This window comes from Nicotiana tomentosiformis, chromosome 9 (genome assembly GCF_000390325.3).
Source record: "Nicotiana tomentosiformis chromosome 9, ASM39032v3, whole genome shotgun sequence".
Lineage (NCBI taxonomy): Eukaryota > Viridiplantae > Streptophyta > Magnoliopsida > Solanales > Solanaceae > Nicotiana > Nicotiana tomentosiformis.
The window spans coordinates 29,383,746-29,455,513 of record NC_090820.1 but is presented as its reverse complement, the minus strand read 5'-3'; the positions used below and the strand labels follow the sequence as shown (position 1 = coordinate 29,455,513).

The window sequence follows — 71,768 nt, the reverse complement described above, 5'->3', positions numbered from 1 at the left end:
TTGCTAATACTAGAAGTGACGTAGCCCGTAGGCTTATTAGTCGAGTGAGTGATTCGAACTAAAAGTAATGTAGCCCGTATACTTAATGGTCGAGTGAGTGTTTGCTACAACTCGAAATAAGAGTAGCACGTAGGCTTAGTTGTCGAGCGAGTTATTCGAATTCGAAGTAATGTAGCTCGTAGGCTTAACGGTTGAGTGAGTGATTGCTCAAACTCGAGATGATGTAGCCCGTTGGCTTATTAGTCGAGCGAGCGATTCGAACGAGAAGTAATGTAGTCCGTAGGCTTAATGGTCGAGTGAGTGTTTTCTAGAACTCGAAATAAGAGTAGCCCGTAGGCTTAGTAGTCGAGTGAATGCTTGCTCAAACTCAAAGTGACGTAGCCCTTAGGCTTATTAGTCGAGTGAGAGATTCGAACTCGGAGTAATGTAGCCAGTAGGCTTAATGGTTAAGTGACTATTTGCTCTTACTCGAAATAAGAGTAGCCCGTAGGCTTAGTAGTCAAGTGAGTGATTCGACCACGAAGTAATGCGGTCCGTAGTCTTAACGGTAGACTGAGTGATTTCTCAAACTCGAGATGATGTAGCCCGTAGGCTTATTAGTCGAGCGAGTGATTCGAACTCGAAGTAATGTAGCCCGTAGGCTAAGCCTACGGGCTACATCATCTCGAGTTTTAGAAATCACACACTCTACCGTTAAGATTATTGGCTACAGTACTTCGAGTTTGAATCACTCAATCGACTACTAAGCCAACGGCTACTCTTATTTCGAGTTCAAACAAATAGTCACTCGACCATTAAGCATACGTGCTACATTACTTCGAGTTCGAATCACTCACTCGACTAATAAGCCTACGGGCTACGTCACTTTGAGTTTGATCAAGCACTCACTCGACTACTAAGCCTACGGTCTACTCTTATTTCGAGTTCGAGCAAACACTCACTCGACCATCAAGTCTACGGACTACATTACTTCGAGTTCGAATAGCTTGCTCGACAAATAAGGCTAAGGGCTACATCATCTCGAGTTTGAGCAATCACTCACTCGACAGTTAAGCCTACGGGCAACATTACTTCGAGTTCGAATCACTCACTAGACTACTAAGCCTATGGGCTACTCTTATTTCGAGTTCGAGCAAACACTCATTCGACCATTAAGCCTACGGGCTACATTACTACTAGTTTGAATCACTCACTCGACTAATAAGCCTATGGGCTACGTCACTTCGAGTTTGAGCAAGAACTCACTCGACTACTAAGCCTACGGGCTACTGTAATTTCGAGTTCGAGCAAACACTCACTCGATCATTCAGCCTACGGGCTACATTACTTCGAGTTCGAATCACTCGCTCGACTAATAAGCCTACGGGCTACGTCACTTCGAGTTTGAGCAACCACTCACTAGACTACTAAGCCTACGGGCTACTTTTATTTCGAATTCGAGCAAACATTCACTCGACCATTAAGCCTATGGGCTACATTACTTCGAGTTCGAATCACACGCTCGACTAATAAGCCTACGGGCTACATCATCTCGAGTTTGAGCAATCACTCACTCGATCGTTAAGCCTACGGGCTACATTACATCGAGTTCGAATCACTCACTCGACTACTAAGCCTACGGCCTACTCTTATTTCGAGTTCGAGCATACACTCACTCGACCATTAAGACTACGGGCTACATTACTTCAAGTTCGAATGACTCACTCGAGTAATAAGCCTACAGGCTACGTCACTTCGAGTTTAAGCAAGTACTCACTCAACTACTAAGCCTACAGTCGAGCGTGTGATTCGAACTCGAAGTAATGTAGCCCATAGGCTTAATAGTCGAGTGAGTATTTTCTCGAACTCGAATTAAGAGTAGCCCGTAGGTTTAGTAGTCGAGTGAGTGCTTGCTCAAACTCGAAGTGACATAGCCCGTAGGCTTATTAGTCGAGTGAGTGATTCAAACTCGAAGTAATGTAGCCCATAGGCTTAATGGTCGAGTGAGTGTTTGCTCGAACGCGAAATAAGAGTAGCCCATAGGCTTAGTATTCGAGTGAGTAATTCAAACACGAAGTAATGTAGCCCGTAGGCTTAACGGTCGAGTGAGTGATTGCTCAAACTCGAGATGATGTAGCCCATAGCCTTATTTGTCGAGCAAGCGATTTGAACTCGAAGTAATGTAGTCCGTAGGCTTAATGGTCGAGTGAGTGTTTGCTTAAACGCAAAATTAGAGTAGCCCGTAGGCTTAGTAGTCGAGTGAGTGCTTGCTCAAACTCGAAGTGACGTAGCCCGTAGGCTTATTAGTCGAGTGAGTGATTCGAACTCGAAGTAATGTAGCCCGTAGGCTTAATGGTCGAGTGAGTGTTTGCTCGAACTCGAAATAAGAGTAGCACGTAGGCTTAGTAGTCGAGTGAGTGATTCTAACTCGAACTAATGTAGCCCGTAGGCTTAACGGTCGAGTGAGTGATTGCTCAAACTATAGATGATGTATCCCGTAAGCTTATTAGTCGAGCGAGTGATTCAAACTCGAAGTAATGTAGCCCGTAGGCTTAATAGTCGAGTGAGTGTTTGCTCGAACTCGAAACAAGAGTAGCCCGTAGGTTTAGTAGTCGAGTGAGTGCTCGCTCAAGCTCGAAGTGACCTAGCCCGTAGGCTTATTAGTCGAGTGAGTGATTCGAACTCGAAGTAATGTAGACCATAGGCTTAATGGTCGAGTGAGTGTTTGCTCGAACTCGAAATAAGAGTAGCTCGTAGGCTTAGTAGTCGAGTGAGTGCTTGCTCAAAGTCAAAGTGACTTAGCTCGTAGGCTTATTAGTCGAGTCAGTGATTCGAACTCGAAGTAATGTAGCCCGTAGGCTTAATGGTCGAGTGACTATTTGCTCGAATGCGAAATAAGAGTATCCCGTAGGCTTAGTAGTCGAGTGAGTGATTCGAACTCGAAGTAATGTGGCCCGTAGTCTTAATGGTAGACTGAGTGATTTCTCACACTCGAGATGATGTAGCCCGTAAGCTTATTAGTCGAGCGGGTTATTCTAACTCGAAGTAATGTAGCCCGTAGGCTTAATGGTCGAGTGAGTGTTTGCTCGAACTCGAAATTAGAGTAGCCCGTAGGCTTAGTAGTCGAGTGAGTGATTCGAACTCGAAGTAATGTAGCCCGTAGGCTTAGCGGTCGAGTAAGTGATTGCTCAAACTCGAGATGATGTAGCCCGTAGGCTTATTAGTCAAGCGAGTGATTCGAAATCGAAGCATTGTAGCCCGTAGGCTTAATGGTCGAGTGAGTGTTTGCTCGAACTCGAAATTAGAGTAGCCCGTAGGCTTAGTAATCGAGTGAGTGCTTGCTAATACTAGAAGTGACGTAGCCCGTAGGCTTATTAGTCGAGTGAGTGATTCGAACTAAAAGTAATGTTGCCCGTATACTTAATGGTCGAGTGAGTGTTTGCTACAACTCGAAATAAGAGTAGCACGTAGGCTTAGTAGTCGAGCGAGTGATTCGAATTCGAAGTAATGTAGCTCGTAGGCTTAACGGTTGAGTGAGTGATTGCTCAAAATTGAGATGATGTAGCCCATTGGCTTATTAGTCGAGCGAGCGATTCGAACGAAAAGTAATGTAGCCTGTAGGCTTAATGGTCGAGTGAGTGTTTTCTAGAACTCGAAATAAAAGTAGCCCGTAGGCTTAGTAGTCGAGTGAATGCTTGCTCAAACTCAAAGTGACGTAGCCCTTAGGCTTATTAGTCGAGTGAGTGATTCGAACTCGGAGTAATGTAGCCAGTAGGCTTAATGGTTAAATGACTATTTGCTCTTACTCGAAATAAGAGTAGCCCGTAGGCTTAGTAGTCAAGTGAGTGATTCGACCACGAAGTAATGTGGTCCGTAGTCTTAACGGTAGACTGAGTGATTTCTCAAACTCGAGATGATGTAGCCCGTAGGCTTATTAGTCGAGCGAGTGATTCGAACTCGAAGTAATGTAGCCCGTAGGCTTAATGGTCGAGTGAGTGTTTTCTATAACTCGAAATAAGAGTAGCCCGTAGGCTTAGTTGTAGAGTGAGTGATTCGAACTCGAAGTAATGTAGCCCGTAGTCTTAACGGTCGAGTGAGTGTTTGCTCGAACTCGAAATAAGAGTAGCTAGTAGGCTTAGTAGTCGAGTGAGTGCTTGCTCAAACTCGAAGTGACGTAGCCCGTAGGCTTAATAGTCGAGTAAGTGATTCGAACTCGAAGTAATGTGGCCCGTAGTCTTAATGGTAGACTGAGTGATTTCTCACACTCGAGATGATGTAGCCCGTAAGCTTATTAGTCGAGCGGGTTATTCTAACTCGAAGTAATGTAGCCCGTAGGCTTAATGGTCGAGTGAGTGTTTGCTCAAACTCGAAATTAGAGTAGCCCGTAGGCTTAGTAGTCGAGTGAGTGATTCGAACTCGAAGTAATGTAGCCCGTAGGCTTAGCGGTCGAGTAAGTGATTGCTCAAACTCGAGATGATGTAGCCCGTAGGCTTATTAGTCAAGCGAGTGATTCGAAATCGAAGTATTGTAGCCCGTAGGCTTAATGGTCGAGTGAGTGTTTGCTCGAACTCGAAATTAGAGTAGCCCGTAGGCTTAGTAATCGAGTGAGTGCTTGCTAATACTAGAAGTGACGTAGCCCGTAGGCTTATTAGTCGAGTGAGTGATTCGAACTAAAAGTAATGTAGCCCGTATACTTAATGGTCGAGTGAGTGTTTGCTACAACTCGAAATAAGAGTAGCACGTAGGCTTAGTTGTCGAGCGAGTTATTCGAATTCGAAGTAATGTAGCTCGTAGGCTTAACGGTTGAGTGAGTGATTGCTCAAACTCGAGATGATGTAGCCCGTTGGCTTATTAGTCGAGCGAGCGATTCGAACGAGAAGTAATGTAGTCCGTAGGCTTAATGGTCGAGTGAGTGTTTTCTAGAACTCGAAATAAGAGTAGCCCGTAGGCTTAGTAGTCGAGTGAATGCTTGCTCAAACTCAAAGTGACGTAGCCCTTAGGCTTATTAGTCGAGTGAGAGATTCGAACTCGGAGTAATGTAGCCAGTAGGCTTAATGGTTAAGTGACTATTTGCTCTTACTCGAAATAAGAGTAGCCCGTAGGCTTAGTAGTCAAGTGAGTGATTCGACCACGAAGTAATGCGGTCCGTAGTCTTAACGGTAGACTGAGTGATTTCTCAAACTCGAGATGATGTAGCCCGTAGGCTTATTAGTCGAGCGAGTGATTCGAACTCGAAGTAATGTAGCCCGTAGGCTAAGCCTACGGGCTACATCATCTCGAGTTTTAGAAATCACACACTCTACCGTTAAGATTATTGGCTACAGTACTTCGAGTTTGAATCACTCAATCGACTACTAAGCCAACGGCTACTCTTATTTCGAGTTCAAACAAATAGTCACTCGACCATTAAGCATACGTGCTACATTACTTCGAGTTCGAATCACTCACTCGACTAATAAGCCTACGGGCTACGTCACTTTGAGTTTGATCAAGCACTCACTCGACTACTAAGCCTACGGTCTACTCTTATTTCGAGTTCGAGCAAACACTCACTCGACCATCAAGTCTACGGACTACATTACTTCGAGTTCGAATAGCTTGCTCGACAAATAAGGCTAAGGGCTACATCATCTCGAGTTTGAGCAATCACTCACTCGACAGTTAAGCCTACGGGCAACATTACTTCGAGTTCGAATCACTCACTAGACTACTAAGCCTATGGGCTACTCTTATTTCGAGTTCGAGCAAACACTCATTCGACCATTAAGCCTACGGGCTACATTACTACTAGTTTGAATCACTCACTCGACTAATAAGCCTATGGGCTACGTCACTTCGAGTTTGAGCAAGAACTCACTCGACTACTAAGCCTACGGGCTACTGTAATTTCGAGTTCGAGCAAACACTCACTCGATCATTCAGCCTACGGGCTACATTACTTCGAGTTCGAATCACTCGCTCGACTAATAAGCCTACGGGCTACGTCACTTCGAGTTTGAGCAACCACTCACTAGACTACTAAGCCTACGGGCTACTTTTATTTCGAATTCGAGCAAACATTCACTCGACCATTAAGCCTATGGGCTACATTACTTCGAGTTCGAATCACACGCTCGACTAATAAGCCTACGGGCTACATCATCTCGAGTTTGAGCAATCACTCACTCGATCGTTAAGCCTACGGGCTACATTACATCGAGTTCGAATCACTCACTCGACTACTAAGCCTACGGCCTACTCTTATTTCGAGTTCGAGCATACACTCACTCGACCATTAAGACTACGGGCTACATTACTTCAAGTTCGAATGACTCACTCGAGTAATAAGCCTACAGGCTACGTCACTTCGAGTTTAAGCAAGTACTCACTCAACTACTAAGCCTACAGTCGAGCGTGTGATTCGAACTCGAAGTAATGTAGCCCATAGGCTTAATAGTCGAGTGAGTATTTTCTCGAACTCGAATTAAGAGTAGCCCGTAGGTTTAGTAGTCGAGTGAGTGCTTGCTCAAACTCGAAGTGACATAGCCCGTAGGCTTATTAGTCGAGTGAGTGATTCAAACTCGAAGTAATGTAGCCCATAGGCTTAATGGTCGAGTGAGTGTTTGCTCGAACGCGAAATAAGAGTAGCCCATAGGCTTAGTATTCGAGTGAGTAATTCAAACACGAAGTAATGTAGCCCGTAGGCTTAACGGTCGAGTGAGTGATTGCTCAAACTCGAGATGATGTAGCCCATAGCCTTATTTGTCGAGCAAGCGATTTGAACTCGAAGTAATGTAGTCCGTAGGCTTAATGGTCGAGTGAGTGTTTGCTTAAACGCAAAATTAGAGTAGCCCGTAGGCTTAGTAGTCGAGTGAGTGCTTGCTCAAACTCGAAGTGACGTAGCCCGTAGGCTTATTAGTCGAGTGAGTGATTCGAACTCGAAGTAATGTAGCCCGTAGGCTTAATGGTCGAGTGAGTGTTTGCTCGAACTCGAAATAAGAGTAGCACGTAGGCTTAGTAGTCGAGTGAGTGATTCTAACTCGAACTAATGTAGCCCGTAGGCTTAACGGTCGAGTGAGTGATTGCTCAAACTATAGATGATGTATCCCGTAAGCTTATTAGTCGAGCGAGTGATTCAAACTCGAAGTAATGTAGCCCGTAGGCTTAATAGTCGAGTGAGTGTTTGCTCGAACTCGAAACAAGAGTAGCCCGTAGGTTTAGTAGTCGAGTGAGTGCTCGCTCAAGCTCGAAGTGACCTAGCCCGTAGGCTTATTAGTCGAGTGAGTGATTCGAACTCGAAGTAATGTAGACCATAGGCTTAATGGTCGAGTGAGTGTTTGCTCGAACTCGAAATAAGAGTAGCTCGTAGGCTTAGTAGTCGAGTGAGTGCTTGCACAAACTCAAAGTGACGTAGCCCGTAGGCTTATTAGTCGAGTGAGTGATTCGAACTCGAAGTAATGTATCCCATAGGCTTAATGGTCGAGTGAGTGTTTGCTCGAACTCGAAATAAGAGTAGCCCGTTGGCTTAGTAGTCGAATGAGTGATTCGAACTCGAAGTAATGTAGCCCATAGGCTTAACGGCTGAGTGAGTGATTACTCAAACTCGAGATTATCTAGCCCGTAGGATTTTTAGTCGAGGGAGTGATTCGAACTCGAAGTAATGTAGCCCGTAGGCTTAATGGTTGAGTGAGTGTTTGCTCGAACTCGAAATTAGAGTAGCTTGTAGGCTTAGTAGTCGAGTGAGTGCTTGCTCACACTCATTGTGACGTAGATCGTAGGCTTATTAGTTGAGTGAGTGATTCGAACTCAAAGTAATGTATCCCGTAGGCTTAATGGTCGAGTGAGTGTTTGCTCGAACTCGAAATAAGAGTAGCCCGTAGGCTTAGTAGTCAAGTGAATGATTCGAACTCGAAGTAATGTAACCCATAGTCTTAATGGTCGAGTGAGTGTTTGCTCGAACTCGAAATAAGAGTAGGCCGTAAGCTTAGTAGTCGAGTGAGTGATTCGAACTCGAAGTAATGTAGCCTGTAGGCTTAACGGTCGAGTGAGTGATTGCTCAAACTCGAGATGATGTAGCCCGTAGCCTTATTTGTCGAGCAAGCGATTTGAACTCGAAGTAATGTAGTCTGTAGGCTTAATGGTCAAGTGAGTGTTTACTTAAACGCGAAACTAGTGTAGCCCGTAGGCTTAGTAGTCGAGTGAGTGCTTGCTCAAACTCGAAGTGACGTAGCCCGTAGGCTTATTAGTCGAGTGAGTGATTCGAATTTGAAGTAATGTAGCCCGTAGGCTTAATGGTCGAGTGAGTGTTTGCTCGAACTTGAAATAAGAGTAGCCCATAGGCTTAGTAGTCGATTGAGTGATTCTAACTCGAAGTAATGTAGCCCGTAGGCTTAACGGTCGAGTGAGTGATTTCTCAAACTCGAGATGATGTAGCCCGTAAGCTTATTAGTCGAGCGAGTGATTCAAACTCGAAGTAATGTAGCCCATAGGCTTAATGGTCGAGTGAGTGTTCGCTCGAACTCGAAATAAGAGTAGCCTGTAGGCTTAGTAGTCGAGTGAGTGATTCGAACTCAAAGTAATGTAGCCCGTAGACTTAACGGCCGAGTGAGTGATTGCTCAAACTCGAGATGATGTAGCCCGTAGGCTTATTAGTCGAGGGAGTGATTTAAACTCGAAGTAATGTAGCCCATAAGCTTAATGGTTGAGTGCGTGTTTGCTCGAACTCGAAATTAGATTAGCTTGTAGGCTTAGTAGTCGAGTGAGTAATTGCTCAAACTCTAAGTGACGTAGATCATAGGCTTATTAGTCGAGTGAGTGATTCGAACTCAAAGTAATGTATCCCGTAGGCTTAATGGTCGAGTGAGTGTTTGCTCGAACTCGAAATAAAAGTAGCCCGTAGGCTTAGTAGTCGAGTGAGTGATTCGAACTCGAAGTTATGTAGCCTGTAGGCTTAACGATCGTGTGAGTGACTGCTCAAACTCCAGATGATGTATCCCGTAGGTTGATTAGTCGAGGGTATGATTCGAACTCGAAGTATTGTAGCCCATAGGCTTAATGGTCGTGTAAGTGTTTGCTCGAACTTGAAATTAGAGTAGCCTATAGGCTTAATAGTTGAGTGAGTGCTTGCTCAAACTCGAAGTGTCGTAGCCCGTAGGTTTATTAGTCGAGTAAGTGATTTTAACTCGAAGTAATGTAGCCCGTAGTCTTAATGGCCGAGTGAGTGTTTGCTCGAACTCGAAATAAGAGTAGGCCGTAGGCTCAGTAGTCTAGTGAGTGATTCGAACTCGAAATATTGTAGCTTGTAGGCTTAATGGTCGAGTGAGTGATTGCTCAAACTCGAGATGATGTAGACCGTAGCCTTATTTTTCGAGCAAGCGATTCGAACTCGAAGTAATGTAGTCCGTAGGCTTAATGGTCGAGTGAGTGTTTGCCTAAACGTGAAATTAGTGTAGCCCGTAGGCTTAGTAGTCGAGTGAGTGCTTGCTCAAACTCGTAGTGACGTAGCCCGTAGGCTTATTAGTCGAGTGAGTGCTTCGAATTCAAAGTAATGTAGCCCGTAGGCTTAATAGTCGAGTGAGTGTTTGCTCGAACTCGAAATAAGAGTAGCCCGTAGGCTTAGTAGCCGAGTGAGTGATTCTAACTCAAATTAATATAGCCCGTAGGCTTAACGGTCGAGTGAGTGATTGCTCAAACTCGAGATGATGTAGCCCGTAAGCTTATTAGTCGAGCGAGTGATTCAAACTCGAAGTAATGTAGCCCATAGGCTTAATAGTCGAGTGAGTATTTGCTCGAACTCGAAATAAGAGTACCCCGTAGGTCTAGTAGTCGAGTGAGTGCTTGCTCAAACTCGGAGTGACGTAGCCCGTAGGCTTATTAGTCGAGTGAGTGATTCGAACTCGAAATAATGTAGCCCATAGGCTTAATGGTCGAGTGAGTGTTTGCTCGAACTCGAAATAAGAGTAGCCCGTATGCTTAGTAGTCGAGTGAGTGCTTGCACAAACTCGAAGTGACATAGTCCGTAGGCTAATTAGTCGAGTGAGTGATTCAAACTCGAAGTAATGTAGCCCATAGGCTTAATGGTCGAGTGAGTGTTTGCTCGAACTCGAAATAAGAGTAGCCCGTAGGCTTAGTAATCGAGTGAGTGATTCGAACTCGAAGTAATGTAGCCCATAGGCTTAACGCCTGAGTTAGTGATTACTCAAACTCAAGATGATGTAGCCCGTAGGCTTATTAGTCGAGGGAGAGATTCGAACTCGAAGTAATGTAGGCCGTAGGCTTAATGGTCGAGTGAGTGTTTGCTCGAACTCAAAATTAGAGTAGCTTGTAAGCTTAGTAGTTGAGTGAGTGCTTGCTCAAACTCTAAGTGACGTAGATCGTAGGCTTATTAGTCGAGTGAGTGATTCAAACTCAAATTAATGTGTCCTGTAGGCTTAATGGTCGAGTGAGTGTTTGCTCGAACTCGAAATAAGAGTAGCTCGTAGGCTTAGTAGTCGAGTGAGTGATTTGAACTCGAAGTAATGTAGCCCGTAGGCTTAACGGTCGAGTGAGTGATTGCTCAAACTCGAGATGATGTAGCCCGTAGCTTTATTTGTCGAGCAAGCGATTCGAATTCGAAGTTATGTAGTCCGTAGGATTAATGGTCGAGTGAGTGTTTGCTTAAACGCAAAATTAGAGTAGCCCGTAGGCTTAGTAGTCGAGTGAGTGCCTTCTCAAACTCGAAGTGACGTAGCCCGTAGGCTTATTAATCGAGTGAGTGATTTGAACTCGAAGTAATGTAGCCCGTAGGCTTAATGGTCGAGTGAGTGTTTGCTCGAACTCGAAATAAGAGTAGCCCGTTGGCTTAGTAGACGAGTGAGTGATTCTAACTCGAAGTAATGTAGCCCGTAGGCTTAACGGTCGAGTGAGTGATTGCTCAAACTCGAGATGATGTAGCCCGTAAGCTTAATAGTCGAGCGAGTGATTCAAACTCGAAGAAATGTGGCCCATAGGCTTAATAGTCGAGTGAGTGTTTGCTCGAACTCGAAATAAGAGTAGCCCGTAGGTTTAGTAGTCAAGTGAGTGCTTGCTCAAACTCGAAGTGACGTAGCCCGTAGGCTTATTAGTAGAGTGAGTGATTCGAACTCGAAGAAATGTAGCCCATAGGCTTAATGGTCGAGTGAGTGTTTGCTCGAACTCGAAATAAGAGTAGCACGTAGGCTTAGTAGTCGAGTGAGTGATTCTAACTCGAACTAATGTAGCCCGTAGGCTTAACGGTCGAGTGAGTGATTGCTCAAACTATAGATGATGTATCCCGTAAGCTTATTAGTCGAGCGAGTGATTCAAACTCGAAGTAATGTAGCCCGTAGGCTTAATAGTCGAGTGAGTGTTTGCTCGAACTCGAAACAAGAGTAGCCCGTAGGTTTAGTAGTCGAGTGAGTGCTCGCTCAAGCTCGAAGTGACCTAGCCCGTAGGCTTATTAGTCGAGTGAGTGATTCGAACTCGAAGTAATGTAGACCATAGGCTTAATGGTCGAGTGAGTGTTTGCTCGAACTCGAAATAAGAGTAGCTCGTAGGCTTAGTAGTCGAGTGAGTGCTTGCACAAACTCGAAGTGACGTAGCCCGTAGGCTTATTAGTCGAGTGAGTGATTCGAACTCGAAGTAATGTATCCCATAGGCTTAATGGTCGAGTGAGTGTTTGCTCGAACTCGAAATAAGAGTAGCCCGTTGGCTTAGTAGTCGAATAAGTGATTCGAACTCGAAGTAATGTAGCCCATAGGCTTAACGGCTGAGTGAGTGATTACTCAAACTCGAGATTATCTAGCCCGTAGGCTTTTTAGTCGAGGGAGTGATTCGAACTCGAAGTAATGTAGCCCGTAGGCTTAATGGTTGAGTGAGTGTTTGCTTGAACTCGAAATTAGAGTAGCTTGTAGGCTTAGTAGTCGAGTGAGTGCTTGCTCACACTCATTGTGACGTAGATCGTAGGCTTATTAGTTGAGTGAGTGATTCGAACTCAAAGTAATGTATCCCGTAGGCTTAATGGTCGAGTGAGTGTTTGCTCGAACTCGAAATAAGAGTAGCCCGTAGGCTTAGTAGTCAAGTGAATGATTTGAACTCGAAGTAATGTAACCCATAGTCTTAATGGTCGAGTGAGTGTTTGCTCGAACTCGAAATAAGAGTAGGCCGTAAGCTTAGTAGTCGAGTGAGTGATTCGAACTCGAAGTAATGTAGCCTGTAGGCTTAACGGTCGAGTGAGTGATTGCTCAAACTCGAGATGATGTAGCCCGTAGCCTTATTTGTCGAGCAAGCGATTTGAACTCGAAGTAATGTAGTCTGTAGGCTTAATGGTCAAGTGAGTGTTTACTTAAACGCGAAACTAGTGTAGCCCGTAGGCTTAGTAGTCGAGTGAGTGCTTGCTCAAACTCGAAGTGACGTAGCCCGTAGGCTTATTAGTCGAGTGAGTGATTCGAATTTGAAGTAATGTAGCCCGTAGGCTTAATGGTCGAGTGAGTGTTTGCTCGAACTTGAAATAAGAGTAGCCCATAGGCTTAGTAGTCGATTGAGTGATTCTAACTCGAAGTAATGTAGCCCGTAGGCTTAACGGTCGAGTGAGTGATTTCTCAAACTCGAGATGATGTAGCCCGTAAGCTTATTAGTCGAGCGAGTGATTCAAACTCGAAGTAATGTAGCCCATAGGCTTAATGGTCGAGTGAGTGTTTGCTCGAACTCGAAATAAGAGTAGCCTGTAGGCTTAGTAGTCGAGTGAGTGATTCGAACTCAAAGTAATGTAGCCCGTAGACTTAACGGCCGAGTGAGTGATTGCTCAAACTCGAGATGATGTAGCCCGTAGGCTTATTAGTCGAGGGAGTGATTTAAACTCGAAGTAATGTAGCCCGTAAGCTTAATGGTTGAGTGCGTGTTTGCTCGAACTCGAAATTAGATTAGCTTGTAGGCTTAGTAGTCGAGTGAGTAATTGCTCAAACTCTAAGTGACGTAGATCGTAGGCTTATTAGTCGAGTGAGTGATTCGAACTCAAAGTAATGTATCCCGTAGGCTTAATGGTCGAGTGAGTGTTTGCTCGAACTCAAAATAAAAGTAGCCCGTAGGCTTAGTAGTCGAGTGAGTGATTCGAACTCGAAGTAATGTAGCCTGTAGGCTTAACGATCGTGTGAGTGGCTGCTCAAACTCCAGATGATGTATCCCGTAGGTTGATTAGTCGAGGGTATGATTCGAACTCGAAGTATTGTAGCCCATAGGCTTAATGGTCGTGTAAGTGTTTGCTCGAACTTGAAATTAGAGTAGCCTATAGGCTTAATAGTTGAGTGAGTGCTTGCTCAAACTCGAAGTGTCGTAGCCCGTAGGTTTATTAGTCGAGTAATTGATTTTAACTCGAAATAAGAGTAGCCCGTATGCTTAGTAGTCGAGTGAGTGCTTGCACAAACTCGAAGTGACATAGTCCGTAGGCTAATTAGTCGAGTGAGTGATTCAAACTCGAAGTAATGTAGCCCATAGGCTTAATGGTCGAGTGAGTGTTTGCTCGAACTCGAAATAAGAGTAGCCCGTAGGCTTAGTAGTCGAGTGAGTGATTCGAACTCGAAGTAATGTAGCCCATAGGCTTAACGCCCGAGTTAGTGATTACTCAAACTCAAGATGATGTAGCCCGTAGGCTTATTAGTCGAGGGAGAGATTCGAACTCGAAGTAATGTAGGCCGTAGGCTTAATGGTCGAGTGAGTGTTTGCTCGAACTCAAAATTAGAGTAGCTTGTAAGCTTAGTAGTTGAGTGAGTGCTTGCTCAAACTCTAAGTGACGTAGATCGTAGGCTTATTAGTCGAGTGAGTGATTCAAACTCAAATCAATGTGTCCTGTAGGCTTAATGGTCGAGTGAGTGTTTGCTCGAACTCGAAATAAGAGTAGCTCGTAGGCTTAGTAGTCGAGTGAGTGATTTGAACTCGAAGTAATGTAGCCCGTAGGCTTAACGGTCGAGTGAGTGATTGCTCAAACTCGAGATGATGTAGCCCGTAGCTTTATTTGTCGAGCAAGCGATTCGAATTCGAGGTTATGTAGTCCGTAGGATTAATGGTCGAGTGAGTGTTTGCTTAAACGCAAAATTAGAGTAGCCCGTAGGCTTAGTAGTCGAGTGAGTGCCTTCTCAAACTCGAAGTGACGTAGCCCGTAGGCTTATTAGTCGAGTGAGTGATTTGAACTCGAAGTAATGTAGCCCGTAGGCTTAATGGTCGAGTGAGTGTTTGCTCGAACTCGAAATAAGAGTAGCCCGTTGGCTTAGTAGACGAGTGAGTGATTCTAACTCGAAGTAATGTAGCCCGTAGGCTTAACGGTCGAGTGAGTGATTGCTCAAACTATAGATGATGTATCCCGTAAGCTTATTAGTCGAGCGAGTGATTCAAACTCGAAGTAATGTAGCCCGTAGGCTTAATAGTCGAGTGAGTGTTTGCTCGAACTCGAAACAAGAGTAGCCCGTAGGTTTAGTAGTCAAGTGAGTGCTTGCTCAAACTCGAAGTGACGTAGCCCGTAGGCTTATTAGTAGAGTGAGTGATTCGAACTCGAAGAAATGTAGCCCATAGGCTTAATGGTCGAGTGAGTGTTTGCTCGAACTCGAAATAAGAGTAGCCCGTAGGCTTAGTAGTCGAGTGAGTGCTTGCACAAACTCGAAGTGACATAGCCCGTTGGCTTATTAGTCAAGGGAGTGATTCGAACTCGAAGTAATTTTGCTCGTAGGCTTAATGGTTGAGTGAGTGTTTGCTCGAACTCGAAATTAGAGTAGCTTGTAGGCTTAGTAGTCGAGTGAGTGATTCTAACTCAAAGTAATGTAGCCCATAGGCTTAACGGCCGAGTGAGTGATTGCTCAAACTCGAGATGATGTAGCCCATAGGCTTATTAGTCAAGGGAGTGATTTGAACTCGAAGTAATGTAGCCCATAGGCTTAATGGTCGAGTGAGTATTTGCTAGAACTTGAAATTAGAGTAGCCCATAGGTTTAATAGTTGAGTGAGTGCTTGCTCAAACTCGAAGTGTCGTAGCCCGTAGGCTTATTAGTCGAGTGAGTGATTCGAACTCGAAGTAATGTAGCCCGTAGTCTTAATGGTCGAGTGAGTGTTTGCTTGAACTCAAAATAAGAGTAGGCCGTAGGCTTAGTAGTCGAGTGAGTGATTCGTACTCGAAGTAATGTAGCCCGTAGGCTTAACGGTCGAGTGAGTGATTGCTCAAACTCGAGATGATGTAGCCTGTAGCCTTATTTGTCAAGCAAGCGATTCGAATTCGAAGTTATGTAGTCCGTAGTCTTAATGGTCGAGTGAGTGTTTGCTTAAACACAAAATTAGAGTAGCCCGTAGGCTTAGTAGTCGAGTGAGTGCTTGCTCAAACTCAAAGTGACGTAGCCCGTAGGCTAATTAGTCGAGTGAGTGATTCTAACTCGAAGTAATGTAGCCCGTAGGCTTAACAGTCGAGTGAGTGATTGCTCAAACTTGAGATGATATATCCCGTAAGCTTATTAGTCGAGCGAGTGATTCAAGCTCGAAGAAATGTAGCCCATAGCCTTAAAAGTCGATTGAGTGTTTGCTCGAACTCGAAATAAGGGTAGCCCGTAGGTTTAGTAGTCAAGTGAGTGCTTGCTCAAACTCGAAGTGACGTAGCCCGTAGGCTTATTAGTAGAGTGAGTGATTCGAACTCGAAGTAATGTAGCCCATATGCTTAATAGTCGAGTGAGAGTTTGCTCGAACTCGAAATAAGAGTAGCCCGTAGGCTTAGTAGTCGAGTGAGTGCTTTCTCAAACTCGAAGTGACGTAGCCCGTAGGCTTATTAGTCGAGTGAGTGATTGAAACTCGAAGTAATGTAGCTCGTAGGCTTAATGGTCGAGTGAGTGTTTGCTCGAACTCGAAATAAGAGTAGCCCATAGGCTTAGTAATCAAGTGAGTGATTCTAACTCTAAGTAATGTAGCCCGTAGGCTTAACGGTCGAGTGAGTGATTACTAAAACTCGAGATAATGTAGCCCATAGTCTTATTAGTCGAGAGAGTGATTCAAACTCGAAGTAATGTAGCCCTTAGGCTTAATGATCGAGTGAGTGTTTGCTCGAACTCGAAATAAGTGTAACCCGTAGGTTTAGTAGTCGAGTGAGTGCTTGCTCAAACTCGAATTGACGTAACCCGTAGCCTTATTAGTCGAGTGAGTGATTCGAACTTGAAGTAATGTATCCCCTAGGCTTAATGGTCTAGTGAGTGTTTTTTCGAACTCGAAATAAGAGTAGCCCATAGGCTTAGTAGTCGAGTGAGTTATTCGAACTCGAAGTAATGTAGCCCGTAGGCTTAACGGTCGAGCGAGTGATTGCTCAAACTCGAGATGATGTAGCCCGTAGCCTTATTTGTCGAGCAAGCGATTCGAATTCAAAGTTATGTAGTCCGTAGGCTTAATGGTCGAGTGAGTGTTTGCTTAAACGCAAAATTAGAGTAGCCCGTAGGCTTAGTAGTCGAGTGAGTGCTTTCTCAAACTCGAAGTGACGTAGCCCGTAGGCTTATTAGTCGAGTGAGTGATTCTATCTCAAAGTAATGTAGCCCGTAGGCTTAACAGTCGAGTGAGTGATTGCTCAAACTCGAGATGATGTAGCCCGTAAGCTTATTAGTCGAGCAAGTGATTCAAACTCAAAGTAATGTAGCCCATAGCCTTAATAGTCGATTGAGTGTTTGCTCGAACTCGAAATAAGAGTAGCCCGTAGGTTTAGTAGTCAACCGAGTGCTTGCTCAAACTCGAAGTGACGTAGCCCGTAGGCTTATTAGTAGAGTGAGTGATTCGAACTCGAAGTAATGTATCCCATAGGCTTAATAGTCTAGTGAGTGTTTGCTCGAACACGAAATAAGAGTAGCCCGTAGGCTTAGTAATCGAGTGAGTGCTTGCACAAACTCGAAGTGACGTAGCCCGTAGGCTTATTAGTCGAGTGAGTGATTCGAACTCGAAGTAATGTAACCCATAGGCTTAATGGTCGAGTGTGTGTTTGCTCTAACTCGAAATAAGAGTAGCCCGTAGGCTTAGTAGTCGAGTGAGTGATTCGAACTCAAAGTAATGTAGCCCATAGGCTTAACGGCCGAGTGAGTGATTGCTCAAACTCGAGATGATGTAGACCATAGGCTTATTAGTCAAGGGAGTGATTCGAACTCGAAGTAATTTTGCCCGTAGGCTTAATGGTTGAGTGAGTGTTTGCTCGAACTTAAAATTAGAGTAGCTTGTAGGCTTAGTAGTCGAGTGAGTGCTTGCTCAAACTCTAAGTGACGTAGATCGTAGGCTTATTAGTCGAGTGAGTGATTCGAACTCAAAGTAATGTATCCTGTAGGCTTAATGGTCGAGTGAGTGTTTGCTAGAACTCGAAATAAGAGTAGCCCGTAGGCTTAGTAGTCGAGTGAGTGCTTGCTCAAACTCGAAGTGTCGTAGCCCGTAGGCTTATTAGTCGAGTGAATGATTCGAACTCGCAGTAATATAGCCCATAGTATTAATGGTCGAGTGAGTGTTTGCTGGAACTCGAAATAAGAGTAGGCCATAGGCTTAGTAGTCGAGTGAGTGATTCGAACTCGAAGTAATGTAGCCCGTAGGCTTAACGGTCGAGTGAGTGATTGCTAAAACTCGAGATGATGTAGTCCGTAGGCTTATTAGTCGAGCGAGTGATTCGAACTTGAAGTAATGTAATCCTTAGGCTTAATGGTCGAGTGAGTGTTTGCTTAAACTCGAAATAAGAGTAGCCCGTAGGCTTAGTAGTCGAGTGAGTGCTTGCTCAAACTCGAAGTGACGTAGCCCGTACGCTTATTAGTCGTGCGAGTGATTCGAACTCGAAGTAATGTACCACGTAGGCTTAATAGTCGAATGAGTGTTTTCTCGAACTTGAAATAAGAGTAGCCTGTAGGCTTAGTGGTCGCGTGAGTGATTCGAACTCGAAGTAATGTAGCCCGTAGGCTTAATGGTCGAGTGAGTGTTTGCTCGAATTCGAAATAAAAGTATCCCGAAGGCTTAGTAGTTGAGTGAGTGATTCGAACTCGAAGTAATGTAGCCCGTAGGTTTAATGGTCGAGTGAGTGTTTGCTCGAACTCGAAATAAGAGTAGCCCATAGGCTTAGTGGTCGAGTGAGTGATTCGAACTCGAAGTAATGTGGCCTGTAGGCTTAATGGTCGAGTGAGTATTTCCTCGAACTCGAAATAAGAGTAGCCTATAAGCTTAGTAGTAGAGTGAGTGCTTGCTCAAACTCGAAGTGACGTAGCCTGTAGAATTATAAGTCGAGTGAGTGATCCGAACTCGAATTAATGTAACCCATAGGCTTAAAGGTCGAGTGAGTGTTTGCTCGAACTCGAAATAAAAGTATCCCGTAGGCTTAGTAGTCGAGCGAGTGATTCGAACTTGAAGTAATGTAGCCCGTAGGCTTAATGGTCGAGTAAGTGATTGCTCAAACTCAAGATGATGTAGCCCGTAGGCTTATTAGTCGAGCGAGTGATTCGAACTCAAAGTAATGTTGCCCCTAGGCTGAATGGTCGAGTGAGTGTTTGCTCGAACTCGAAATTACAGTAGCCCATAGGCTTAGTAGTCAAGTGAGTTCTCGCTCTAACTCTAAGTGACGTAGCCCATAGGCTTATTAGTCGAGTGAGTGATTTGAACTTGAAGTAATGTAGCCCGTAGGCTTAATGGTCGAGTGAGTGAGTGATTCGAACTCAAAGTAATGTAGCCCGTAGGCTTAATGGTCGAGTGAGTGTTTGCTCGAACTCAAAATAAGAGTATCCCGTAGGCTTAGTAATCGAGTGAGTGATTCGAACTAGAAGTAATGTAGCCCGTAGGCTTAATGGTAGTGTGAGTGATTGCTCAAACTCGAAGTAATGTAGTCCGTAGGCTTAATGGTCGAGTGAGTGTTTGCTCGAACTCGAAATAAGAGTAGACTATAGGCTTAGTAGTCGAGTGAGTGCTTGCTCAAACTCGAAATGACGTAGCCCATAGGCTTATTAGTCGAGTGAGTGATTCGAACTCGAATTAATGTAGCACGTAGGCTTAATGGTCGAGTGACTATTTTCTCGAACTCGAAATAAGAGTAGCCCGTAGGCTTAGTAGTCGATTGATTGATTCAACTCGAAGTACTGTAGCCAGTAGTCTTAACGGTAGAGTGAGTGATTTCTAAAACTCGAGGTGATGTAGAATGTAGGCTTATTAGTCGAGCGAGTGATTCAAACTCGAAGTAATGTAGCCCGTATGCTTAATAGTCGAGTGAGTGTTGGCTTAAACGCGAAATTAGAGTAGCCCATAGGCTTAGTGGTCGAGTGAGTGCTTGCTTAAACTCGAAGTGACATAGCCCGTAGGCTTATTTGTCGAGTGAGTGATTCGAACTCGAAGTAATGTAGCCCGTAGTCTTAAAGGTCGAGTGAGTGTTTGCTCGAACTCAAAATAAGAGTATCCCGTAGGCTTAGCAGTCGAGTGAGTGATTCGAACTTCAAGTAATGTAGCCCGTAGGCTTAACGGTCGAGTGAGTGATTGCTCAAACTCGAGATGATGTAGCCCGTAAGCTTATTAGTCGAGCGAGTGATTCAAACTCGAAGTAATGTAACCCATAGGCTTAATAGTCGAGTGAGTGTTTGCTCGAACTCGAAATAAGAGTAGCCCGTAGGTTTAGTAGTCGAGTGAGTGATTCGAACTCAAAATAATGTAGCACATAGGCTTAATGGTCGAGTGAGTATTTGCTCGAACTCAAAATTAGAGTAGACCGTAGGCTTAGAAGTCGAGTGAGTGCTTTCTCAAACTCGAAGTGACGTAGCCCGTAGGCTTATTAGTCGAGTGAGTGATTCGAACTCAAAGTAATGTAGCCTGTAGGCTTAATGGTCGAGTAAGTGTTTGCTCGAACTCGAAATAAGAGTAGCCCGTAGGCTTAGTAGTCGAGTGAGTGATGTAATGTAGCCCATAGGCTTAACGGCCGAGTGAGTGATTGCTCAAACTCGAGATGATGTAGCCCGTAGGCTTATTAGTCGAGGGAGTGATTCGAACTCGAAGTAATGTAGCCCGTAGGATTAATGGTCGAGTGAGTGTTTGCTCGAACTTGAAATTAGAGTAGCTTGTAGGCTTAGTAGTCGAGTGAGTGCTTGCTGAAACTCTAAGTGACGTAGATCGTTGGATTATTAGTCGAGTGACTGATTCGAACTCAAAGTAATGTAGCCTGTAGTCTTAATGGTCGAGTAAGTGTTTGCTCGAACTCGAACTAAGAGTAGCCCGTAGGCTTAGTAGTCGAGTGAGTGATTCGAACTCGAAGTAATGTAGCCTGTAGGCTTAATGGTCGATCGAGTGACTGCTCAAACTCAAGATGATGTATCCCATAGGCTGATTAGTCGAGGGTATGATTCGAACTCGAAGTATTGTAGCCCGTAGGCTTAATGGTCGAGTGAGTGATTGCTCGAACTCGAAATTAGAGTTGCCCGTAGGCTTAATAGTTGAATGAGTGCTTGCTCAAACTCGAAGTGACGTGGCCCGTAGGCTTATTAGTCGAGTGAGTGATTCGAACTCGAAGTAATGTAGCCCGTAGTCTTAATGGTCGAGTGAGTGTTTGCTCGAATTCGAAATAAGAGTAGGCCATAGGCTTAGTAGTCGAGTGAGTGATTCGAACTCGAAGTAATGTAGCCCGTAGGCTTAACGGTCAAGTGAGTGTTTACTCGAACTTGAAATAAGAGTAGCCTGTAGGCTTAGTGGTCGAGCGAGTGATACGAACTCGAAGTAATGTATCCCTTAGGCTTACTGGTCGAGTGAGTGTTGTAGGCTTAGTAGTCGAGTGAGTGCTTGCTCAAACTCAAAGTGATGCAGCCTGTAGGCTTATTAGTCGAGTGAGTGATTCAAACTCGAAGTAATATAGACCGTAGGCTTAATAGTCTAGTGTGTGTTTTCTCGAACTTGAAATAAGAGTAGCCCGTAGGCTTAGTAGTCGAGTGAGTGATTCGAACTCGAAGTAATGTAGCCCGTAGGCTTAATGGTCGAGTGAGTGTTTGCTCGAACTCGAAATAAGAGTAGCCCAAAGGCTTAGTAGTTGAGTGAGTGATTCGAACTCGAAGTAATGTAGCCCGTAGGTTTAATGGTCGAGTGAGTGTTTGCTAAAAGCGAAATTAGAGTAGCCCGTAGGCTTAGTAGTCGAGTGAGTGCTTTCTCAAACTCGAAGTGACGTAGCCCGTAGGCTTATTAGTCGAGAGAGTGATTCGAACTCGAAGTAATGTAACCCATAGGCTTAATGGTCGAGTGAGTGTTTGCTCGAACTCGAAATAAGAGTAGTCCATAGGCTTAGTAATCAAGTGAGTGATTCTAACTCTAAGTAATGTAGCCCGTAGGCTTAACGGTCAAGTGAGTGATTGCTAAAACTCGAGATGATGTAGCCCATAGTATTATTAGTCGAGCGAGTGATTCAAACTCGAATTAATGTAGCCCTTAGGCTTAATGATCGAGTGAGTGTTTGCTCAAACTCGAAATAAGAGTAACCCGTAAGTTTAGTAGTCGAGTGAGTGCTTGCTCAAACTCGAATTGACGTAACCCGTAGCCTTATTAGTCGAGTGAGTGATTCAAACTTGAAGTAATGTATCCCCTAGGCTTAATGGTCTAGTGAGTGTTTTTTCGAACTCGAAATAAGAGTAGCCCATAGGCTTAGTGGTCGAGTGAGTTATTCGAACTCGAAGTAATGTAGCCCGTAGGCTTAATGATCGAGTAAGTGTTTGCTCGAACTCGAAATAAGAGTAGCCCGAAGGCTTAGTAGTTGAGTGAGTGATTCGAACTCGAAGTAATGTAGCCCGTAGGTTTAATGGTCGAGTGAGGGTTTGCTCCAACTCAAAATTAGAGTAGCCCGTAGGCTTAGAAGTCGAGTGAGTGCTTGCTCAAACTCTAAGTGACGTAGATCGTAGGCTTATTAGTCGAGTGAGTGAATCGAACTCAAAGTAATGTAGCCCGTAGTCTTAATGGTCGAGTGAGTGTTTGCTCGAACTCGAAATAAGAGTAGGCCATAGGCTTAGTAGTCGAGTGAGTGATTCGAAATCGAAGTAATGTAGCCCGTAGGCTTAACGGTCGAGTGAGTGTTTACTCGAACTTGAAATAAGAGTAGCCTGTAGGCTTACTGGTCGAGCGAGTGATTCGAACTCGAAGTAATGTAGCCCTTGGGCTTAATGGTCGAGTGAGTGTTTGCTTGAACTCGAAATAAGAGTAACCCGTAGGCTTAGTAGTCGAGTGAGTGCTTGCTCAAACTCGAAGTGAAGTAGCCCATAGGCTTATTAGTCGAGTGAGTGATTCGAACTAGAAGTAATGTAGCCCGTAGGATTAATGGTCTAGTGAGTGTTTTCTCGAACTCGAAATAAGAGGAGCCCGTAGGCTTAGTGGTCGAGTGAGTGATTCAAACTCGAAGTAATGTAGACCGTAGGCTTAATGGTCGAGTGAGTGTTTGCTCGAACTCGAAATAAGAGTAGCCCGAAGGCTTAGTAGTTGAGTGAGTGATTCGAACTCAAACTAAAGTAGCCCGTAGGCTGAATGGTCGAGTGAGGGTTTGCTCGAACTCGAAATAAGAGTAGCCCATAGGCTTAGAAGTCGAGTGAGTGCTTGCTCAATCTCTAAGTGACGTATATCGTAGGCTTATTAGTCGAGTGAGTGATTCGAACTCAAAGTTATATAGCCCGTAGGTTTAATGGTAGAATGAGTGTTTGTTCGAACTCGAAATAAGAGTAGCCCGTAGGCTTAGTAGTCGAATGAGTGATTCGAACTCGAAGTAATGTAGCCCATAGGCTTAACGGTCGAGTGAGTGTTTACTCAAACTTGAAATAAGAGTAGCCTGTAGGCTTAGTGGTCAAGCGAGTGATACGAACTCGAAGTAATGTATCCCTTAGGCTTACTGGTCGAGTGACTGTTTGCTCGAACTCGAAATAAGAGTAACCCGTAGGCTTAGTAGTCGAGTGAGTGCTTGCTCAAACTCGAAGTGACGTAGCCCGTAAGCTTATTAGTCGAGTGAGTGATTCGAACTCGAAGTAATGTAGCCCGTAGGCTTAATGGTCTAGTGAGTGTTTTCTCAAACTAGAAATAAGAGTAGCCCGTAGGCTTAGTAGTCGAGTGAGTGATTCGAACTCGAAGTAATGTAGCCCGTAGGCTTAATGGTCGAGTGAGTGTTTGCTCGAACTCGAAATAAGAGTACCCGAAGGCTTAGTAGTTGAGTGAGTGATTCGAACTCGAAGTAATGTAGCCCGTAGGTTTAATAGCCGAGTGAGTGTTTGCTTAAACGCGAAATTAGAGTAGCATGTAGGCTTAGTAGTCGAGTGAGTGCTTTCTCAAACTCGAAGTGACGTAACCCGTAGGCTTATTAGTCGAGTGAGTGATTCGAACTCGAAGTAATGTAGCCCGTAGGCTTAATGGTCGAGTGAGTGTTTGCTCGAACTCGAAATAAGAGTAGCCCGTAGGCTTAGTAATCGAGTGAGTGATTCTAATTCTAAGTAATGTAGCCCGTAGGCTTAACGATCGAGTGAGTAATTGCTAAAACTCGAGATGATGTAGCCCATAGTCTTATTAGTCGAGCGAGTGATTCAAACTCGAAGTAATGTAGCCCTTAGGCTTTATGATCGAGTGAGTGTTTGCTCGAACTCGAAATAAGAGTAACCCGTAGATTTAGTAGTCGAGTGAGTGCTTGCTCAAACTCGAATTGACGTAACCCGTAGCCTTATTAGTCGAGTGAGTGATTCGAACTTGAAGTAATGTATCCCCTAGGCTTAATAGTCTAGTGAGTGTTTTCTCGAACTCGAAATAAGAGTAGACCATAGGCTTAGTGGTCGAGTGAGTTATTCGAACTCGAAGTAATGTAGCCCGTAGGCTTAATGGTCGAGCGAGTGTTTGCTCGAACTCGAAATAAGAGTAGCCTGAAGGCTTAGTAGTTTAGTGAGTGATTCGAACTCGAAGTAATATTTCCCGTAGGTTTAATAGTCGAGTGAGGGTTTGCTCGAACTCAAAATAAGAGTAGCCCGTAGGCTTAGAAGTCAAGTGAGTGCTTGGTCAAACTCTAAGTGACATAGATCGTAGGCTTATTAGTCGAGTGAGTGAATCGAACACAAAGTAATGTAGCCCGTAGTCTTAATGGTCGAGTGAGTGTTTGCTCGAACTCGAAATAAAAGTAGGCCGTAGGCTTAGTGGTAGAGTGAGTGATTCGAAATCGAAGTAATGTAGCCCGTAGGCTTAACGGTCGAGTGAGTGTTTACTAGAACTTGAAATAAGAGTAGCCTGTAGGCTTAGTGGTCGAGCGAGTGATTCGAACTCGAAGTAATGTAGCCCTTAGGCTTAATGGTCGAGTGAGTGTTTGCTCGAACTCAAAATAAGAGTAACCCGTAGGCTTAGTAGTCGAGTGAGTGCTTGCTCAAACTCGAAGTGAAGTAGCCCGTAGGCTTATTAGTCGAGTGAGTGATTCGAACTCGAAGTAATGTAGCCCGTAGGATTAATGGTCTAGTAAGTGTTTTCTCGAACTCGAAATAAGAGTAGCCCGTAGGCTTAGTGGTCGAGTGAGTGATTCAAACTCGAAGTAATGTAGCCCGTAGGCTTAATGGTCGAGTGAGTGTTTGCTCGAACTCGAAATAAGAGTAGCCCGAAGGCTTAGTAGTTCAGTGATTGATTCGAACTCAAAGTAATGTAACCCGTAGGCTGAATGGTCGAGTGAGGGTTTGCTCGAACTCGAAATAAGAGTAGCCTATAGGCTTAGAAGTCGAGTGAGTGCTTGCTCAATCTCTAAGTGACGTATATCGTAGGCTTATTAGTCGAGTGAGTGATTCGAACTCAAAGTTATATAGCCCGTAGGCTTAATGGTAGAATGAGTGTTTGCTCGAACTCGAAATAAGAGTAGCACGTAGGCTTAGTAGTCGAATGAGTGATTCGAACTTGAAGTAATATAGCCCATAGGCTTAACGGTCGAATGAGTGTTTACTCGAACTTGAAATAAGAGTAGCCTGTAGACTTAGTGGTCGAGCGAGTTATTCGAAATCGAAGTAATGTAGTCCTTAGGCTTATTGGTCAAGTGTGTGTCTGCTCGAACTCGAAATAAGAGTAACCCGTAGGCTTAGTAGACGAGTGAGTGCTTGCTCAAACTTGAAGTGACGTAGCCCGTAGGCTTATTAATCGAGTGAGTGATTCGAACTCGAAGTAATTTAGCCCGTAGGATTAATGGTCTAGTGAGTGTTTTCTCGAACTCGAAATAAGAGTAGCCCATAGGCTTAGTGGTCGAGTGAGTGATTCAAACTCTAAGTAATGTAGCCCGTAGGCTTAATGGTCGAGTGAGTGTTTGCCCGAACTCGAAATAAGAGTAGCCCGAAGGCTTAGTAGTTGAGTGAGTGATTCGAACTCGAAGTAATGTAGCCCGTAGGCTGAATGGTCGAGTGAGGGTTTGCTCGAACTCGAAATAAGAGTAGCCCGTAGGCTTAGAAGTCGAGTGAGTGCTTTCTCAATCTCTAAGTGACGTATATCGTAGGCTTATTAGTCGAGTGAGTGATTCGAACTCAAAGTAATGTAGCCCGTAGGCTTAATGGTAGAATGAGTGTTTGCTCGAACTCGAAATTAGAGTAGCCCGTAGGCTTAGTAGTCGAATGAGTGATTCGAACTCGAAGTAATGTAGCCCATAGGCTTAACGGTCGAGTGAGTGTTTACTCGAACTTGAAATAAGAGTAGCTTGTAGGCTTAGTGGTCGAGCGAGTGATTCGAACTCGAAGTAATGTAGCCCTTAGGCTTAATGGTCGAGTGAGTGTTTGCTCGAACTCGAAATAAGAGTAACCCGTAGGCTTAGTAGTCGAGTGAGTGCTTGCTCAAACTTGAAGTGACGTAGCCTGTAGGCTTATTAGTCGAGTGAGTGATTCGAACTCGAAGTAATGTATCCCGTAGGCTTAATGGTCTAGTGAGTGTTTTCTCAAACTTGAAATAAGAGTAGCCCGTAGGCTTAGTGGTCGAGTGAGTGATTCGAACTCGAAGTAATGTAGCCCATAGGCTTAATGGTCGAGTGAGTGTTTGCTCGAACTCGAAATAAGAGTTGCCCGAAGGCTTAGTAGTTGAGTAAGTGATTTGAACTCGAAGTAATGTAGCCCGTAGGTTTAATGGTCGAGAGAGGGTTTGCTCGAACTCAAAATAAGAGTAGCCTGTAGGCTTAGAAGTCGAGTGAGTGCTTGCTCGAACTCTAAGTGACGTAGATCGTAGGCTTATTAGTCGAGTGAGTGATTCGAACTCAAAGTAATGTAGCCCGTAGTCTTAATGGTAGAGTGAGTGTTTGCTCGAACTCAAAATAAGAGTAGGCCGTAGGCTTAGTAGTCGAGTGAGTGATTCCAACTCGAAATAATGTAGCCCGTAGGCTTAACGGTCGAGTGAGTGTTTACTCGAACTTGAAATAAGAGTAGCATGTAGGCTTAGTGGTCGAGCGAGTGATTTGAACTCGAAGTAATGCAGCCCTTAGGATTAATGGTCGAGTGAGTGTTTGCTCGAACTCAAAATAAGAGTAACCCGTAGACTTAGTCGTCGAGTGAGTGCTTGCTCATACTCGAAGTGACGTAGCCTGTAGGCTTATTAGTCGAGTGAGTGATTCGAACGCGAAGTAATGTAGCCCGTAGGCTTAATGGTCTAGTGAGTGTTTTCTCGAACTCGAAATAAGAGTATCCCGTAGGCTTAGTGGTCGAGTGAGTGATTCGAACTCGAAGTAATGTAGCCTGTAGGCTTAATGGTCGAGTGAGTGTTTGCTCAAACTCGAAATAAGAGTATCCCGAAGGCTTAGTAGTTGAGTGAGTGATTCGAACTCGAAGTAATGTAGCCCGTAGGTTTAATGGTCGAGTGAGGATTTGCTCGAACTCGAAATAAGAGTAGCCCGTAGGCTTAGAAGTCGAGTGAGTGCTTGCTCAATCTCTAAGTGACGTAGATCGTAGTCTTATTAGTCGAGTGACTGATTCGAACTCAAAGTAATGTAGCCCGTAGGCTTAATGGTCGAATGAGTGTTTGCTCGAACTCGAAATAAGAGTAGCCCCTAGGCTTAGTAGTCGAATGAGTGATTCGAACTCGAAGTAATGTAGCCCGTAGGCTTAACGGTCGAGTGAGTGACTGCTCAAACTCAAGATAATGTAGCCCGTAGGCTGATTAGTCGAGGGTATGATTCGAACTCGAAGTATTGTAGCCCGTAAGCTTAATGGTCGAGTGAGTGTTTGCTCGAACTCGAAATTAGAGTAGCCCGTAGGCTTAATAGTTTAGTGAGTGCTTGTTCAAACTCGAAGTGACGTATCCCGTAGGCTTATTAGTCGTGTGAGTGATTCGAACTAGAAGTAATGTAGCCCGTAGTCATCATAGTCGAGTGAGTTTTTGCTCGAACTCGAAATAAGAGTAGCCCGTAGGCTTAGTGGTCGAGTGAGTGATTCGAACTCGAAGTAATATAGCGCGTAGGTTTAATGGTCGAGTGACTATTTGCTCGAACTCAAAATAAGAGTAGCCCGTAGGCTTAGTAGTCGAGTGAGTGAATCGAACTCGAAGTAATGTAGCCCGTAGACTTAACGGTCGAGTGAGTGATTGCTCAAACTCGAGATGATGTAGCCCGTAGGCTTATTAGTCGAGCGAGTGATTCGAACTCGAAGTAATGTAGCCCTTAGCCTTACTGGTCGAGTGAGTGTTTGCTCAAACTCGAAATAAGAGTAACCCATAGGCTTAGTAGTCAAGTGAGTGCTTTCTCAAACTCGATGTGACGTAGCCCGTATGCTTATTAGTCGAGTGAGTGATTCGAACTCGAAGTAATGTAGCCCGTAGGCTTAATGGTCTAGTGAATGTTTGCTCGAACTCGAAATAAGAGTAGCCCGTAGGCTTAGTGGTCGAGTGAGTAATTCCAACTCGAAGTAATGTAGCCCGTAGGCTTAATGGTCGAGTGAGTATTTGCTCGAACTCGAAATCAGAGTAGCCCGAAGGCTTAGTAGTTGAGTGAGTGATTCGAACTCGAAGTAATGTAGCCCGTAGGTTTAATGGTCGAGTGAGGGTTTGCTCGAACTCAAAATAAGAGTAGCCCGTAGGCTTAGTGGTCGAGTGAGTGATTCGAACTCGAAGTAATGTAGCTCGTAGGCTTAATGGTCGAGTGAGTTCTTGCTCGAACTCGAAGTGGTGTAGCCCGTAGGTTTAATGGTCGAGAGAGTGCATGCTCGAACTCGAAGTCATGGTCGTCCCTTGAGCCTGTTTGCATAATAAATCTCGCAATAGAGGAATTTTTCTTGGATATAAGATATCGGTAAAGAAAAAAAATTCTTTGTAAGTCATTATATATGTGTTTATGTTTTGTGTCAGGGCTCGGGCCAACTATATGAGCATGGTTCATTTTGACCATTTGGCTCTTTCAATTTTTCCTATCGGAACCGTGTTGTTATGATGTAACTTTATTGCATCAAGCTTGATATATTTGAGGGGTAATGCCCCCTCCCCCTCCCCCAGTATTCGAGGTCCATTGTAAAGGGGCCTCGGATACTGTTGAATTGTTCTAAGTTAGTCGGATACTATTGAATTGTTCTAAGTTAGCACGATCAAAGGTTGCCTCATTAAAAACCTTGCCGAAAAACCTATTTGGGATAAAACCGGTCTAAGGGAAAAAGAGTGCAATGCGTGCTTTCAGACCTAGGGCTTCGTGTTGAATGATCCATCCTTGTTCCTAATTGAACTCCTGCAAGGGTTAGTTTCAAAATATCAACGAACATAGAAGGGTCGTACCTTAGCAGTAGTATCGTTTTAGGTGAGACACATTCCAATTGCTTGGTAGTTGTTTGCTGTTTATAATACCGAGCTTATAGGATCCTTTACCGACGTTTTCGAGAACCTGATACGGTCCTTCCCAGTTTGGACCCAGTTTTCCTTCATTTGGATTTCGGGTGCTGAGAGTGACTTTCCTTACCACTAAGTCCCCAATTTTAAAATGGCGAAGATTGGTTCTTCGATTATAGTATCTTTCGATCTGTTGCTTTTAGGCAGCCAACTGGACGAGAGCAGCTTCTCGTTTTTCATCCAATAATTCGAGGCTAGTATTCATAGCCTCGTGATTGGATTCTTCTGTTGTATATCAAAACCTGGTGCTGGGTTCCCCGACTTCGACTGGGATCAATGCTTCGGAGCCATATACTAAGGAAAATGGGGTTGCCCTCGTACTAGATTTTGATGTTGTTCGATATGCCCAAAGAACTTCGGGTAGAATTTCTCTCCATTTTCCCTTAGCGTCGTTCAACTATTTCTTTAGGTTTTGAATGATAGTCTTGTTTGTCGATTCGGCATGTCCGTTCCCAATAGGGTGATACGGCATTGATAATATCTTTTTTATTTTGTGGTCTTCGAGTAATTTCGTCACTTTGATGCCGATAAATTGTTTACCATTGTCACATACTATTTCGGCGGGTATCCCAAATCGACATGCGATATGATCCCAGATGAAGTCTATAACCTCTTTCTCCCTTATTTTTTCGAACGCCTGTGCTTCAACCCATTTAGAGAAATAGTCAGTCATAAATAAAAGAAAGAATTACAAGAAAATACACTTGACTTCACACCATAACAAAAAATGGCCCATGTTTTTAAGTTTTACCCGACCTAGCCCATATTGTACATATTTTGAAAGCACTAGCAAATTCAAAATATGTGTTCTTACAACCATTGCTTCTAAAAACTATGGAGTTAAATATGTGTTCTCACAACCATTGTTTTCACTATCTCTTCTTCTCACATCTTCTAAATATGTTTTAAGGGGTCGTCCACCATTACTGCTTCTCCTCCTGTATCACCTAGTTGCAATGTAAGAAAATTGAAGAGTAGAAGTCCACCATTGAAGGCCATTCAAAGTTTTGCTTTCGAAAATAGGATTTTTTGAGTTTGTTAGTTGTTTGGATTGGGTGTTGTTCCAATTGATTGAAAATATCAAAAGGTAGTTCAAAATTTAAATTTGAAGTGATTTGGAGTAGATTTGAGCAAGATTTGAGTTAAATGTTAGAAAAAACGCAAGGAAGAAGACGAAGTTAGTTTTTTGTCTAATTATGTATAATCTTGTATAATAGTATATAAACACATCTTATACACTATTATACACTTTTATACGCCTTTATACAACAAACTTCTTCCACGATTTTTAGTTGCAATTCTTGTTCAAAACCAGCTCAAATCTCCATTAAATGACTTTAAATTTTATATACAATCTCTTTATACTATTTCTAACAAGTCTAAATAACACCCACTCCAAATTCTCTCAAAATCAAATTCGAAATTTAAACCCACATATTTAAGCTTGTTAAAAATTTAATTTTCACCACCCAAATAGATTTGGTTTGTTGAACTAATATTTGAGTCACAAATACTAATTTGAAAATTAACTTAAAATCTTGAGCAATCTTTTTTAAAAATTAAATAGTAATTTCGAGAACCTATTGGAATTGAATGTTGAATCTTAGCCTATTAGTTTTGGGCTAGTTGGTTGTAAATTGAAATATGGGCTATAAAATTAAAAAGTAGGGAGCCCAGTTGTTCTTATGTGAAATATTCCCTAAATAAAATGAACTTAGCTTTACCTGGGGCCGAAGGAAGAGGGCCGGCGATATCCATTCCCCATTTCATGAATGGCCATGGGGATAGGACTGAGTGAAGTTGCTCTCCAGGCTGATGGATCATCGGTGTAAATCTTTGACATTTGTCACATTTTCGAACAAACTCCTTTGCATCTTTGTCCATATCGATCCAATAATATCCTGCTCTGACTATTTTTTGGACTAATGAATCGGCACCGGAATGATTTCCACAAGTACCCTCGTGAATCTCACGTAGGATGTAGTCGGTGTCTCCTGGACCTAAGCATACTGCCAATGGTCCATCGAATGTCATTCGGTATAATATTCCATCTGCAGTCAATGTGAATCGAGCAGCTTTGGTTCGTAGGGGACTCGAATTTTTAGGATCCGATGGGAGCTTTCTGTTCTCCAAGTATTCAATATACATATTCCTCCAATCCCAGGTTAAGCTTATAGAATTTATCTCGGCATGACCTTCCTCGATCACGGATCTCGAGAGTTGAACGACAGTCCCCGAGCTTATCTCATCTTCCTTGACCGGTGATCCCAAATTTGCAAGTGCATCGGCCTCACTGTTTTGTTCTCGGGGTACATGCTGTAAAGTCCACTCTTTGAAACGGTGCAAAGTTACATGTAGTTTGTCCAAATACCTTTACATTCTATCCTCTCGAACTTCGAAGGTTTTGTTTACTTGATTTACCACCAGTAAAGAGTCACACTTGGCTTCAACAACTTCTGCTCCCAAGCTTTTAGCTAGCTCGAGACCTGCATTCATGGCCTCATACCCGGCCTCGTTATTAGTCAACCTAGTAATTTTGATAGATTTCCTAATAGTGCTACTCGTAGGCGGCTTTAAGATGATGCCTAGCCTGGATCCTTTCACGTTCGAAGCCCCATCTGTGAGTCCATACCCCCGATGATGTACCCGATTTCAACAAGAGTTCCTTTTCGACTTCGAGTACGAGGGTTGACGTAAAATCGGCCACGAAGTCCGCTAAAATTTGAGACTTGATGGTCGTCCGGGGTTGATATTCGATATCGTACCCACTGAATTCGACGACCCATTTGGCTAATCGGCCTGATAGTTTGATCTTGTGCAAAATATTACGAAGTGGGTAAGTGGTTAATACGCATATGGGATGACATTGAAAGTATGGTCTTAACTTTCTAGAGGCGCTTATCAGTGCAAGTGCCAATTTCTCTAAGTGTGGATATCTAGTTCTGCTTCCCCTAAGGTTCGACTCACATAATAAACGGAAAATTGCGTACCTTGCTCTTCTCGAACTAGGACACCACTTACCGCGATTTCCGATACTGCCAAGTACAAGCAAAGTTTCTAGTCTGCTTTTGGAGTATGAAGCAGTGGTGGGATCGATAGATATCGCTTCAATTCCTCTCATGCTTGTTGGTATTCCGGGGTCCAGGCGAAATCATTCTTCTTTTTGAGTAGAGAGAAAAATATGTGACTTCGATCTAATGACCTTGAAATGAATCGGCCAAAGGCAGCAATCCACCCCGTTAGCCTCTACACGGCTTTTACACTGTCCACGATGGCGATGTCTTTGATAGCCTTGATTTTATCGGGGTTGATCTCGATCCCCCGATTCGATACCATGAAGCTGAGGAACTTGCCCGAACCGACCCCGAAAGCACATTTCTAGTGGTTGAGCTTCATGTTGTATTTCCTTAAAATCTCGAATGTTTCCTGCAAATGAGCAAAATGGTCCTCTGCACGCAGGGACTTAACTAGCATGTCATTAATATAAACTTCCATTGATTTACCTAATTGTTCCTCGAATATTTTATTTACTAGGCGTTAGTAAGTAGCTCCTGTATTTTTTAGCCCGAAGGGCATCATATTATAACAATATGTTCTATACTTGGTGACAAATAAAGTCTTTTCCTGGTCTTCCGGGTTCATTTGGATTTGATTATACCCGAAATAGGCATCGAGAAAAGTAAGGACCTCGTGGACAGTCGTGGCATCGATCATGCGATCGATGTTGGGCAGCGGAAAAGAATTTTTGGGGCACGCTTTGTTTAAATCCTTATAATCTACACACATTCTAAGTTTGTTCCCTTTTTTAGGGACTACAACTACATTGGCTAACCATTCGGGATATTTTACCTCCCGAATGGACCCTATTTTAAGAAGTTTAGTTACCTCGTCCTTTATGAATGCGTGCTTTACCTCGGACTGGGGTCTTCTCTTTTGCTTCACCGATTTGAACCTAGGGTCCAGGCTTAACCGATACGTCATTATATCTGGTGGAATCCCTGTTATATCTAAATGAGACCAAGCAAAATAATCTATGTTATTGATAAGAAATTGAATAAGCATTTTCCTAAGTTCGGAGGTTAATCCCATTCCCAGGTATACCTTTCATTCGGGCAAATGCTCGATTAGTATGACTTGCTACAATTCTTCAATCGTTGATTGGGTGGCGTCGGAATCATCAGGAACCACGAAGGATCGAAGGATCCTTTGATCATCATCTTCGTCAATCTTTTAATTTTTTGGTTGGGTTAAGGCTGACGTCTATGATTGCTATTTGTCATCTCGTTCCCCTTTTGAGTCCGACCCCTTTGTTGACGAAGGTGAGGATATCGGAATTGCTTCTTCAATGGAAAACATTTCTCTCGTGGCCGGTTCTTCTCCGTACACTATTTTGACTCCCTTCGATGTTGGGAATTTAAGAACCTGGTGTAGGGTCGAAGGTATAGCTCTTATGTTGTGGATCTATGGCCTTCCAAAAAGGGCGTTGTACCTCACGTCGCCTTCGATTACGTGGAACTTCGTTTCCCTGATGGTCTCGGCCATATTTATCGGCAGAATTATCTCGCCTTTGGTGGTTTCACATGCCATATTGAATCCTTTTAGAACCAGGGTTGTGGGTACGACCTGATCCTGTAGACCGAGTTATTCTACAACCTTCAATCTAACAATGTTGGCCGAGCTACCTCGATCAATTAACACATGCTTAACTTTTGTTTTATTCATAAGTACGGATATTAACAGTGCATCATTATGAGGTTGCATGACTCCTTCTGCATCTTCATCATTAAAGGAAAAGGTTCCTATGGGTGTGTAATCCTGAGTTCGAGGTCGCTTTTCTCTCATAACCGGTGTCTTGGTGCGTTTAAGCATCGGCCCTTGAGGGGTATCGACGTCGCCGATGATCATATGGATGATGTGTTGTGGTTCTTCCTATTCGTTTTGTTTGCCGAAATCCCCGTTTTGAAATGGTTTTTGGCCCTGTCACTTAAAAATTCTCGAAGGTGCCCTTTATTGAATAACCGGGCTACCTCCTCTCTTAGTTGCCTGCAATCTTCCGTTCTGTGGCCATGGGTGCCATGATATTCGCATATTTGATTGGGATTCCTCTGGGCAGGATCGGTCTGCATGGGTCGAGGCCATTTAGTGTCTTTGATGCGCCTGATAGCCGACACGATGGCAGATACATCAATGCTGAAGTTATACTCCGATAACTGTGGCGCTTCCTTAGGTCCGGTAGGCCTGTCGAACCCATTTCTATTCATCATCCCCCGTGACCCTTGACCTCGATCACTTCTTTTGTTGCCTTGTCCGGGGTTACATCTCGATTCATTGATTTTGTGGTTTCTACTATACGGTCGGTATCGGTCCCTTATCGGACCTTGTTCTCGATTGATATCCCTTCTAGAAACGGGTTCAGACCCCAACTGATCGTCTTTGACTCTAATTTTTGATTGGTACCGATTATGCACGTCGGCTCAAGTAATAGCTGGGTACTCGATCAGGTTATGCTTCAACCGTCATGAAGCCGTCGAATTTCATTCGTTCAAACCTTGAGTGAAAGCCTGAACAGCCCAATCGTCTGTGACTGGTGGAAGATCCATTCGTTCCATTTGAAAATGAGATATGAATTCCCTTAGCATCTCGTTATCCTTTTGTCTTACCTTGAACAGGTCCGACTTCTTGGACTCAACCTTTATGGCCCCGGCGTGTGCTTTTACGAAGGAATCTACAAGCATAGCAAAAGAATCGATAGAATTAGATGGTAAATTATGATACCATATCATTGCTTCCTTTGACAGGGTTTCACCGAATTTCTTCAATAATACGGATTCGATTTCATCGTCCTCTAGGTCGTTCCCTTTGATGGTACATGTGTAAGAGGTCACATTTTTGTTGGGGTCAGTAGTTCCGTTATATTTAGGAATCTCGGTCATTCGGAATTTCTTTGGGATATGTTTAGGAGTCGTGCTTGGGGGAAAGGCTTTTGTACGAATTTTTTGGAATCTAATCCCTTCAATATCGGTGGTGCCCCCGGGATCTGATCACCTGGAATTATATGTTTCCACCTTTTTGTCGTTTGCCTCGATCCTCCTTTCACCTAATTCTATTCGTTTGGTTATTTCTTCGAACATCTTAGCAATTTCAGGATTAGTCCCCGACTCTTGCTCATTTGACCTTACTATAGCTGGTTCCGTTCTGTGGGCAATTTCTCGGGGTGGATTGGGCTCCGGCCTGCTCGGTATCTGGGTTTGACTATGTAACTAAGTTATTGCTGCCTGTTGAGCTTGCAACATTTTGAAAATCATGCGCAAGCTGACACCGTTTTCTTCGACGTTATGGGTATATCGAGCTGCTGATCGAGTGCCACAATGAATGTTATTTTCAGGTTCAGAATGTAGGTTTGCCTCAATGGCCACATGCAAATTAACGTCTAATGGCACTTCGACTCGAGCCTCAACGGCGTCGACAAGTGGCCTTTCGGTCCTGGGCATCAAGCTGTTGTTCTCATCTTGAAGACCAGCTTCGTTGTCGATAGGTAAGGCCATTTAATTGATAGTTAGTCGTTGATAATCTAAAATCAAAGACACTTCCGGAAACAAGCGTAAATGGCATATTTTGCGGATTCGTATCAAATAACCACTGTTATACTTAGCCCCACGATGGGTGCCAAACTGTTTACCCGAAAAATGGAGATAGTTGAATTTGTTCGTAGTTCTAAGGGTATGTGGTGTAACTTGACACAAATCGTAAGAGTAAAATGAAATTATCAATTATTGATTGCAAAGAATGAAAATTAAGCAAAGTTGGAAAGAAGATGATTTATGGATTAAGCAAGATGAATCAATCGATGTAGCTAAAAAAGGATAACTCTTCAATATATGAGTATATGATCTCTCAGTTACCATGTATATAGAAAACTTCGTCCCTACAGAAATAATAACCAACCCCTTTATAGTGGAGGGATCCTACTTTAGATACAATTAAAAATACATAGTGGGAGACCCATGATAAATCAGCTTTTTCATAATTCCTGCCAGGATTCTCTCCCCTAGTGCGGTTGCAACGGCTTTTGTCTATGAGCTCGATATTTGACTCGAGCTCGATACCGACTCGAGCTCTCGATCTTGACTCGAGCTCGATTTTGATTCAGAGCCTTATATTGATTCGGGGACATTGTTGGTCGGTCTCTGCCTCGTAAGCTTGATAACTTTATCATAGTTCGATTTGGATTCGAGCTCGATAATGATATCGAGCTCGACATTGATCGGTTCCGATCCAATGCATTACCATTTCGACCAGTTCGTACGAAGGACTAACCGGTTTTGACTGTATACAATTGGCTATGAATTCTAGTATTGTAGCTTTTCATACTATTATGAATAGCTCATTTGTTATCTAGGGTTTTGATGGAACCTTTTGGAGGATGAATTCTTGTTATATTTTTATATAATTGAGCCGTTGGATTTCTCTACTTGTTCAACTACGTGTTTGTACAATTGATTGAATGACCATCAATTAACTGTGCCTACTTAGTGTGTATTCCTCAAGAGAGAATGTGCATTAGGTAGTTGTTGAATAACATCACTCCTAACGTATGTGAGATATCAATACGGAGGGCTTAAAGGCGAGATTAGAGATAACAAAACCTTGGTGCGATCGTAGTGAGCGGTGAATTAGTGCCAGCTAGTGTAGTTCGAGAGAATATATCTAGTAAATTCTGGTAGTTGCTCGAGAGAGAATTACGACAACCAAAGTACTCACGATCGGTAGAGAATAATTAGACAAAATTATAGAAGCCATAGCGGGAAAGATTCCGACAATTGGGAAAATCATAACTCTAGACCTCCTTAACCTTGTCTCCAACCCTTAGTATCTTTAGTTGTTAATTCACTTCTTTAATTTGTTAGTTACTTAGTTAGACATAAGAATCTTAATATTTATAACTTAGGAATTGTTCGAGCATGTCTTCTTAGTAATAGTGAACAGTTGTAGCTAAACCCTAGTTTTCTGTGGGATTCGACTCAGGATTCTTAGACCGAATTATATTTGCAGTGACCGATTATCTTTTTTAGGACTAGAGTTGGACGTGATCATAGATTAAGTGAACACCTATTATTATAGGCGAATATGTATTTAAAGTTTATGAGTTCCGAACTTTTCAGCAAATTCATAGTCTATTTTAGTTACTGAATTCATAATTTAATATTTATATACATATTTGATTGACTTTCTAATTAAATATTGGATCTAAGCAGCAACTACCCACATATAATAGTATAATATAGTAGCTCCACCTCGGCCTATTATCACAAATAATCAAAGGATATAGTGCTACTCCGCACCTAATAAATTAAAATTTTGAATTTGTATAAAAAAATATATTTTTTCTAATGTGAAACTTTCGAGTAAATCATGATTGTACCAGAATAGTAAACTTCCTTGCACCTATGGCGTTGAATATGAAATACATAAACTTTTTTAGCTCACTCCAATTTGGACACAAGTAGGAAAGTCTACATCAAACAAATGCTTTATGTTAAAGACACTTATGAAAATTCAAGGAAACGACTTAAAAGTCACAATAGTGTTAGACACGCCACTTTTGACTCTCTCTTCTTCGTATGAAGAAGAAAAGACGCAAAAAAAATTGTTTAATTTGTTTCTCGTTTGTATCACATTTTGTTTACATTCTAAACATGACGCATTCAGTGAGAATAAGAACAAAAGACAGTGTGAAACTAAAGACTTCCTTAGTTTTAAATTGTAACTTCTTCAACCTCTAGTTAATTTCAGTCACTTAGGTAGGAATTACTTTAATAAGAGTCCAGTCTACACCTGCATCTTCCATCTTAATTTGTACAGTTTCTATCGTCAGCGAGTTAGGGCTGAAATTTTGGAATTTGTTAAGCTTTTCTTTGGATGAAGACTTCTGGATCTAAAGGTTGTTTCAAACTTAATAAATTTTAAATTATTAAGTTCAAACTACATGTTAATAAAGGGCAGCCCGGTGTATAAAACATCTCGTGTTCACGCAAGGCCTAGGGTAAGCAATGGCGGATCTACATGTTATTTTTGGGTGCTCAAGCACCCATTATCTTTAACGAGATTTAGTAAATTTGTATAGGTATTTATAAAAATATTTAGATAAATATTGAGTGAGCACCCATAACTAAACTCTTTTTTTCTCTTCTTTCAAAATTTTTATCCGTGAGCACCCACGACTTTAAAATCCTAGATCCGTCACTAAGGGTAAGGTCGCACCCTAAGGGGGTGTGATGTAGGCAGCCCATTAGTGACTGATTCCACGGCTCGAACCCGGGACATATAGGTCACACGGAGACAATTTGACCGTTACTTCAAGGCTCTCCTTCTCAAACTACATGTCTATAAGTATCACTTAAATTGATCCTAAATTAAGGGTTGAAATGAAGGGTGATTTGCTTTTCTATTTGAGATTTGATATTTCTTAGATGTGCAAAACAAGTGTGAATTACTTAAGAATTTGAAATATATAAGAAGACATCCTTCTATCAAAAAGGATTACGGACAAAGTAAAACTTTAGAGTGGTTAAGTTAACATTTAGGTAAAAATATTGCCCGCTCTGACATTATCTTTGGGATTTCACGATTTTGTATGCCTGAGTTTTAACTCAAAAGAAGATTTGCAGTTGGATTCTTACATTGACTTATATAGCCTTTTATTTTTTCCTCCCAATCCGTTATGTTGTGGGATTCGCCAAAAATTAAATCAGCTTTTTTTTTTTTCAGTGTTTGATAAAGTTAAAAAATACTTAAAATAAGTTAAAATCTGCTTAAAACAAGTCAAAAATAATAAGCCAGACAACCCCAACTTATTACTTTTTGGCTTAAAAATTATTTCTGCTGAAAGGGTAGTGTTACTTTCAGAATGTTGTTTATAAATTTCTCTCCATTTATGGAGAAGATTAAAATTTGAAAAGGTTATGGACAAAAAGTTTTAAAGTTCAAATTCTATCTATGTCCTACATTTTAAGGGTGCACCTTACACAGGTTAGCGTGCGAATAGTTTCAATATTTTTCCTATTACTTGATTTGAAAACCTAAAATCATTAATAAGGCTTTCTTTTTATACACACTAAATAAGACTCTCCACTAGAAGTTTTTATTCCATTTTAAATTTTAAAACTCTCGCAAGTTCATTTCTTAATTTTAGAATCTTATAGTTATTCTTCGAGATGTCCAATGATAATAAATATTTAAGGAAAGTATCTTAAAAAAAATCATTTATAAATTACGCAACAGTGTTACAACCCCTATAGGACATGACGAAATAATAGTTTTGAGGTATCCTTAAATAAAATATGCAAGCTTGCTAGCAATAATAAGTATGTCATGCATTTCACAAGTGAAGCATCAATGAACCACACGCTATATATGGTTTTCTTCAAGTGCAAAATTGAACACAATAATAGGAATAACTATCATATAATATGAGTATATTTTTCTTAATTTATTGGGAATATTTTAGAATCTCTAGATACGAGTACATGTTATTATGAATCACTTACTTTGGTTGTTGGCGCACAGAGGCAAATTCAAGATTTTGGAAAGATGGGTGCACTATTACAAACAAGTAAATCTATGATACAAAGTTTTACGGGTACAATCGTTAGTTCTTACTATTGCATCCTTCACACTTTTAGAATTATAAGTTCAAATTATTTTTTTTAATAATTATTTTTTTACCTCTATATCTTTGTTCATTGTGGAAAAATATTGGGATCAGTTGAACTCATTGACTATATGCTACATCATTCACTGCTACTAGCTAGTTTTAATATACATATTTCAGTTAATCATATAAGATTTTATGGAGACAAAAGAAGAATAGAAATTTCAATGCGTGAATTTTAAAATAATAAATCAAACAAAAAAGAAAGAAAAATAAAAATACTTGATTAATACGCAAAAAAAAAAAATGACACCAAAAATATCCATCCCTGGGCACCGATTTCTATAAAGAAAAAGAAAGAAAAACAACAAGATTGAAATAAGACTTGAACTCATAATCATACTTAGATATGTTCATCTAACAATCATCGCATCATATGATACTTTGAGCTTGTGTGTGCACACATGTATTTAGGTATTTTTTAAAAATAGTATAACATTACTATACAACAACAACAACAACCCAGTAAAATCTCACTAATGGGGTCTGGGGATGGTAGTGTGTACGCAGACCTTACCCCTACCACAAAGGAGTAGAGAGGTTGTTTCCGAAAGACCCTTGGCTCAAGAAAACAAAAAAACAAAAGGACAAAAGGAGACAATATTAGTATCACCACAACAATCATAGGAAAAATAGGAACACCATGAAATGCAGAAGAAAGATGCAAAGCAAAAGCGATAGCTAGTAAATAAGACATGCACTGAAAAACGAAGTAGTAAAACACAACATTATCACTAGCTATCTTAGACAAAAACCTTACCTGGCTAGTCCCACAATGGTACGAAGTAAGTCAAGATTCAACTACATCTTAACCTACAACTCTAATATTCGACCTCCGTATCTTCCTATCATTAGTATAACATTACTATATATTATTAAAAAAACGAAATATTATAGAACGAAGAGAGTAGTTACGTCCTTGTCATAAATGAAAATACATTAATGGAAACACCATAAAGATCTTTGAATTAACTAACCGGATCACTAAACGCAACTTTTAATCAGAAAACTTAACTACTCCATAATTCAACGAAACTAACAAACCTTTTCCATTTCATTTTCGTTGTAATTGACAAACATTCAACTGTGTACACGCGGGAAGATCCAAGGGCCTTTCAGTCATTTCACCAATCCCGCGTCAACAATGGCGTCTTATAGATTTCCAATATCACATTATTCTGCAACTCTCACTACTAAAACCACCATACCTAAACTCTCTCCTTTTCCACCGAAACCAACAAGAACTTTCCTTGTTCCTTCTCCCTCTTTATATATACATATTCACATCATCCCTTATCTCTTCGTTCTAATTCCATATATCCATTTTTCTGTGTGCTATCTTTTTCTACATATTTAATTTCTACAATGGATAACGATAACCCAAGTATGCTCCACGATCCGTTAATTGATTCATCCTCCAAAGGCTATGCATTAAGTGGAAAAATAATGCTAAGCGCTATTGTTGTCTTATTCACCGTTGTTGTTTTTATGGTGGGTCTTCATCTTTATGCTCGTTGGTACCTTCTCCGTCAGCGCCGCCATGAAATCCTCCGTCGCCGGAGAATCCACCACCGCCGTACTCATATTGTGTTCTACGTTGATAACCCTACTTCTGGTTTGTCTGATGCGAACCGGGGTTTAGAACCGTCGGTTCTTAACTCGCTACCGGCTTTTGTTTATTCATCGAAGACTCACCCTGAACAGCTTGAATGTGCGGTTTGTTTATCGGAATTTGAGGAGAATGAAAATGGCCGTGTTTTGCCCAAGTGTAATCACTCTTTTCATTTGGAGTGTATTGATATGTGGTTTCATTCTCATTCTACCTGCCCTCTCTGTCGGTCGCCGGTGGAACCAGCTACCGAACCGGACAACAACCGGGCTGAGGTAGCGGTGACGGTGAATGAAGCGGCTGAACCGGGTTCGAGTTCCGGTTTGTGCAACACGTGTCAGCACCAGGAGGGGCAGAATAGCAGTGTTAATACAACGTCGTTAGGTGGGCGGAGAAAAGGATTGGATCTTACGGGAGTGAGAATAGAGGTACCGAGGAACGAATTGGAAGACGATTTGGAAATGGGACTCAGATTGAGTTCACCGGCGAGTCAATCGAGATCACCGGCGGCTCGGTTATTGTCGTTGAAAAGAATACTAAGTATGAACAGGAAAACGCCCACCGGAGCTAGCTATTCACCTCGGGCCGGAACGAGTTGCGCTGCCGAGTTGGATTTAGAAAGCGGTGGAACTCAGTTCCAAACTCGGGCACAGACACCTAGGTGATAATTAAGAGGAATTTAAAAAATGTCACGCTGTTGGCGTGGTAAGAGGAAAATATTGATTTTTGCAAAGAAAAAAAGACAAGAAAGCAAGAATGACGGACTGTCAGAAAATGCATATGAATGTCTTATTACATGTGGCAATCTGATGTGGCACCTGATGTTGACGTGGCATGTGCTGAAATGAAGGGATGCCCTTTATTACGCAGTCATAGTTGACTTGGGCCTTGAATTTGGGGAATTATTTGACTTGTAGATATGTGTAGGATTAGAGATGTGCAACTTGTAAAGTATGACGTGCAAGAGTCAAATTACAAATGTGTTTATTGCTAAATTCGTTGATTTCTTTTTTGTTTTTTCTTATCTAAAGTATTTGAAACGTTACGCTACATTCCAAATTACCTTCTTTATTGGAGTTGTTCAAGGTGAAAATATCTATTGATGTTGGGTCTGGGGAGTGTAGGTATACGTAAATCTTACCCTTATTCTGGAATAGAGAGGTTGTTTCTGATATACCTTCGGCTCCTTCCTTACAAGAATTCACCATCTTACTCTTGGGGTGACTTGAACTCACAACCTTTTGGTTAGAAGTGGAGCGTGTTTATCACTAGAGTTAAAAGCCGAATGCAACTAAGCATCTCTTGAGAATATTTTTTAATTATTTTTGGCTTATTACTTTTTGTGGGCAAGTATGTTCACTTTTTGACAGGATGGTGTTGCTTCTATCTTCTTCTTTTTTTTTTGGAAGACCTATGCTCGTTATGGACAATTGGACATCCTAAGTACGAGATTTATAATCAAATGTTAATACGAAAAAAAGAAATTAATTTGTTAGTACTAATACTCACATCAAAAGAAGAAACGGAAGAAAAAAAAAGTTAAACGTGACCTGAGGTAGGAAGAACTCGCTAGTGGTATATCTGTTTTAAAAAAAAAAGCATCACTGACAGGAGCGGAGCTAGAACACGATCTACGGGTTCGGCCAAATCCAGTAGCTTTTGTCCTAATTTTTTATTTATCTCAAGAAATTCATCAAATATATACTAATTATTAATTTAAAACCCAGTAACTTAAATAAATTAGATTCTCAAACCCATAAACTTCAAATTGTTGTTCCGCCTCTGGTCACTTATATGCTTGAAAGTTTCTGTCGTATCTAGAGCTGCTTATCGGGCGGATTGGGCGGTTAATTACTCTTAACGGTTTGGCTTAACGGTTATCGGCTTTTAAATGTATTAATCCGCTAGCCACCCGATACGATATCGGGCGGATTGGTATCGGTTTAGCTCTTATCGGGCGGTTATTGGGCGGTTTATCGGCCTAATTCAATCTATATTGCATGTATTAATTGTTTGCTGATCGCCTAACATACAAATTCAGAATAGGAAATTATACATTGAGTCCAGACATACATGTCTGTTAACGCCTACATAAGAATGATGTAGTGTCATGTGTTGTAGAGTGAAAAAAGATGTGGCACAACACTGTTGTTCTTCTATTAAACATAGACAACATGCATTAGTTTTAAAAAACAAAAGCAGAGGTGAACCATAGACATCAACTTAAACAATCTTGTTGTAGGGTGGGAGAATAAGCTAAGCTAAGCCAAGCCTGGGATCCTCTGATGCATAGTACGTAAGGATTCTGATTATTTAGGAATTAGGCGTTAGAACTTAGAGATAGAGTACTGGAAGAAGTGGAAGGGTTTTTGATCTTTAATATATATATATATATATATATATTCTTAACGGGTTAACGGATTATCCGTTAAGAAAATTGAATAATCCGCCCCCAAACCGATAAGCCGTTAATAAAAAAAATTCAATTTGTTCCCCGTCCGTTAAACCGTTAAACCGATACCAATAAGCCATTAAGCTTTGGTTTCGATTCGATTTTCGGTTTCGGTTTGGTTTTGAACCCCCTAGTCGTATCCAATAATTGTATGTCGACTTAATAACACATTCACCTAAATAGAATGCAAGTGCAATTTTCAACTAATCCAAGCAATATAGGAATTTCGTGCATATGAAGTTCATTAGTATACTATATATTGCAAATTACTTGCTTCACTCTGAAGTGGATTTTATTAATTTAGTGTATTGCGAAATACTTACTCCATTTGGACTAAAATTTTAGACTAACTAGCTAAATACTCGTCGATTTCTTTTGATTATTTCTCTACTCGTCAATATTTCGTGCTTTAGATCTTCTTTTATCTAATTTAAGATACATTTTGATTTGTTTAAGCTAAGCTTTCTGACATTACTATGGAGGATAAGCATTAACGTGTTATACCTTCTGTTTTCACTTTTCATCACCAAATGCAGCACCAAAAAGGAATACTCCTGTTCTATTTCATTTATCAATTTTTTTTTTTCTAGGAGCTTTTACGTTTCTTTAGTATAAGCAGCATTATATTCTGAATTTAAACTAAATGGATTTTAAAATTTTTATTTTTAATATAGATTCAAAACTTAAATCTTCATACCATCCGAGGAGTGATCCCTCTCATACTTTCCCCTTTTTTAAGATAAGAAAGAAAACAATAAGCCTGTCAACATTGAAACTTTCGCATTTTGCTGCTATTAGGTAAGTAATACCGTATCCAAGAGTCCGCGCCTATATAGTGAGGGTGCGTTAAGCCGAGTTGATAAGCGAATACGGCTGACTTACTTTTCTTATGTTTGTGGAGGGAACCTCATATTTTTACAAATTTTCACAATACAGAAAATGATGGGTTCAACTGAATTTACTCCAAAAATTCTAAGTTCGTCTCTATATAAGCCGATTTATTGATAGGCAACATCCTATGAGGGAAACTTGAAACTCAGACTTAGAACTAATATATATACTGTCTGACTACAGTCACAAGTGATTTTTCATTTTTAAAATGTTATATTGATTGTACTGAAGCAAAACTAGTTGTAGAAGTATTAGATACTTGTACTAAGGTGCCTTAGAGGTTGTACTCTTATTTTAACTTAACTCAGGTTGTTAGAGTTGTAGTTAGTTGACCATAGTTAGAAAGTTAATTAGGTTACTGTATATAACCGACTATTTCCTTTCTTTGTATTCAGTTGAGTTCATTTTCGATACAAATGGAAGTGAGCTGAGCTCTCAATTCTCTCTCTGTGTGTTTCGTGATTTTAATTGCTTTCTTCTTCTCATCAGCTTAACATGGTATCAGAGCAGTAATTGAAATGATCTAGGGATTTTGCTTCCGATAGTTGGTAAGGAAATCGAGAGATTCTTCTTCAAAGCTCGCAGAATTTCTTCGATAAATCGTAAAATTGAAACCCTAATTTGGAGAGATGGTGAGTTCTGATGCCGGAACTTCGGTTTCAAGCATGATCGATCACAATCATCCACTTTACCTTCAGCCGTCAGATTCGCCAAGTGTAATTCAAACCGGAATTGTCCTTACAGGTATGGAGAATTATAGTATTTGGAGTAGAGCAATGAAATTAGCCTTAGAGTGTAAGAACAAATTAGGCTTTATAGATGGCTCTGTTTGGAGGGCAAATGGTGGATAAAGGACTTGAAAAATAGTGTGATCGATGTAATGCATTGGTCAGATCATGGATTATGAGTAATGTGAGCAAGGATTTGCTTAGTGGAGTGATGTTCCACACCGATGCACACGTTGTGTGGGATGATCTGAAAAAAGAGGTTTGATAAGGTGAATTTGTCTAGAGTTTATCATCTTCATAAGGAAATTGCAACAATGACACAAGGCGTTTCCTCTGTTTCGACCTACTATTCGAAAATGAAAGACTTATGGGATGTGATTGACTCTATTATGCCTATACCTCCTTGTTGTGATAAATCGAAGGATTTTGTAACTCACTTGAGGAGCCAAAGACTGTTACAATTCCTCATGGGATTTAATGATGGATACAGTCAGGCTTGAAGCCAATTTCTCATGATGTCTTACACCCTTTGTCAACCAAGCTTATGCACTAATTTTGCAAGATGAAAGTCAAAAACTAGTTGCAGGTAGAGCTTACAATTCAAATGAACATATGGAGCCAACTGCCCTTTTCACTGCAATGAATGGATTACAGAAGCAGAGAAAGTCATCTGTGTATTGTGAATTTTGCAACATGAAAGGACACACGAAGGATAGCTGTTTCAAGCTGATGCAATGTGAGTTTTGTCATATGAAGGGGCACCTCAAAGAGAACTGCTACAAGATCATAGGATATCCTGATGATTTCAAGGGAAAAAATAAGGCTAATGCAGTAGGAGGAAACTGGAGCAGTGGTGAAAGCACCATACCTCAGCACGCTGGAAACAGACCACAGGCACAAGCACCAAACTTTACACAAGAGCATTATCAACAAATCTTAAATATGCTGAGCAAATCTCCAATGACTGAACACAGTGCAAACATGGTAGGTATGGTTTCTTCAATCAATGAGGCTGACTTAAAATGGATAGTAGATACAGGGACAACAAATCACATAATTAGTGATAAAAATACTTTATGCAATGGTACAATGGTAGAAAATTCTGAAAATGTGCAACTCCCAAATGGAGAGGTTGCAGCCATAACTCAGATAGAGAATTATCAGTTAACTAGAGGTGATCTACTTGAGAATGTGTTGTGTGTGCTAGCATTTAAGTTCAACCTTTTGTCCGTTTCAAAGTTGACAAAGAGCTTGAACTATTATGCCACTTTCTTTCCTGACTTCTTCATATTTCAGGATCTCTTCACTAGGAAGGTGAAAGAGATAGGTAGAGAGGAAGAAGGTTTATATGTTCTACACTCTCGGAGGAAACGAAGTGTACAAGTTAGTAAGAGGTCTATGGCAGTGACAGAGATAATAGAAGCAGATACCTGGCATAAAAGGATGGGACATGTTCATATGTCTATATTGAGGAAGATTACTAAGTTTAGGAATAAAGTTAGTTTCAACATTGAGCATTTTGATGGATGTCCAATAGCTAGGCAGACTAGAATGCCATTTCCTACTAGTGATAATAAATCTATTGAAACTTTCAACTTGTTGCATATGGATATCTGGAGTCCTTATAAAGTGCCTACATACAATGGAATAAGGTATTTTCTTACAGTGGTTGATGATTTTTCTAGATGGACATGGGTGAACTTCATGCACCTAAAATCTGATGTAGTTACTATACTTAAAAACTTCCTTAGTTTGGTTCACACACATTTTGGAAAACAGGTTAAAACTTTCAGGTCGGATAATGGAACTGAAATTTTTAACCAGAATTGTGCAGAGCTAATCAATCAACATGGATCAATTCACCAAAGTTCATGTCCACACACACCACAATAAAATAGGGTGGTGGAGAGAAAACATAGAAACATCCTTGAAACTGCTCGAGCACTTAGATTTCAAGGTAATCTACCAATTAGATTCTAGGGAGATTGCATTGAGACTGCAGTTTACATTATCAATCGAGTATCATATTCAGTACTTGGAAATAAGATGCCATATAAGTTGCTTTATCACAAACAACCTTCCTTCTCACATATGAGAACTCTTGGTTGTCTTTGTTATGCAACCAATATGCTGAGAAGGGACAAATTTGGACCAAGAGCTGCTAAAGCAGTCCTACTGGGATATCTGCCCACTCAAAAAGGATATAAACTATATGACATTGACAACAGGACAACATTTGTGAGTAGAGATGTAGTCTTCTATGAATCAATTTTCCCTTTCAACCTTGTTTCTCAGAAAGACTTACCATCACTCCCTCAACAAGTTCATTATGATTGGGAGTTTCCCTCTTTTGATGACTTACAACACCAGGGTGAAATTGAATCTACTCAGCAGCAAAACCCACCATCCTCACCTATTCACATTTCACCTGGAGATGTTGCACCCTACCAGGAAGTACAGGAGGATGCAGGGAACAACTCACATGGTGAGAACGCCACAAGCTTAGTAGAAATTATGCATGTTATGGAAGTCATTGCATCAGAGATGATTCAGACTCTTACAGCTTTTATAGTGGTTACTACACATGCTCTTACTACACTAAGGAAGTCTGAAAGAACAAGCAAACCTCTCATATGGCTCAAAGATTTTGTGAGTTTGGATAAAGGGAAGGCAACAACTAGTAATTGCCTGTATCCATTATCTAATATGCTGAGTTATGCAAGTCTCTCAGTTGCATATCAGAGTTATGTAGCAATGATGTCAACAGATGTATAACCTAAGTCCTATTATGAAGCAGCCAAAGACTGTAGGTGGGTTAAAGCCATGAAGGCTGAAATTCAGGCTTTAGAAGATAACAATACCTTGCCAGTAGTACCATTTCCTAATAGTAAAAAGGCCATAGGTTTTAAATGGGTATACAAGATCAAGTGCAAGGCCACTGGTTAAATAGAGAGGTTCAAAGCAAGGCTAGTAACAAAGGGCTATAGTCAGAAATAAGGGATTGATTACCAAAAGACCTTTTCACCAGTGGTGAAAATGGTCACTGTCAGAACTGTATTGTCCTTGGCAGCAATCAATGATTGGTGTATCTATCAGATGGATGTCTTTAATGCATTTCTACATAAAGATCTTCATGAGAAAGTATACATGCAATTGCCTCAAGGCATTTCTCATCCATCAGACAAGCATTTGCCTGCAGATTAGTTAAAACTCTCTATGGGCTTAAACAAAGCCTCTAGACAGTGGAATATCAAATTAACCACTGCCTTGCTTGATTTTGGCTTCACTCAGAGTCACCTTGACTATTCTTTACTCACAAAGAAAGTAGAAGACAAGTTAGTCATTGTTCTGATTTATGTTGATGACCTCCTCATCACAGGGAATGGTCCTTCTCTGATTCAAGACACAAAAGATGTGTTGCAAAGCAACTTTAAGATAAAGGATTTGGGAGATCTTAGGTACTTTCTTGGCCTAGAGTTTGCAAGAACTAAGGATGGCATCCTCATGCATCAGAGGAAATATGCCTTAGAATTGATTTCTGATTTGGGGCTAGCTGATTCCAAGCCTCTTGGTGCTCCTCTAGAGCTAAATCTCAACCTTACTTCTAAAGAATTTGATCAATATGTTGGACAATCTCAGGACACCTTGTTACCTGATCCAGGAGGCTATCAGAGACTTATTGGTCGACTACTCTATCCCACCATCAACAGGCCAGATATTTCCTATGTTGTTCAATGCCTTAGTCAGTTTATGCATGCTCCTAAGGCTTCTCATATGGAGGCTGCTACTAGAGTGGTGAGATTTGTGAAGTAGGCTCCTGGCCTTGGTATTTTCTTTTCTACTTCCAGCTCTAATCAGCTTCAGGCCTTTTGTGATGCTGACTGGGCCTCTTGTCTAATTAGTAGGAAATCTATTACAGGCTATGTGATCAAATATGGGGACACTCTTATTTCATGGAAGTCCAAGAAGCAATCCACTGTGTCCTGAGCTCTGTTGAGGTAGAGTACAAAAGTTTGGCCTCCACTGTTGCTGAGATTGTGTGGCTTACTGGCTTGTTCAAAGAACTCAATGATCCACTCTCCTTGCCAGTGCCTTTGTATTGTGACAGTAAATCAGCCATACAAATTGATGCTAACCCCGGCTTCCATGAACGTACTAAACACATTGACATAGATTGCCACTTTATTCGTGAAAAGATTCTTCAAGGTCTCGTGGAGACTGTCTACTTAGCTTCTTCTGAGCAGCAAGCTGATCTTCTAACCAAGGGTCTCAGCAGACATCAATATCACTATTTATTGTCCAAGCTAGGGATGAAGAACATCTTCATTTCCCCTAGCTTGAGGGGGGTGGGGTGTAGAAGTATTAGATACTTACACTAAGGTGCCTTAGAGGTCGTACTCTTATTTTAACTTAACCCGGGTTGTTAGAGTTGTAGTTAGTTAACCATAGTTAGAAAGTTAGTTAGGTTACTGTATATAACCGACTATTTCCTTTCTCTATATTCAGTTGAGTTAATTTTCGATACAAATAGAAGTGAGCTAAGATCTCAATTCTCTCTCTCTCTATCTCTCTATCTCGTGATTTCGGTTGCTTTCTTCTTCTCATCAGTTTAACACTATACTTGATTAATTTCATTTTTTGGGCCTCATTTATAAAATATAATTATTGACATTTCTTTTTACTCAAAATAGGAGAAATAATTTAGCAGGAGAAGGGATTTTTTTTATTTTAATAAACACGATCCAAGAAGATCATATGTTCAGAAAGTATAGCTGCTAAAATCTGAATAGTCAAAGCAATGAACCAATCAGAAATGTGGAAGTCAATTATTATACATCTAACAGTTGCGTTTCAATATCGCGACGTGTTGCTCACGTTACTAACGTGACACCAACAACTCCACCATTATTGGGGGCTTTACTTTGTTGAATTTATTAATGAATTCACACTTAATATACACACGCACAATGCATTCAAACATATACCTGCCTTGAATTTAAATTTAAACTTTACGAGATTAAGATTGATTTTTTACCTCCACCTTATATATAGCGTTCTCTGTCTTATTTCAAATGACTTTATAATTTGGTGAGCCAAATATTTTATCATTTGAAGATTTTTTAATATTTTCTTAATTGTAGAAAATCGTGGCTTATAGTATTTTTAATGCTCAGAATTTTTAATAATTTAATCTTTCAGATTACAAACTATCTTTTGAATATGTGTATTTTAATATTTTCTTCCACTTAAGCTACATAATAGAAAAGATATCCAAGTTAACACAAATCAAATACTTCCACCCTTCTACCGAAAACCCTGTCATTCCTTTTGAGATGGAAAGAGTAATTTTGACATTTCCATAGATCTGAAAATATTAAATACTACTATATGTAAAAAACATAGTTAAATGGAATTTTGACCCTTCACGCGGATAGTCTTTGTTTTAATTGCTCTTCAAGTTTGGCTCGTAAATTAGAATGGAAAAGAAAATAACAATTGACAGTTACAAGAACGGCGGGGAGTTAATAGAACCTGACGGGTAGGGACAGATACTTGTATTGATAATGCCAAAGTCGGCTTCAACATTTTCTTAAGGCGAACATGATATTGAGACGACTTGAACATACACCCCAAACGTGAAAAAAGAAAGTACTGTAATATAAGCAATGTAATGTTCACAACCATTTCAGGAACATTCTTGAAAGTTAAACTTGATCTTCTGTAGAAACAATGGTTACCATTCGTTTGTTGGTTTAATCTATTTAGTTCTACACACACACTAAGGTACATAACTGGAAACTCATGACATATTACACTCGTTTCTCCATAGAAATGACCAACGAAAATTTAGCTCTGAAACACCTAAAAAACTGTTTACAGTCGTCCTTGCTAAGCACAACACTGAGCCTAATTAAGTTAAGAAGAAAGAAATATTACAAATTTCGGCAGCCAATTGGTTATTTTGTTATCTGGGGAAAAAAAATTGGTTATCGGTAATCATTACAAGTACATCTTGAGAGAGAGAGAGAGAGAGAGAGAGAGAGAGAGAGAGAGAGAGAGAGAGAGAGAGAGAGAGAGAGAGAGAGAGGCATGGCATACATGAAATTAGAGCATATATACATCACAATGCAGTATGTAATTCAACTGGTTCCACTATTCTGGACTTCCTTCTTTTCTTGCTCTCAGGCGTGCACCTAGTTCCACTAAACTTTCCAAACTTCACCGCAAAACTGCAAGCTGAACTGGGTGCTGAAGGCGATGAACCAAGAGGTGCTTGGTTTTCTTTACCTTTGTTCTTTCGCTTTCTATACCGATTGGAAATGGAAGAGTTTGCTCTCTCTTTCGGAGACTGCAGCTGCATCTTCGGCCTATTATCACGCCTAAGGAGTCGAACATAGAAGGGATTCACAGCTGTGTAACAAGTGAACTCGTTTGTTCTACCCTTTTCCAAATCAACATCACCATTATTTACCTGCAAGATTTTATGCAATAAACAAGAACATAAAAGGATAATACTGCCCATAAAAGCCACTGGTGAAAAAGAGAACTTTATGTTCTTCTATCTACTTTTTAAGCTATAGCTGAACCAAAGTTGTAATTTCTCGACAAGGAATTATACCAATTGCAGAAGTGCAGAAAATGTTCGAGCAACATCATGCTTCTTTTGGCCCATGACAACATCAGAAAAAGACATCGAGTTTGTACTATTCCCTTCCAGCGATAACTTGCCCAAAACCCGAGCCCCATATTCAGCAATATCAAAGGGTGGATGTGAGTCCTGTATGCAAACACTGGAGCAGTAAGAACCGTAACTCAACAGAGAACATAAGAATGAGTACTGTTGGACTACATACTTGTTCCTCCAAGTTCTGCTCAATTCTCTGCCTCCATGTTGAAACTCGAGCAGCCAGTTCACTCTGCTTTTCAGTTTCAGCAAGGTTATCTAGAAGAGCATCCTAGACAAAACATTAGGTTACAAAAATGATCAGTCAAAACCAAAAAAAAAGATCCAAATAAGTAGCAAATAACATTTTTGTGAATTTTTGGGAAACTAATAAGCCATTGTGGTCAAAGGAGAAAAGCATGAAAATGTGTCAAGGTCTAAAGGATCTTTAAGTGCAACTTCAGAGCAAATTCCTTCCTAATAAAGGAGCAAACAAAAAAAAACTCCCTCCATTGATACTTCATTGTTAGTCTGTGGAACTTTAAGTGCGAATTTAGAGCACATGCTTTCCCAAAGAACGAGCAAACACAAAACATATGCCACCATTGATACTTCATTTTTAGTATGTTCTAAAACTAGACACGTTTCAATATTTGGGAGCGCTTTAATCTTTACATTTGCCCTTAATGAAATGCTCTAATGGCTTCTTTTGTTTCCCAAAAACAAATCTCTAATGGAATGACATGACATCTTGAAAACCACTAGAGATATTTTTGGTTTCTTATATTTTTAGCTTATGAACTTTCCTTTATAAATTTCTATTTCGAATCAAATACCATCACAACAGATAAATCAGACGAAGCAAGCATATATATGTAATGCAGGAAAACAAGCTATAAAATGCAAACGGCAATTATATATGGGCAATGAATCGAAAGAACTTGCAATTAAGTGAATTATGCAAACTAAAAACCATACAAATCAAATTCAAAAACCTTTTAAAGTTTCTTATTTAGATGCATGTTTAGTACTCCTTTTGTCCCAATTTATGTGGCACGCTTTCCTTTTTAGTCTGTCCCAAAAAGAATATCACATTTCTATATTTAGAAATAATTTGAATTTAAAATTCCCTTTTTACCGTTGATTGAGATGATTTATAGCCACACAAATGACTAAAACTTGTTTTGGACCACATATTTCAAAAAAATTTCTTTATTTCTTAATCTATGTGCCCGGTCAAATAATGCCACATAAATTGGGACGGAGTGAGTAATCACCTTTAACAATTAACGTATAGCTTGCCAGCAATATTTCCTTGTCTAGTGGTACCCTTCTGTAACGACTCGGCCGGTCGTTTTGAGTATTTTAGCCTCGTTCCCCTATTTATTGCCTCCTCTATGTTATATTATGGTTATGTGACTTGGCAGGGTAGTTGGTTTGGTTTCGGGTGAGTTTCGGAGTTGAAAGAGTTCACCGGAGTTTGATTTTGTGTAGGCGATTACGGAATGGAGTTTTGATGATTCTGACAGCTCTGTCTGGTAATTTTGGACTTAGGAGTGTGTCCGGATATTGATTTGCGGGTCTGTAGGTCGTTTTGGCTAGAATTGACAAAAGTTGGAAAGTTGAAGGTTTGGAAGGTTGAGAAGTTTGACCGAGGGTTGACTTTGTTGATATCGGGTCCGGATTTTAGTTCCGGGAGTTGGAATAGGTCCGTTGTGTCATTTATGACTTGTGCGCAAAATTTGAGGTCAATCGGAGTTGGTGTGGTATGAATCGGCGTTAGTTTTGGAATTAGATTGTTCATGGATTCAATAGATTTGAATTGGGTTGCGATTCGTAGAATTGATGTTGTTGGATGTGATTTTAGGCATCGGGTAGGTCCGTTATGTGATTTGGGACTTGATGGTATGTTTTGACGGGGTCCCGGGGGGCCCGGGTGTGATTCGAATTGAAATCGGGTTCATTCGAACTTAGGTTGATTGCTGAAGAACAGCTGAGTCTGGTGCAATCGCACCTGCGCACTTTGGGCCGCAGGTGCGGCACCGCAGAAGCGACCTCTGAGCCGTAGAAGCGAAGTTTGGTCAGCTGCTTAAGGACCGCAGGTGCGGTCAGGAGTCCGCAGAAGTGTACTCGTAAAAGCGAGCCCTTGTCCGCAGAAGCGGAAGTGCAAATGCGCTTAGTGTTCCGCAGATGTGGAAGGTCCGTAGGCTTAATGAAAAGCCGCACCTGCGATGGATTTTCCGCAGGTGCGTAGCCGCAGAAGCGGTTGTTGGTCCGCGGAACTGGAATAACTGGGCAGAAAAGGGACTGAATCGAGGGTTAGAGTTATTTTTCATCTTTTGAGTTAGAGAGCTCGGTTTTGGGCGATATTGGAAGGGATTTTCAAGGATTTGATCGGGGTAAGTGTTTTTTACTCGAATTTGATTATTATTCATGAATCCATCATTGTGATTATCATTTAATTAGTGTTTTGAGTAGGAAAAATTGGAGAATTTTGTGAAAATTTCCTAATCTACTCCCTTTGTTTCAATTTAGATAACACACTTTCCTTATTAGTCCGTTCCAACGCCTTTAACAATACCATGATAAGACATTTAGAGGCCATGCTAGTGAAATCGCCATCTTGTCCCATTTTGGATTGAAAAAATAGTGTAAATTTATAAGCATTAACAAAACCTCATAGATGCATGGACCTACAGTGAGGCATGCAGGTTTTTTTTTGTTTTGGGGGGGGGGGGGAGGCGTTTACAAGCTAGCAAACATATCATATAAAAATAACTCTAACAACATTATCTTCTGCATCACAAATTAAAAGGAAAAATAGCGTTTTTAGTCTTACTAAGTGGGAGCGACAAAGATCTTCAAGGTTTGCATGAGCATCGGGATATTCATGAGTGCCATTGTCAAAGGGTGAACCATAATTTTTATGCTGCAGAATGAGAATATATGAGCATAACTTGTCCATGCCAGATTGAGCCAGCTTGAATACACATTTCTAAAATAGTAAAACAGCTTATGTAGTTTACCAAACCTTTTCACCGTGTTGAGTTACATCCTCATTCGCATCTGCCAATTCTGGTACGTCATAATCAGGTTGCCCAAAATCAGGATCTCCACTATCATATTCATTTTCTTCATTGTTTTCCTTAGGACTAAACAGGTCATCATAATCTTCGTTCAACCCCCTAATAAGTGATTCTCGCAGCTGCAAAAAGAAATCCAGTACAATGAAACAATTTGGACATGCAATATTACACACAAATACAAGATCAATAAACAAAACCTTCTCATAAGGAGGAGGAGATTGTGAGTCTCCCTGCTTTTTCATGGCACAATATTTTTTCTCCCATATATCATTGAGGTCTGAACTGGTGGTACCATGTAATCTTGCAAGTGTAAACTCTATAGCCAAAGATGCACGTTTTCTGGAATCCACACCCTGCCTTCTACTAAAATTAACTGCTTGAATGCATGAAATCTATATATTAGATCACAAAATTAACAGTTAAAGAAAAGCACATAATAGGAAAGGAAGCTTTGCAACCTTTTCTGTAAGGTTTTACTTTCAAATCGCCAGGTTCATGGGGATTCAAGGGTTTCCATGGGTCTTCATCGTCAGAGTCATCTGAATCTCTAGGCTCTGGGTATCCATCTTCACCTCCATGTCCATCGTCGTAATTATCAGGAATATCACAATTACCATTATCGTAATTATCAGGCATGTCACAATCACCTTTATAACTTGCAGGACCAAACTCAGGCTCAACCCTTGGTGGCATACAAAAATTAGCATCGTGGCTCTTTTGAGCTGAAAACTTGTTGGCAGTGCCCTCAGAAACTCTAGTGGGAGAGAGAAAGCTCTTTCGATGTTTGGAACCTACAGAACCACCCCTGCAGCTATTGTTTAGCCCCTTCCCCGCAACATCGTTGTTCCAAAAATTATCCACTGCTACAGCATCACAGGAGTCCAACAGAATAAAATCTCGGTAAAGATCACATGTGGCTAGCTGCAAGTAATGACATAACTACTTAATATAACAGCAACTTTACTTCTACTGCAGACAGAAACAGTACCATACCAAGTAAGACTCTAGTTCTCCTGAATCTCCTGTAGAGTCCAGGCAATCACCTTCACGGACAACCAGATTTGCAGGGGGTTTCACTAACTGGGTCAGTGAAGAATCCCTATGTGTTGCACTATCCAGCAAGTTCTTTGCTTCCACTGCCAAACAAAATTTATAATGATGATGATGAAGATGGTGATTTTGAATTCTGGTTATTCACCAAAACAGTAGAGAAATAAAGAGCTACCAGGGATTTCTTCTGAGACCCAGAATGGATCATTCTCTTCATCATTAGCATTTTCCTCTGCCTGTGCTGATGCACTTTCTGGGTGGTCCTGCTCGCTGATTTGATGGAAAATATGACATTATTGGTTTTCAGTTTTTTAGTATATAAGCACTGAATAAGTATTATGAGCTGTACTACAATCCTTTTTTCTTCGCAGTGAAATACATAACGTATCAACAACCAGTTAGATGAATTATTTTCCAGCAGCCTGCCCTCAAGATCGGAACCAAATTAATACCTTTGTCACATTTTTATATTGCACAACTCCGTTTGGCATGTAGTCTAAAATATTAATTTGGCTTATGTATCATATAAGTGGCAGTAGTAGCTAATAAAAAGTAGCGACATCAAAGTTTAACTTGGAGCAATTGAATTCTTACAATTTGTGAAACAATTATTAGTAGAACCCTGACAATCCTTTTCAGATGTCTCAAAAAGGAAAAAGGTGATACATAGATGGGGATGGAAGAGTAATGAGAATGGTATCCTTGTGAAAAGCATTTGATGTTATAAGATCCTGCACGAGCTTCAATTCTTACTTTTCCGAGAGACACGTATAAAGTCCCATAACACTTCACACTTGTCTCTGAAACCCGTTGGTCCTCCTGACTCCAGTTAGTTCAGATCGCCTCGCACAAGTTTTCGTGTGAGACTTTAATATAACTTGCTTCTTAATTCCTCAGTTGACATACCCACAATTAAAATATAGGTAAACATCAATAACCTAGAGAAACAACCTAAATTTCAGACCAAAAGTATGACGAATGTCATCAAGATACTGTAATGTGCACATCGCATTGTGATCACTGACCACCGATCAATACAACTCTCCCAATTGTTTATCTCCAGGTTGGAACTTAAATTCAACTAACCAGTGTAAGAAAAGGTTCTACTCATGAATACTATGAAATTCAAGGAAGCTCTAGTTTTCTAGGAAACGAATAAATTCAAGCCCATGACAAGATTTTTTAACAGTTATCACATCATCGTCTTAACACTCCTAATGTGTTACTAATTGTTGAAGGACCTAACAGTCACAGCAGCTAATCCCATAATGAAGCTCAAGCAGAGCTAACTAACCTCGTAAAAAAATGCAGTGCTAGACTGAACTTTTACATGGTAAAGCTGAAGACAAAATGAGCCACGGGAAAAAAATATTAAAACTTTCTACCACCCAAAGAAAAAAAAACAGTTTTACTTAAAAGAATCATAAGAAAGAGATAACCTTTTCTGGGTAATGAACTCCAAGGCATGTAATACCAATGAATACAAATATTCAACCTTCCTGCTGTAAACCTGAACTGATCCCTGAAGCAGCAATGCAGCTACGCGTCCCAAATAATTAAAACACAAACATTAATACTACAACCTTAAAAATTTCTTCATTTTCTTGAAAGAAAAATTACATATTTAGGAACCACAAAAAAAGAAATATTATTATGCTGAAAATGAACTAACCTTCAGCAAAATTGACAGAAAGGCAATTAGCATTATCATGGTCAGCAGCAGCAATTTCACCAGAACAGATTTTAAGCAAATAGTCTTCTAAATTTTTGGCCACGTCAACCCCCCAATTCGATTCGAGGTCTCGATGTGGCTGTAAATTATGAAACCCGCGGCTGCTTGGTTCTTCTTGCTCTTTTCTCATCTTATGAGAAATCCAACAGCAAAAAGATTCATTAGTAAACCCTAAATTCTGAAATTTGGAGCACCCAAATGCAATAAAACCCTATTTTTCAACAAGGAGGTGAATTCAGATCTAGCAATTACGGTGACCCAATTGAAGCTTTTGAAAGAGAGTAATAGAGGAATCGCCGGAGAGCCACCGGAAATTGAGAGTTCAGTGTGAGTGAGAGTAAGAGAAGAGGAGGTTCAAATTTTTTGGGTTTATTTTTTCCCGCTCCAAGATGTGAATATGGAGTTTAACCAAAATGGGCCATGGGCTCTATTTATGGGCCTACTAAAGCCCATTTTCGTTTACTGGAGTTCAGTAAAGCCCAAATAGTTTGGGTTATATGTAGAAATGATACCAGGTAGTTATTCTAGAGGGCTGCTATTTAGAAATTAGCCAGTGTGTCCTGAATTTCAGTTTTTCAATCTAATTTTTTTTAGTTCAAATTTTCAGGACAAAATAAATACTGGCTAAATCCTAAATAGCAGTCCTAAAAATGACTATTTGTGTACTTCCCCCTTTATTCTTTGCACAAACAAGAAAGATCGTAAATGCATAGACAAGACTAGTGGTGGCAAAATGGATTTAAAAAATAATTATCCACTAAAAAATGAGTTAGATAATTAACTTTTTAAAGGGGTCAAATATGGATAAGATCCATATTATTCACTTAAAAAATAAGTACGTAATGGATAACCAATGAGTTTAACTTATACATTTGCAAAGACTCAAATTAAGGGTTTCTCAAATTTGGGAAACTAAAAATTATCCTAAAAGTGATCACATTCAAAAAGTTATGGATAATATGAATCTGTATTAAATATGCGCGGGTATGATATTTTATCCGTTTTTACATTACTCGTTTTCTACCCGTCCATATCCAATCCAACCCCGTTCGTTTGCCACCCCTAGACAGCACTATGGAATATTTCTTCTTGTGGCGACTACCAATATGTATGCACACAATTTTCTTGAAGTTCAAACTGTCATAGTTTGAATTTCAATAGATTTTTCTTGAAGACAATCAATTTTCTTTGAAGTTCAGGCAATTTTCCTTAAGTGTGACAGTGTCAACTTCAAGAAAATTTGTTGAAGTTCGTGTGATAGTTCAAAATTCGGGAAAATTTACTAACAAGATTGAACTTCAGTGTGTTTAGCTAGGCGCTGTATATATTCTAAACAATTGCCCTAATGATGGCTATCAGATATATTTTTATGTTTTTCCCCGATAGAATTGCAGAAACTCAATCGGGTCGATGGTGCTCAAAAAGCGGTTGTCATTCAAACTACACCAATTAAAACAAAAACTTCAGAAAGATCAATCTATTTGTAAAAATTTGATATTCTGGGAAATGATCAATGGTTTTTGCATTGTGTACAGGTAAAATCGGGGATAAAGTTACCCCCAATTTCCCGATGAAGAAACGAGGAACAACGTAATTCGTCGCTGGCTCGGGTAAAACTGAGGGTGCCCGCAGATCGGAGCTCGGGGGTGGATGAGTGATACGTCGGGAATCGAGCATGGCCAAACATGGGAAGAACCAAGCTCGAGCGAAACAAAGAATCGGGGTTAAAGGGAAGACGATTAAAAAGGGTAAACGAGGAGCCAAAATATCTGCCATCAGCCAGATATTACGGCATGAATCACGCCCGATATTAACTGTGGATCGTGTTTTCTTGGTAAAAAAGGGAAGAAAAGATTTTTACTTTATTTAGATTTGTATTAGAGTTGAAACTCCTCTAATATATAAAGAGGGGAACCTTTTTATTTTTGGGTCATGGTTGGTATGCATATCAAAGCAGTAAAGTTTACTTTTATCTTTTAGCAATTGTTCAAGTGTTCTTCTGTAAGGCCCCGTAAAATTTCACCAAGGAATTTAAGGTTTCGTGGTGCCGAGGTAGGCTTATGTGTTTGAGGATTGTAGAAAACTTTTTGGGTTGAAGAATGCATTGAGGAGTTGATGGAAATCTTTGGCAGAAGAATGTAATTCTGTGGTCAAGTTCGCGACCGCAGAACTACTCCGCGGGCCGCATAATCATCGCAGAGTTGAGCAGAGATTTTGTTGAATTTTGAAAGTTATTATGCGGTCCATTATGCGATCGCATAGTTGTTTCACGGTCCGCACATTCATCGCAGATTTGGCATGAAAAATTTTGGAGAGTGATTTTGCGGTCCACTCTGCGGCCGCATAAGTGGTCTGCGGATCTCAGACCTGTCGCAGACCGGTCCAGACCATTCCAGTTGTTGGTATCACTTTCGCGGTCCATTTTGCGGGCCGCATATCTGTTCTGCGGTCCATTCTGCGACCGCAAACCTGAGTTCGGAGGGTCCAATTTCTTATTTTTAAAACCCGACCACATTTTGATAAATAGCCTTAGGGGCTCACTTTGAAGTGGATGTGTGATGATTTTAGAGAGAGGTAAGAGTATCTTAGAGAGAAGGAGGAAATCTAGAATTCTAATCATCCATTCTTGTACCAATCTTCAAGAATCAAGGAAGCCAACCACTAAATTATCATCTATCCGGGTAAGTCCTACTTCTAAGCTTTAATGCAAGAGGTTATAAGTTCAAATATATTGTGGGGCTGAAAATAGGCCATGCATATGACAATAGGTTGTAGTATGTGGGGTTAATGAACCATTTTGGTTAGTTTCTTGTTGAAATTGGTTGAGGGAGGAAGGGATTACCATTGTAGAGCTTTGTAATCTATGTTGCATACTAGGTGTTTGACAAAATTCCTAAGAGAGTTACACCATGAGAATTCTTTTTAATTATTATCCGATTTTCGCTATCTTCCTATAGATTATTATTGCTAGAAGTGTCGGGACGTTGTAGTAACTTAATGAAAGCTCGCAAGGTATGTTGGCTAAATTTCTCGCTTGGAATAGAATTCCATGATGTTCCCTTATGTTTCAAGTATGATTGGCCCAAGTTTCTATTTTCCATGTTCCGAGTTATTCCTTATATATTTGACTATTCCGAATAAGCTTGTGTTGAAAGATATATACTAAAAATGTGCACCAAATTCTCCTATCATCTTATGTTCTCCATTGGGAATGTATCCTAGTGTGACCAATATGTTGAGATAGTATGATTTCAAATCATGTTTAAATTGTAAGTTGTTATACCCAATTGTGAAAGAAAACTCAATGCGCCTAAGACCCATATTGTTCATATTTATGCTTAAGGCATTGATTCCAAATGCACTTATTGATGATGATCTATAAATATGCTTGAAAGTGAAAGAAATAAGAGTGAGATATAAAACGTGGACATGGTTGTGGTAACTAGTGCATTTGATTTGAAGTCGTGTTTAAATCGTAAATCACCATGCTCTCCTTTATAAATATTTTCAATATGATTTGAGTTCTTACATACTCATGAGTTGAAATTGTGTATTGCCTTTTTGAAAAGAAGTATTTCAAAAAGATACGACGTATTACTCGTTCATGATTTTTATCTTGTGTTGCGATTATAAGTCATTGTGCTCCATACCTTAGAAAGGAATCTATTGTGTTTAAAGCCTTCACTACTGATGAACTTAAATTTATGTTTTCTGAAATATTATATATGTTGATAATTGTAATGATGATCATGGAAAATTAAGAAATAAAAGTGTGGAACATGAAATATGAGATACGGTCGACGTGCCAAGAATGATATTACATTGGTGGCCACTAGAACCAATGAAATGAAAAGATGAGTAAAAGACTACGAAATGAGCTGAAAATCCTTTAAATAATAAATTCTTTGGGAGTATCGTTTAGTCAGCGAGGAAGGGTAGGTTGAAATAACCTAACCCCGCTACATGTGTCGGTGTAGGAGTGAGTGAGGGGTAAAATCCCCGTGTGAGGCGGTGAGAGTTTTCCCCAAATATAGGATGAGATTGATGTGTTGAAATAGTTCCCCTTAAATGGGATGAGATGATTGCTAGCGGATTGTGAGGTGACATCGACCCACACGACATTGTGGTGAGACGGCTTAGCCAATCGGGCTAAGATCGTACACCATGCTACGCACTTAGTGGTATTGTGAGTGAACATCTCGGGGTGAGACGACTTAGCTGATCGGGCTTAGATCGGAATCCGTGCTAAAAGCACGGTGGTGTATCGACACTAAAGATCTCCCAACTTAAAAGTATTGAAACTTGCTTGAAAAACTTGTCTTGCTCCTAACTTGATGTCTTGGTATTGTTTGAGGCTCCCATTGATTTTATGATTGTTCTCCCTTGTTCATTTACTTGTTCTATTAAGAGGGTGTTTAATCATTCATACTAGTACTATTCCATATATACTAACATCCCTTTTACCGGGGGCGTTGTATCTTTAATGGATGCAGGTAATTCCATAGCAGAAGGCTTTGATCAGTGATAGCGGTATACCCTCTTCCCAGCTGACTTGGTGAGCCCCACTTCATTTTGGGGTCGTGTATTTTTTGTTCCTCGTGTATTATGTTTTGAAGTATAGCCGGGGCCTTGTTGCTGGCACTATCATTGTACTCTTTTATATCCATTAGAGGCTCCGTAGACATATTGTGTGTTGTATAGTGGTGTTGGAGGAGTCAAACTAGATATGTTGTAATTGAATCACATGATCCACTTTAAGTTATGAATGTGTAATATATTTTCAAAATTATGAATGAAGCAACTAATGATAATGAATTGGTATTGTTCACATGATCCTCCTCATTGTCTAATTAATAGGTCTTATCTTTATTCATAAGTGAGTTCGGGTAGAAGGTATTGTACAGGCTTGCTCGGTCGAGTTATCTCAATTGACCAATCTATGAGTCAATGAACTCCTAAATGGATCAAGTATGCGTCCGCCGGTGCTAAAGGCTAATTCTGAGGCAACACTAGAAATCAAAATGGCTAGTACATCACGTGCCATCTCAGCAAGAGTGGGAAATCTAGGTGAGTTTAACTTTCACCACCCCATAATGTTAAACTTTTCATGGTCTTCCTCAACATCTTCACCCAAATATTTATCTAACTCTGTTTTAGAGTCATCTCCGCCACACTTCTTATGCTTCTTTATATCTAGTATGAATTTTGAGAGCGATGATGAAAAAGTAGATAAAGATGGAGAAGATGGACATGAACCAAGAGAAGATGGAGAAGAAGCAAAAGATGGAGAAGGTGGACATGAACTAGAACCACCATTTTTCTTTGCATACACATTGAACAAAGTATCCATGTATGTTTTCACCTCCTCTTATATTTTCACACCTATTGTTTCTCCAAACATAGCAGTAAGCGCAAATGAAAGAGTATGAAACTTGTGGTGTGGATCAAAAACACATAAAATAAAAATCATTATGTTCATCTTTTGTGGATCCCCCCAATACTTGTCAAATTTCTCTTTCATATTTTTTGCCATTTCTCTCAAGAATGCATCTTCATTTTGCATCAACTCTTTCAAAGAAGAAGCAACATCACATATTTCAAGAAAGTGCACATTAGACGTAACATAAAGTATACCTGATAATTTTAAGGTGAGTTCATAAAAAATTTCTAGAAACTTTACAATACGTCTTACACTATCCCAATCACTACTTAAAAGTGGACCTGCAGGTTGCCCACCCTCACAAATACAGATAGAAATACATGACATCAAACCATAATCAATATCATAATATTTTATAAAGGCTCATAAACTGTAGCAACATTGAACATCAAGTATGTGGAGTTCCACCTAGTAGGAACATCCAAGCACAATGATTTTTTATAAGTTATCCTATCAAGATCATAACATTCTTTAAACTTTTCCCATCTTGCGGGAGATTGTCTTATGTACCTAACAACTTGTCTTATTCATTCAACAGACACACTCCCTTCTCTCAACCCATCTTGAACAACTAGATTAATGATGTGAGCCATACATCTCACATGAATATGCTTACCTTCGATCAAGTTAGTGTTCCATCTAGTAAATTGTTTGGATAACTCTTTAACCATCACATCATTAGAACTCGTATTATCAACTGTCACAGTAAATACTTATCCACTCCCCATTCAAGCAAACACTTAGCAATACCACTAGCTAAATCTTGACCTTTGTGACTAGTAATTGGACAAAAATTCAATATCTTTTTATGAAATTTCCAATTCTTGTCAATGTAATGGGATGTAACACACATATAGTTAATTCTTTGAATTGAAGTCCATGTATCAGTCGTAATACATATTCTCTATTTTGATTCTTTAAGAATTGACTTCAAAGCAAGTCTCTCTTCATGGTACATCTCAAGACAATCCCTAGTCATAATAGTACGAGATGGAATATGAAATAAAGGTTGAAGAGTTCTCACAAAGTCTCTAAATCCATCCTTTTCAACAGAAATAAAGGGTTGTTCATCTTTAATAATCATTCGAGCTAAAGCCCTCCTACATGCCTCTTGATCAAATTTCCAAGGGATAAGTAAAACATCACATGTTTGACCTTTCAGTTGAAAAGCTAATGTTCTCTGGCTTGTTTTCGCCTTGTTGGGATTGTTTGGACATTTGAAAATATGTGATAACAAATGGCTTGTGCCACTATTCTTGGTATCAACTACATATTCTTCTGAACAATATTTGCATTTCACTTTTTTCACACCATCGACATCAGTGAACTTGTTGAAGTGGCGCCAAGCAACTAATCTTTCTTTAACCATTTTTCTTTTCTTCAAACCAGATTGAGATTCACTGTTGTTTGTGGAATCATTTGAAGCACCACTTTTACCATATTTTTCAATAATTTGAAATTCATTTGGCGTCTCTGCCTCATTTTCCATCTACGAAAACAAAAAAAATCAAAGTAAAATCAGATGTTGAAAAACAGAACATGAAAGCGACATAAAAGATATAACATAAAGCCAAATCGATAAAGAGAGCCGGTCACAACATACCAGCAAAATATTGCACTCAAATTTCACCAAAAGCTAAACAATAATATTCAGATCTCCCAAAAAAACCAGCAAAAAAAAGAATGTCCAAAATCACCAAAATGAAACCAGTAACAAAGCTAGTAGCCTACAACAAGATTACGGAGCTCAAATGAGCACATAAAGCAGTAAATTTTCCATAATTTTTGCAAATTACAGCTAAAAAGCAATTCATTGACAAGCAAAGACTTGATCCGAAGATACTAGTGGCAAAGCCAAATCGATACATACAGATACACAAAAAAATTGGAAAAAGACAGCATGAAAATTCAAAGACAAAAAATACACAAAACAAGGAGTGTCTTACCGTTGCGTCGAGTAGTTTGGTCTTGACTGAAAAGGGAGGCGGAAGTCGAGCAGGGAGTTGAGCTCTTGGAGGAGGAAGTCTTACAAGCCACAAGGAGTTAGAGATTGTTGGACTTTTGTTCTTGTAGAAGAGAGGCGGAAGCCGAAATGTGTGTGTGTGTGTGTGTGTGTGAGAGAGAGAGAGAGAGTAGTTTGATTATTTGATATAACTTATAAGTTATAACCTAACCTAACCTAAGTGGGCATTGGGCTGGGCTAGTGCCTAGTAGGCTGTGGAAAAATGAAATACTCCCTAACCCTAAAGTTTTAGTATATAGGTCCATATAATTCCAGATTTCGGATCGGATTAAAATTATACCAATCCGAAAATCTAAAATTTTATAAAACATAATCCATATCCAATCCAAATATCCGAAATTAAGCAGATCGGTTCGGATTTCGGATATCCGATCCAAATGAACAGCCCTACTGAGGGCTCGATTGGAATCGGTCTTTAGCATTCAAATCTGACTATAGGCTTAATTACTTCGTCACACTTGATTTGATCATTTTGTTTTCCTTTAATTCGATTACTTGTTGTTCTTTGACCATTCATATTAAATTAAATCATGTATCCTTTTGTAACGATCCGACCGGTCGTTTAGAGAGTTGTAGCCCCGCTACCCTTTCCTGCTCATTTTTGTGCTTCACTGTTGTTTTATGACTTATCGGGTTAGTTGGTTCGGGTTCAGAGAGAATTCAGAGTGAATTGAGATACTTAGTCTCTTAATTAAAAGCTTAAGTTGGAAAAGTCGATCGGATGTTGACTTATATGTAAACGACCTTGCATTGGAATTTTGATGGTTCCGTTAGCTTAGTTGGGTGATTCTGGACTTAGGAGCGTGTCTGGATTATGATTTGGAGGTAGGGAGTAGAATTAGGCTTAAAATAGCAAAAGTTGAAATTTTAAAAAGTTTGATCGGGAGTGCACTTTTTGATATCAGAGTCTTTAAATGCAAGACTTCGAGATTTTTCACCATTTCAAATATTTTGAGCTCGGATTTTGGAGGTTTTTTGAGAGGATTTTCTAGGGCATTCTTGAAGTAAGTTCCTTGTGTTCATTTTCTTCGATAATTATGTTTTCCCCACTGATTTTCCACCTAGATGGTGTGTTTTTGGGGTGCAAATTGGGGGTTTGAGGCTAGGGATTTGGAGAGTTGGTTTTGAGGATTTGAATGAACAATTGGTGTCGGATTTTGATGAATTTGGTATGGTTAGACTCATGAGTGAATGGGCTTTCGGATTTTATTACTTTTGTCATATTTCGAGACGTGGGCTCGGGGGGCCGGGTTTGGACCGATTTCAGATTTTGGCTATAATTTTATATTTTCTTGTGGAATTGATTCCTTTAGCTTATATTGATTGTATTGTACTGCTTGTGGCTGGATTCGGGACATTTGGAGACCGATTTGAGGGGCAAGGGAATTTTGGATTAGAGTTTAGCCCGGATTGAGGTAAGTAACACTTTCAAACTTGGTTTTGAGGGTTCGAAACCCCGAATTATGTGTTATGTGATTGGTATTGAGGTGACGCACATGCCAAGTGACGGGCGTGCGGGTGTGCACCGTGAGAATTGTGACCTGGTCGATTCCACGGCACTGTCTAGTAGTTCTATCTTGTTGATATCCATGCTTTCATCATGTGATAAAGTAATTGAGTTGTCACTCATGTTAGATATCATGTTTAAGCTTTATGCCGATACTATTGGGACCCATAATGATCATTTATTGTTGTTGTCTTACTGATTTCATTGATATTTCGTACTTAGTCATATTTATTCATTTCATATTATATCTCAGTCTCAGTTGTTAATTATTGATTTATCATATCATTGTTTTCGGGCTAGTATCATGATATTGTGAGCCGTGAGAGAGAGACTGGAGAGATTGATGACTGAGTGAGGCTGAGGGCCTGATTATGAGTGACATTTATGGGATCGGGTTGCATGCCGCAGCGGTTATATTGATTTATGATAGCGCTTGGGCTGAAGGAGCCCCTCCGGAGTCTGCACCCCCCCAGTGAGCGCGGTTGATATTATTGAGGGATGGATTTTTCATGGACACGGATCTCGTCCGAAGCATTTTATACCTGGAGATGGATCTTCTCCACGGGCTGGATTTGCCCTACTCGGTACTGAGTGACTAATGGTCAGTGATGTATATATTTCGGGATGGATCTTCCCTGGGCATTTTGGTCCATATACAGTATCGAGCGATTGAGCATTTGAGTGTGTGAGCACATGAGGCTGTTAGCATGGTGCATCGCATACATCATGTGCATTGGTATGGTAGAAGTAGAGGAGTATATTTTTCATATCATTCAAATTTTATCCATTTTTCTGTTTTAAGATATCTATCGAACTTGAAAGCATGTCTATATTTCTACACTGTTATTTTCTGTATTGAACTGTGCCGGTTGAGTTCGTCACTACTTTCAGCCCACAGTTTGGGTTTGTTACTTACTGAGTTGGTTGTACTCACGCTACATCCTGCACCTCGTGTACAGATCCATATACTTTTGTTTACTGTGACTGCTGAGTGAAGACTCGAGATCTTGGAGACTATCGAGGTAGCTGCATGGCGTTCGCAGGCCTTGACTCTCCTTAATTTTCTTTATCTGTATTTTAGGTCTTAATTCCTCAGACATTGTAGTAGACTGTATCCTTGTATAAATGCTCATGTACTCGGTGACACCTCAATTTTTAGAAGGGATTCGTATTGCGTTGTGATTTTATTTTGATTTTTAAATGGTTTCTTAAATATTAACTGCTTCCATTTTATTTTCAAAGTTTTTACTTGGTAACCTAGTTGAGTAGTTGGCTTGCCTAGTTCCACGATAGGTGCCATCATGACGGTTGGTTTTGGGGTTGTGACAAGGTGGTATCAGAGCCTAGGTTACATAGGTCTCACGAGTCATGAGCAGGTTTAGTAGGGTCCTGCGGATCGGTACGGAGACGTCTATACTTATCTTTGAGAGGCTGCCAAACCCTTAGGAAACTTCACATTCTTGAATTCTTGTCGTGCGAATCTGTTGATTCTGGTAACTAAACTTCTGTTGTTCTATTCTCTCACAAATGGTGAGGAAGCGTACTACTGGGCAGGGTGGACAGCCACCAGTACCACCAGTCGGGGCCGCGAGAGGCCGAGGACGTGGTAGGGGCCGCGGTAGGGGCATAGGTTCATCTCGCACAACATCTAGGGTAGCACCTGCAGATACACCAGTTGCCCCAGTTCAGGAGCAGGTTCCAGTTGTGGATGAGCATGTGGGACCAACTCAGGCACCACCTGTGCCCATTATGATTTCAGGCCTTCAGGAGGCCTTAGATCAGATTCTGACAGTTTGCACCGGCCTTGCTCAGGCGGTTTCAGCTTAGGCCGCACATACTACTTCTCAGGCCGGGGGAGGTACTCATACCCCTGTTACCCATACTCCGGATCAGGTAGTACATGGACTTCAGATACCGGGGGCACTACCAGCCTAGCCGGTTGTAGCTGCTTAGGCCCATGTGGTTCCTGTTTTGTCTGATGATGAGCAGTGGAGATTGGAGAGGTTCGGGAGACCCCAGCCCCCATCTTTCAGTGGTACAGAGGCGGAGGATGCCCAGGGTTTCTTAGACAAGTGTTAGAGGATTCTCTGTACAACAGGTATTTTGGATACCAGTGGGGTCTCATTCACTACTTTTCAGTTCTCTGGGGCTGCCTTCAGTTGGTGGGAGGCTTATGAGAGGCGTAGGCCAGTCGGGGCAGCACCCCTTACATGGAAGGAGTTCTCCGTTCTCTTCCTGGAGAAGTTCGTGCCTCAGTCCTGCAGAGAGAAGCTGCGCAGGCAGTTCGAGCAGCTTCGTCAGGGTGATATGTCTATGATGCAGTATGAGATGAGGTTTTCTGAGTTGGCTCGTCATGCAGTCTGGTTGGTTCCCACATATAGGGAGAGGATCAGGAGGTTCATTGATGGCCTCACATTTCAGTTGCGATTGCTTATGACTAGAGAGAGGGTGTCTGGTGCTACTTTCGATGAGGTTGTCGACCTTGCTCGTCAGATAGAGATGGTCTGTAGCCAGGAGCAGATTGAAAGGGAGGCTAAGAGGCCTCGGGGACAGGGTGGATTCAGCGGTGTTCCTTCTGGGTGTCAGTTCTACCACGGCAGGGGTCGTCTTTACAGGCATGCTCATACGACTCGCCCAGTTTACCGTGGTGCATCATCTGGCCATGGTTCACACAGTTATCAGCAGGGTCACTCATCTCTCAGTGCCTTTCCAGCTCAGAGTTCGTCCCGTGCTCCATCGGGTCAGGGCTCGTCTATGCCAGGTCCTTCTACCAGTTATCCCAGTGCTCGGGGATCCCTCCAGTCCCCACCACCAGCATCGGGGAGTTGCTATGAGTGTGGAGAGTTTGGCCATATCAGGAGATGTTGTCCCCACCTTATGGGAGGTCCGGCTCAACAGAGGAGTCAGACTACGACTTCAGCATCAGTTACTTCACCACCCGCTCAGCCAGCTCGGGGTGGGCCCCAGTCAAATAAAGGTCATCCTAGAGGGGGAGGTCGATCAAGTGGCAGTCATGACCGATTCTATGCTCTTCCTGCCAGACCAGATGCCATTTCTTCTGATGGAGTGATCAAAGGTATTGTCTCAGTCTGCCACAGGGATGCCTCTATATTATTTGGCCCTGGTCCCACTTATTCATACGTGTTATCGTATTTTACCCATTATCTGGATATGCCCCATGAGTTTCTAATTTCATCTGTTCATGTATCTACGCCGATAGGAGATACCATTGTTATGGACCGGGTATACCAGTCGTGTGTAGTGACTATTGGGGGATTGGAGACCAGAGTTGACCTCTTGTTACTTAGTATGGTTGATTTCGATGTGATCTTAGGTATGGACTGGTTGTCCCCATGTTATATTGTTCTGGATTACCATGCTAAGACCGTGACATTGGCGATGCCGGGGTTGACACAAATTGAGTGGCGAGGTTCTCTAGACTATGTTCCCAGTAGATTGATTTCATACTTGAAGGCTCAACGAATGGTTGAAAAGGGTTGTTTATCTTATTTGGCCTTTGTGAGGGATGTTAGTGCTTAGACCCCTATGATTGATTCTGTTCTGGTGGTACGAGATTTCCTGGATGTGTTTCCTGCAGACCAGCCGGGCATGCCACTTGACAGGGATATTGACTTTGGCATTGACTTGGTATCGGGCACTCAGCCCATTTCTATTCCTCCATACCGTATGGAACCAACTAAGTTGAAGGAGCTGAAGGAGCAGCTTCAGGAACTCCTTGATAAAGGGGTTTATTAGGCATAGTATGTCACCTTGGGGTGCACCTGTTCTGTTTGTGAATAAGAAGGATGGTACTATGAGAATTTGCATTGATTATAGGCAGTTGAACAAGGTCACAATCAAGAACAAGTATCCTTTGCCACGTATTGATGACCTGTTTGACCAGCTTTAGGGAGCGAGGGTGTTCTCCAAGATTGATTTGAGGTCTGGGTATCACTAGTTGAAGATTCAGGACTCGGATATACTTAAGACAGCTTTCAGGACTCGTTATGGTCATTATGAGTTCCTTGTGATGTCTTTTGGGTTGACCAATGCCCCAGTAGCGTTCATGCATCCGTTGAATAGTATATTTAAGCCTTATCTCGGCTCGTTTGTTATTATGTTCATTGACGATATCCTAGTGTACTCTCGTAGTCAGAAGAAACACACCCAGCATTTGAGGGTTGTGTTGCAGCAGTTGAGGGAGGAGAAGCTTTATTCCAAGTTCTCCAAGTATGAGTTTTGGCTTAGCTCAATGGCATTCTTGGGACACGTGGTGTACAGTGAGGGTATTCAGGTGGATCCAAAGAAGATAGAGGCGGTTCAAAGTTGGCCCAGACCATCCTCAGCTATGGAGATTAGGAATTTTCTTGGCTTGGCCAGTTATTATCGTCGTTTTGTGGAGGGTTTCTCATCTATTGCATCGCCCTTAACCAAATTGACCCAAAAAGATGCTCCTTTTCGGTAGTCGGATGAGTGTGAGGAGAGCTTTCATAAGCTTAAGACTGCCTTGATCACAACTCCAGTTCTAGTTTTGCCTTCAGTTTCGGGCTCTTATACAGTGTATTGTGATGCTTCTTGGATTGACATTGGGTGTGTGTTGATGCAGGAGGGTAGAGTGATTGCTTATGCTTCATTCCAGTTGAATCCTCATGAGAAGAACTACCATATTCATGGTTTTGAGCTAGCCGCCATCGTTCATGCATTGAAGATTTGGAAGCATTACCTCTACGGTGTGTCTTGTGAGGTGTTTACGGATCATCGGAGCCTCCAGAACTTGTTCAAATAGAAGGATCTCAATCTGAGGCAACTGAGATGGTTGGAGATGCTAAAGGACTATGACATCACTATTCTGTATCATCCAGGGAAGGCCAATGTGGTGGCCGGCGCCTTGAGTAGGAAGGCAGTGAGTATGGGTAGTCTTGCTTTTCTTCCCATTGGAGAGAGACCTCTTGCAGTTGATGTTCAGGCTTTGGCCAACCGGTTCGTGATATTGGAGATTTCAGAGCCCAGTTGGGTCCTCGCTTGTGTGGTTTCTCGGTCTTCCTTATTTGATCGCATCAGAGAGCGCTAGTATGAAGATCCTCATTTTCTTGTCCTCAAAGATAGGGTTCA

The 71,768-nt window shown here is 41.0% G+C and overlaps 2 protein-coding genes across 2 annotated transcripts; one reads left to right on the top strand and one right to left on the bottom strand.

Moving 5' to 3' along the window:
- Positions 1–40,614: 40,614 nt before the first annotated feature.
- Positions 40,615–42,078, top strand: LOC104091661 (RING-H2 finger protein ATL2-like). The gene has a single exon (XM_009597042.4). It carries the CDS (start codon positions 40,840–40,842, stop codon positions 41,746–41,748), a length of 909 nt encoding a protein of 302 aa, XP_009595337.1. The 5' UTR covers positions 40,615–40,839; the 3' UTR covers positions 41,749–42,078.
- A 9,007-nt stretch (positions 42,079–51,085) lies between these two features.
- LOC104091662 (condensin-2 complex subunit H2-like) lies at positions 51,086–58,059 on the bottom strand. The gene is made up of 11 exons (XM_009597043.4): positions 57,627–58,059; positions 57,394–57,493; positions 56,130–56,224; positions 55,898–56,040; positions 55,363–55,825; positions 55,102–55,277; positions 54,850–55,023; positions 54,658–54,747; positions 52,009–52,110; positions 51,774–51,932; positions 51,086–51,626 (listed from the first exon to the last, which is right to left on the bottom strand). The coding sequence occupies exons 1-11, from the start codon at positions 57,814–57,816 to the stop codon at positions 51,276–51,278; spliced, it is 2,043 nt and encodes a 680-aa protein (XP_009595338.1). The 5' UTR covers positions 57,817–58,059; the 3' UTR covers positions 51,086–51,275.
- Between the last annotated feature and the right edge of the window lie 13,709 nt (positions 58,060–71,768).

Excerpts from the sequence above, each read along its gene's own strand:
- LOC104091662 (XM_009597043.4), bottom strand. The coding sequence starts at position 57,816 with ATGAGAAAAGAGCAAGAAGAACCAAGCAGCCGCGGGTTTCATAATTTA. Across the intron at positions 55,278-55,362 it reads AGTAAAACCTTACAGAAAAG|TTAATTTTAGTAGAAGGCAG; the intron begins GTTGCAAAGCTT and ends GCATTCAAGCAG. Across the intron at positions 51,933-52,008 it reads AGCAGAACTTGGAGGAACAA|GACTCACATCCACCCTTTGA; the intron begins GTATGTAGTCCA and ends GTTTGCATACAG.
- LOC104091661 (XM_009597042.4), top strand. The coding sequence starts at position 40,840 with ATGGATAACGATAACCCAAGTATGCTCCACGATCCGTTAATTGATTCA.